The 62,056-nt window shown below is 42.7% G+C and overlaps 1 protein-coding gene across 1 annotated transcript; it reads right to left on the bottom strand.

Moving 5' to 3' along the window:
• Positions 1-11,749: 11,749 nt before the first annotated feature.
• CHST13 (carbohydrate sulfotransferase 13) lies at positions 11,750-27,918 on the bottom strand. Its single transcript, XM_075832419.1, has 3 exons — positions 27,700-27,918; positions 13,978-14,057; positions 11,750-13,135 (listed from the first exon to the last, which is right to left on the bottom strand). The coding sequence occupies exons 1-3, from the start codon at positions 27,785-27,787 to the stop codon at positions 12,290-12,292; spliced, it is 1,014 nt and encodes a 337-aa protein (XP_075688534.1). The 5' UTR covers positions 27,788-27,918; the 3' UTR covers positions 11,750-12,289.
• Between the last annotated feature and the right edge of the window lie 34,138 nt (positions 27,919-62,056).

The raw sequence follows: 62,056 nt of genomic DNA, 5'->3' as shown, positions 1-62,056 counted from the left end.
AATATAAAAATTATTCTCACTTAATAAATACAACTGTAACAAACCATCAGCTGTGAGAAGTAATAGGCCTGTATAGGTTTTCAGTCTCAATACTATTTCCATTCACTGACAGCAGGTGGAGATCTTGAAAACTTGAAGCACAAAGTATATTAGAAAGTTGTAGAACTTGTCACTATACGATGACCCCCCCCCCCCCGCTCCACTTATAATGGGGACCTCGGGATTTCATGGGTCTGTCTCTAGTTCCGTCCGTCTCCCGCACACAATACCATTATATACAGATCCGTTACCTGGGGATGATGACGGCCTCATACAATGCGGCTGTAACGAGTGGTGAATGACCCCCGGCCGTGGGCGGCTGCGCTGGTGTCTCTGGGACACTGAAGGCTCCGCAGCTGTTGACTCGCCGGGGCCACATTCTCGGCGTCACAGCTCGTCACCGGGTTAAGTTTCCGTCGGCTCAGCTTTACTCCCCTTTCACGAGCAGGTGAGACTCAGAGAGGGTATAAATGTGGTGGGGGGAGGAACGGGGGACAGATATATCCCTCAAGAAATCCCCACACCCTGGACCATGATACAGGGAATAAAAAAGCTTCTCCTCCGTCCTTGGAAGAAATGTAGCACAACTACAACTCCCAACATGTCCTGACAGCTACAGGCTGGGAGTTGTAGTTTCACAATGAGAGGTAGGAGACCACTGGCCCCGTCTGTTAGTCGTCGGAGGATCACAGGGTCCCCAATGGATAACTCATCAAGCCTTGTGATTGCCCTGGAGCCCAATCTGACTGCTGCCTAAGGGCCCAAAAACACAGAGAGAGCCGGCCCTGGACGCCTGCGTAATACAAGAAGGATAAGGGTCCTCCATAGAGAACAGCTTTTCTAGCAGCTCCCCCCTTTAGAAGTGGGCACGAAGTGGGGGGATTTGAACCCACAAACTGCAAAAATTCCCAACAGGGGGCAGCACTGGCATCAGATGCTGTAAAGACAAGCCCCTCTGGGGAAAAAACGCAGCCCCCCCCCACCCCCGAAAAACAGTTATTACTAGAAGTTTTGTTTAGCCACTGCAGGGGAAAGGTAGTAATATACTCAAGATCTCTACTTGCTGTCAATGAATGGAAACCAGTCTTAATCATGCCCTGCTCACAGCAGCATGTCAGAGTTCTGATAAACTTAAAGTGTAACTAAACTTTTCAAAAACTTTTGACATGTCGTGGTGACGTGTTAGAAGTTTTGATCTGTGGGGATCCGAGCACTGAGACCCCCACCGATCGTTATAATCAAGCGGCAGAAGCGCTCGGGTGAGTGATGTGCGGCTTAATTTCTGATTGGATGTTCTTAGAAAGCCAAGCGAGCGGTTTCCGGACTCCTAGACTCTCTATTGAGCCCGTACACCGCTCCGAGGAAAGCCGATCAGAAACGAAGCGGCACCGCGCTCACCCGAGCTCTTCTGACAATTTGTTTTAGCGATCAGTTTGGGTCTCAGTGCTCGGACCCCCACCGATCAGAACCTCTGACATTTCACTGACTTGTCGAAAGTTTTTTAAAAGTTTAGTTGCATCTGTGGGTAAAACGAGGTCAGGACAGGTTTTCCGCCGGTAAATGTAAACTAATGTTTTCATTCCCTAAAAGTAAGCAGAGATCTTGACAATGGTGAGAAATCGAGACGCAAAGTCTTAGGGTATGTTCACACGAGGGCGTCCGTAACGGCCGAAATTACGGGGCTGTTTCCAGGAGAAAACATCCCCATCATTTCAGCCGTACCGGCATGTGCAGGCGCTTGAACGCCGCGTCCATTACGGACGTAATTGGCGCTGCTTTTCATTGGAGTCAATGAATAACGGCTCCAATTACGGCCAAAGAAGTGACAGGTCACTTCTTTGACGCGGGCGTCTATTTACGCGCCGTCTTTTGACAGCGGCGCGTAAATATACGCCTCGTGTGAACAGACAAACGTCTGCCCATTGCTTTCAATGGGCAAATGTTAATCAACGCATTCAAGCCGTAATTTCGGACATAATTCCAGGCGTAAAACACCCGAATTACGTCCGTAATTTGGCCGTGTGAACATACCCTTAGAGAAATAGGGTTCACACTGAATATTTTGCACGCCGATTTTCGCCCCGCGGCCATTGAGCGCCGCAGGCAAAAAACGCCACGAAATACGCTTTCTCTGCCTCCCATTGATATCAATGGGAGGTCAGAGGCGTATAAGTCCGAAGATAGGGCATGTCCCCTCTTTTTCCCGCGAGCCGTTTCTTCCGCTCGTGGAAAAAAAGACGCCTCCGCCTCCCATTCAAATCGATGGGAGGCATTTTCGGCAATTTTTTGGCGCATTTTCCGCGTCAAAAAAGTGTCAAAAAAACTCTGTGTGAGCTAATTCTTTTTCACATGTGCCATCTGCTGAGCAATACCCTGAATATGCCCCTGTGTTGGCCCCTGTGTTGGCCCCTGTGTCGGCCCCTGTGTCGGCCCTTGTGTTGGCCCGCAGCTCCATCACTCATCACCAGTGCCACAGCTAATCTACCATATTATGCAGCGATATGGGCGCCATGGTGCAGCATTGTGTAACTCGGCAGCTGGTCCTCTCAGGACAATTGTAAAGCTGGGTTACAATCCTGGTGAGATCTGCACTGGCAGCCATAACCCAGCTTTCCCAGAAACAGAGAAAAATAGCACGACACCCGGATTTCTGAATAAATTCTCTTTTATTTAGAATATTTCAACTTTTTTTTGTGTTTTTGCTGTTTTTTTTTTTTCAAAGCAAATTCCATTTTATAGCAGCGGGTGACGCGTACGCCCAGTGAATGCCATGGCAGCTCCCGGAGTCTTGTCTCATTTGTGTTGCGTTGTTGTCCCAGAGCTGCGGGCATCAGGAGTTGGCACAGCAGTACATGGCAGTCTGATACAGCAGAGTTTAGTGTCACGCTGGTCTCGTCTGGTTCATTGTACATTCCAGCCGCCCCGTGCCCTGTCCCCAGTTGCTCTGTGACTCTCTCCCCTTCCTGCATTAATGCTGCACATGGGGCTCCTGGCTGGATACGGGCTGCCTGGCACATAGTCAGGATCAGACTGGCAGAACACCCTAACCTAGTCTATGAAGATTAAAGAGGTTGTTCAAGAGTAGAAAGACATGGCGGCTTTCTTCCAGAAATGGCACCACACCGGTCCGCGGGTTGTCACTGGTATTGCAGCTTGATTCCATTGAAGTAAATGAGGCTGAGCTGCAGTACCGCACACAACCTGTGGACAAGTGTGGCGCTGTTTTTTCTTTTTTTTTTTTTTTTTTTTAAAAAGCCACCATATTTTTCTAATCCTGCATAACTTTTAAATCTGGGGCCTGGAGCAATACACATGGACAGGATAGGAGGTGACGTCCACCCAGAGAGATTTCCTATAACTCTTCCTGCAGACTTCACCTATAGGGGGATTGTACTGGAGCGGAGACCTCAGATGTGATTGTTACAAGGTTGTGTGTGCACTGGAGCTTACAATCTAATTTCTCCAGACAGGGCACCAACATGTCTTCAGTTTACAGAGCTCCAAAGTTTGATTCTGCATCTCATAGTTGCCCTGGCGTCAGTCTCATGACGCGCTTAAAAGGAATCCTAAAATTAGAGTCCACAATTTATGAACGGAAGCGTGTAATGCAATGGCTGATAACAGGGAACAATAGTTTGCATTCAACGACAGCACAGAGGACGGAAAAGCTAGAGCGGGTACTGGCACCACCTACAGGCAGTAAGATAAACTGCACCTACATACAACCTGCTTATATACAGTTACGACTTTTCTTAAAGGGAATTTCCACTTTGTATTTTTCAGAGCTTTTTAATCTGCATTGTCTTTCATTTCCTCACGGTTTTCAAGATCTTGGACTTTTACATTTTGTTAAAGGAAAACTGCAGGCATAAATGCTACCCCGTTATTCCTAGAGGCGGCATTACACAGAAGTGGTTTGTTGACAATGGGGATCCGTGTGCAGTAAACCTCAGCGTACACGTATTGCCAGATATACTCAGAATTTGTCATGTAGTGACTAATAGCCCTGTAAAAGGTGAAACTGTCATAGCCAAACTTCACCAGCAGGTGTCAGTGTTTTACCATTCTCTACTGGGGCTTTGTTGTAGGGCATTGACTTACCCTTTTAGGCTATGATCACAGAGTTTTTTGCAGGCGGAAATTCTGCCTCAAAATTCCGTTTTGACGTTTGAGGCAGATTTTCTTCTCCCTACACGCCGCGAAAATTATTAGTGGCGTTTTTCGCCCACAGCCATTGAGCGCCACGGGCATAAAATGCCACGAAATACGCTCTCTCTGCCTTACATTGATGTCAATGGGAGGTCAGAGGCATAAACGCCCAAAGATAAGGCATGTCCCTTCTTTCTCCTGTGAGACAGTTTTACCGCTCGTGGGAAAAAGACGCCTCCGCCTCCCATTGAAATCAATGGGAGGCATTTTCAGACCGTTTTTGACGAGTTTTGCGGCGTAGTTTCCCCATCAAAAAACTCAGTGTGAACATAGCCTTATATTTGACCCCCCCCCCCCCCCAATGAAGTTTTACGTTAAAGGGGTTGTACAGAATTAGAAAAGCATGGCTGGTTTCTTCCAAGAACAGTGGTTTGTGTGTGTGCGTGTGGGGTATTGCAGCTCAGGAAAGATTTCAGTTTTGAAGTCTGCAGAATAGTGAGTGCAGCTCTGGAGTATAATACAGGGTGTAACTCAGGGTCAGTACAGGATAAGTAATGTAATGTATGTACACAGTGACACCACCAGCAGAATAGTGAGTGCAGCTCTGGAGTATAATACAGGATATAACTCAGGATCAGTACAGGATAAGTAATGTAATGTATGTACACAGTGACTCCACCAGCAGAATAGTGAGTGCAGCTCTGGAGTATAATACAGGGTGTAACTCAGGGTCAGTACAGGATAAGTAATGTAATGTATGTACACAGTGACTCCACCAGCAGAATAGTGAGTACAGCTCTGGAGTATAATACAGGATGTAACTCAGGATAAGTAATGTAATATATGTACACAGTGACTCCAGCAGCAGAATAGTGAGTGCAGCTCTGGAGTATAATACAGGATATAACTCAGGATCAGTACAGGATATGTAATGTATGTACACAGTGACTCCAGCAGCAGAATAGTGAGTGCAGCTCTGGAGTATATTACAGGATGTAACTCAGGATCAGCACAGGATAAGTTATGTAATGTATGTACACAGTGACTCCAGCAGCAGAATAGTGATTGCAGCTCTGGAGTATAATACAGGATGTTACTCAGGATCAGTACAGGATAAGTAATGTATGTACACAGTGACTCCACCAGCAGAATAGTGAGTGCAGCTCTGGGGTATAATACAGGATGTAACTCAGGATCAGTACAGGATAAGTAATGTAATATATGTACACAGTGACTCCACCAGCAGAATAGTGAGTGCAGCTCTGGAGTATAATACAGGATATAACTCAGGATCAGTACAGGATAAGTTATGTAATGTATGTACACAGTGACTCCAGCAGCAGAATAGTGAGTGCAGCTCTGGAGTATAATACAGGATGTAACTCAGGACCAGTACAGGCTAAGTAATGTATGTACACAGTGACTCCACCAGCAGAATAGAGTGCAGCTCTGGAGTATAATACAGGATGTAACTCAGGATCAGTACAGGATAAGTAATGTAATGTATATACACAGTGACTCCACCAGCAGAATAGTGAGTGCAGCTCTGGAGTATAATACAGGATGTAACTCAGGATCAGTACAGGATAAGTAATGTAATGTATGTACACAGTGACTCCACCAGCAGAATAGTGAGCGCAGCTCTGGAGTATAATACAGGATGTAACTCAGGATCAGTACAGGATAAGTAATGTAATGTATGTACACAGTGACTCCACCAGCAGAATAGTGAGTGCAGCTCTGGAGTATAATACAGGATGTAACTCAGGATCAGTACAGGATAAGTAATGTAATGTATGTACACAGTGACTCCACCAGCAGAATAGTGAGTGCAGCTCTGGAGTATAATACAGGATATAACTCAGGATCAGTACAGGATAAGTAATGTAATGTATGTACACAGTGACTCCACCAGCAGAATAGTGAGTGCATCTCTGGAGTATAATACAGGACATAACTCAGGATCAGTACAGGATAAGTAATGTAATGTATGTACACAGTGACTCCACCAGCAGAATAGTGAGTGCATCTCTGGAGTATAATAAAGGATATAACTCAGGATCAGTACAGGATAAGTAATGTAATGTATGTACACAGTGACTCCACCAGCAGAATAGTGAGTGCATCTCTTGAGTATAATAAAGGATATAACTCAGGATCAGTACAGGATAAGTAATGTAATGTATGTACACAGTGACTCCACCAGCAGAATAGTGAGTGCAGCTCTGGAGTGTAATACAGGATGTAACTCAGGATCAGTACAGGATAAGTAATGTATGTACACAGTGACTCCACCAGCAGAATAGTGAGTGCAGCTCTGGAGTATAATACAGGATGTAACTCAGGATCAGTACAGGATAAGTAATGTAATGTATGTACACAATGATTCCACCAGCAGAATAGTGAGTGCAGCTCTGGAGTATAATACAGGATGTAACTCAGGATCAGTACAGGATAAGTAATGTAATGTATGTACACAGTGACTCCACCAGCAGAATAGTGAGTGCAGCTCTGGAGTATAATACAGGGTGTAACTCAGGATCAGTACAGGATAAGTAATGTAATGTATGTACACAGTGACTCCACCAGCAGAATAGTGAGTGCAGCTCTGGAGTATAATACAGGATATAACTCAGGATCAGTACAGGATAAGTAATGTAATGTATGTACACAGTGACTCCACCAGCAGAATAGTGAGTGCATCTCTGGAGTATAATACAGGACATAACTCAGGATCAGTACAGGATAAGTAATGTAATGTATGTACACAGTGACTCCACCAGCAGAATAGTGAGTGCATCTCTGGAGTATAATAAAGGATATAACTCAGGATCAGTACAGGATAAGTAATGTAATGTATGTACACAGTGACTCCACCAGCAGAATAGTGAGTGCAGCTCTGGAGTATAATACAGGATGTAACTCAGGATCAGTACAGGATAAGTAATGTAATGTATGTACACAATGATTCCACCAGCAGAATAGTGAGTGCAGCTCTGGAGTATAATACAGGATGTAACTCAGGATCAGTACAGGATAAGTAATGTAATGTATGTACACAGTGACTCCACCAGCACAATAGTGAGTGCAGCTCTGGAGTATAATACAGGGTGTAACTCAGGATCAGTACAGGAAAAGTAATGTAATGTATGTACACAGTGATTCCACCAGCAGAATAGTGAGTGCATCTCTGGAGTATAATAAAGGATATAACTCAGGATCAGTACAGGAAAAGTAATGTAATGTATGTACACAGTGACTCCACCAGCAGAATAGTGAGTGCAGCTCTGGAGTATAATACAGGATGTAACTCAGGATCAGTACAGGATAAGTAATGTAATGTATGTACACAGTGACTCCACCAGCAGAATAGTGAGTGCATCTCTGGAGTATAATAAAGGATATAACTCAGGATCAGTACAGGAAAAGTAATGTAGATTAATTGTATATATAAACTATAAAAGTAAGGGTGGACACATTCTGTAATGTCTCTTGTCAGCTAGAAATAACTCAGAAATTTGAGGCTCATGTCTCCTGACTGGAAACTTTATTTTGGGAAAACCTTACCACAGTTGTTTAAAAGGAATACTATGGACAAATCTGATACTGTGTTATGCCTTGTGCGGGGCCTGAGGGGGTGGAGCATGACAAAGGGATTCAAAGAACACCATGAAGAGAGTGGTTGTGTCATGCTCCGCCCTTTGAGTTGCTGCACCAGGCATAACACAGTGTATATGTTTTCTGCTGGGGGAGGGGGTGGGTGGGGTTAGGATGTAGCAGGCGATCTAATATGATACGTTTATTACATTTATGTAAAATGTATAAGTGACGGGAAAAAAAGGTTGAAGTTGATGCTGAAGTGGAAAATGCTGATTTGGCAGATTAAGTGATGCAACCCCACGTCGTCTGCTCAGCAGATGTGGCAGATAACGCACATTTATTATTATAAGCTGTGTGACGTATAAATCCAGTGATTGCAGTGAAGTGTGAGATACAGATTCATCGTCACGTGACCACTCTGGACTGACTCAAGATATCTGTGAGCGCAACGTTTTAGTGGAAGGGAAGCAACACATTTCCTTCCTCCAATCGCACCGATGTGTGACGTACACCCCCGCACTGCCCTACTGAGACCCAGCGCACCACAACAGGATCGTGCAGACTGCGGCCGACGAACAGCAAGGGAACCTTGAGGACACGGAGACCATGACTTCTAAGTAAATGTCCTAGATGTTATGTGATTATATTTGTAAAAGAAATTGTAATAAAAAGTGATGGACGCTTTGCCGCATTCATAAGGAAGTATAATGGCATGACAGTATTATAGTAGTTATATTCTTGTATATAGGGAGCAGTATTATAGTAGTTATATTCTTGTATATAGGGGGCAGTATTATAGTAGTTATATTCTTGTATATAGGGGGCAGTATTATAGTAGTTATATTCTTGTATATAGGAGCCGTATTTTAGTAGTTATATTCTTGTATATAGGAGCCGTATTATAGTAGTTATATTCTTGTATATAGGGGCAGTATTATAGTAGTTATAGTCTTGTATATAGGGGCAGTATTATAGCAGTTATATTCTTGTATATAGGGGGCAGTATTATAGTAGTTATATTCTTGTATATAGGGCAGTATAATAGTAGTTATATTCTTGTATATAGGGGGCAGTATTATAGTAGGTATATTCTTGTATATAGGAGCAGTATTATAGTAGATATATTCTTGTATATAGGGGGCAGTATTATAGTAGTTATATTCTTGTATATAGGGGGCAGTATTATAGTAGCTATATTCTTGTATATAGGGGCAGTATTATAGTAGTTATATTCTTGTATATAGGGGCAGTATTATAGTAGTTATATTCTTGTATATAGGGGCAGTATTATAGTAGTTATATTCTTGTATATAGGGGCAGTATTATAGCAGTTATATTCTTGTATATAGGGGCAGTATTATAGTAGTTATATTCTTGTATATAGGGGGCAGTATTATAGTAGTTATATTCTTGTATATAGGGAGCAGTATTATAGTAGTTATATTCTTGTATATAGGGGGCAGTATTATAGTAGTTATATTCTTGTATATAGGAGCAGTATTATAGTAGTTATATTCTTGTATATAGGGGGCAGTATTATAGTAGTTATATTCTTGTATATAGGGGGCAGTATTATAGTAGTTATATTCTTGTATATAGGGGGCAGTATTATAGTAGTTATATTCTTGTATATAGGAGCAGTATTATAGTAGTTATATTCTTGTATATAGGGGGCAGTATTATAGTAGTTATATTCTTGTATATAGGAGCAGTATTATAGTAGTTATATTCTTGTATATAGGGGGCAGTATTATAGTAGTTATATTCTTGTATATAGGGGGCAGTATTATAGTAGTTATATTCTTGTATATAGGGGGCAGTATTATAGTAGTTATATTCTTGTATATAGGGGCAGTATTATAGTAGTTATATTCTTGTATATAGGGGGCAGTATTATAGTAGTTATATTCTTGTATATAGGAGGCAGTATTATAGTAGTTATATTCTTGTATATAGGAGCAGTATTATAGTAGTTGTATTCTATATAGGAGCTGTATTATAGTAGTTATATTCTTGTATATAGGGGGCAGTATTATAGTAGTTATATTCTTGTATATAGGAGCAGTATTATAGTAGTTATATTCTTGTATATAGGGACAGTAGTATAGTAGTTATATTCTTGTATATAGGGGCAGTATTATAGTAGTTATATTCTTGTATATAGAGGGCAGTATTATAGTAGTTATATTCCTGTATATAGGGAGCAGTATTATAGTAGTTATAATCTTGTATATAGGGGCAGTATAAGGCCATGTTTGTTAAAATAAATTATACTTAAAAGGGTTAGTCTGCATTATTTTGGGAATCCCTCCACTACCCTGTGGTCACTCCGCTTCTCCTACCTGCGGGGCACAGGCCTGGGTTAATGTTCTGCTGTAAGATGAACCCACTGGGGGATAATGGGCTTGTTCTGGGCAGGGTGATTGCCAGCAGGTAAACACAGGCTGAACCACAGCGCACACAGGCGAACAGCAGCGACTGTTCCTCTTCAATAGAGAGACTTCTTCTCCACTCACTGCCCCTATTTACCAGACCGCTCACTTTTCCGATACTCCTCATACAGCGTAAACTCTCCATGATGAGGTTTTAAGTATATATGGGTGGGGGGGGTGGATCAGAAATAGGATCTGGAAAATTCAGGATAAGCGATGGAGGACACGTCACCATAACAATGTGATTACTGTGGGAGCTGCACCTATCGCGGACATAAAAACGGAGTGTCAAGTTTTAAGTCCAGATTATTATTTTTTATATAATCCAAGCTGGTGGTCGCATAAAAAAAGTCGACGTGTGATCTCATGAACGCAAGTGCCCACTCCCTATAGGGTACCACTAGTAGTTGTCAATCGCTACAGCTTTAATAAGTTGCTGCGACAAGAACTTTCTCACAGGTGATCCCGAGTGGGAGGTCGTCACTAGAATTCATTGAATAATTTGATCCTAGTAAAACCAAATGATCTTTAAAGAGTTTATAACATAACATGTAATGCAGACAGAGGTGGAGCAGTTACCCACAGTAAACAATCAGATATGGTCCATCACATGTTAACAATTAAAGGGAACGTCTCATGTCATTTTAGTTTCCTTAATTTGATTTTAGTCGGAAAAGAAATAAACGCGTTACTTAATATAAATGTTGTAGCTATGTATTTTTTTTAACTCGTAAAACCTTCCCTTAGGGCAGCTATATTGGAAACACACTTTCTGTATGGTCTGTATAGACAGTGTAGTAGTGCGCGTGCTTTATGGCAGCGGATTTGAATGGAAATTTACAGAGCAATGCCATTGATTCGTATCAAGGAGATATGGGCGTTAAACCCCTGCAGTAGAGACCAGGGAGTGTGCGTGTGCGGGGGGGGGGGAGCCTAATCTGTGTATAGTGTTACTATCCTGACTTTAGCATTACAATAGAGCCATCATTAATTTGCCCACCTTCTAACGATGAGACGACTCTGCTGAAGCTATCCCAGTCTACACAGCAAAGCTGCCAAGCGAGCTGCAGAAGACAGGACATGCCAGCCTATAGCGACAATACTGGTTGCTAGTGTTGGAAACTGCAATATATATATATATACATACATACATACACACACACATTCCCTTTAAAGAATTTGCACACGACTGCCTGTAATTACGCGTGGACAGCCGTCCATTTTTACGGGCCGTACTCCCATTATGAAGCATAGGAGCACGGTCCGTAAAATAGACAATGTCCTAATTTTCCGGCAGGTTTCTACAGCACGGACACTCTGCCGTAGACATACGGGAAGGTGTCCGTCGGCCATAGAAACGAGTGGGCCTGTAGCTATGGGCAATTTTACGGATGTGTGCATGGGGCCTACCCCTATTGGCTGCAGTAGACAATGGATCCACTGGTGTCTGCACTAGGTTTTAATACTTGAGGCCAATAGTTCTGCACCGTGGATCCCACTTAAAGATTGCAAAAAAACGAAACAGCCAATTACATCATATTTAATTATTAACACATGGAAATACATCCACCATAAAGGAAAGCAATGGACAGTCTGTAAACATTATCCTGGTGTCCCACAACTATCCAATTTAGGGTCAATAGAAGTGGGTGATCCCATTCAGGAACAGGGGAGTGGGGGTTGGAGAGTTTAAAATAAAAAATATAAAGAACTTTCAACTCATGAATGTATTTCACACGGATGATAAACGCTCGAGCCGCATTAGCCGACGCCCTACAATAGCAAAATGGCCGATTCCTGCGGCCTTATCTTGCCGATATAGAAAGCAGCTAGCAAGAGTACCTAACACTACAGCATTCAAGTCCTGGTATAAAATGTGGAGTAGAAAAAAATAGCACTGGCACAGTCTTATCTGCGTTCACAGCCAAGGCAAAAAACACTCAAAAAAAATAATAATACTTAAAAACAATAAAGTTCACAGCGCAATAAATAAATTTGGCTCCATTGTATGTTTTCCTCCACTGGAAAAGTGCTAGAGAGCACCAGGCTCCTTCACCCTCCTCCCACGCTCAATGTATCTGCAAGTAATGTGGAATACTGTAATTGAAGAGCAAAAAGTCCATCTTGTAAAGGTTGAAGAGACGGCGTTGGTAGAAGCGGTTGATGCCCTTGAAGAAATCGGCTGCCATCCCATCGGTGGTTCGTGTGGTTTTGGAAGAAGATGGGAACTTGATGGAATCTCCTACCCCGATGAGCTGAAGGAGGTAGTTGGCATCTTCTTCTAGAGTCTCGTATTTGCCCACTATGTCATACTGGACAATACACGGGTGGCATAAGGAATGGACCCGTTCCCAGTGCTCATTGAACGGCTCTTCCCGTTGCGTTTGTGGGTCTACCAAGTAATATAGGAATTCTTCAAATGTAACGTCGTCTCCCCGTTCAAGTGCTTCAAGAGATGGGTCTCTGCGATGACGCTCGATTATCTTGGTGCCGTATCGCTTGTGAAAGGCCGTGTTGTACGTACGAGTAAATTTGTTCCTGTAGGCAGAAACCAGCCTCTCAAATGGCTCCCGTACAAAGATGAACTTCAGGTAGTTCCGGAGCCGGTAATTGATCTCGGAGGTGCTGAACTCGGAGAGGGTGCGAAGGTTAGTTGGAACATGAGCCTCGTTGGCTGGAATGAGCGTAGGGTCCTTATACTTGCCCTGGCCGGTGAGAACCATCATAACCCTCTTCCAGTTGGTGCACGCCACCTTAGGCACATAACAATACAGCAGCCCATGCGTGTCATCCACAATCAGGTGTTTGAGGTCATCAGCGGTGAGGACGCGGCGTTTCCGCGTGTAGGTCTTGCAGGCGCTGCCCAGCAGCTCCCGACGCCTCTGGTGTTTAGCTTGGATTGATGAACGCTCGAACTAAGAGTAAAAAAAATAAAAAAATTAGTATATATAAATATATTAAAAAAATAAAAAAAAAAAGAGCAGCCCCCTCCCATTCACTAAATACCCGTACGTCATATTTACCATTAAATTCCGATTACCCGCCCAATATAAAATAAAAGTAGAGAAATCTAGAAATCCAATGTTCGGCAGAAAACAGAGCTCGTCTATGTGAGCGCGCAGACAGCGATGACGTCTTTCCAAGACCGGTGAATGAACAGGGATCAGACCAGGTAGAACATGTTCCGTTCTTTTTGTGAAAGCCCAAACACCACCAGCGGACTCTGCCAAATCCCAATTGTAAAACTTTTTCCTGGATAACAAATTGTCCTAAATTTTAAGAGGCGCATAACAAAAAAATAAAATAATGAATTCACCATGGAAGGTCAGATCCAAGGGTGTACGCTCTATAGAGCGGCCTCCGAGACCCGAGTCAGGTTGGCCTCATCCTTCTTTCCCATTGACTGAACTCCCATCCTCCACCAACATTGCAAAGGAGGGAGAATCAGGGGTGTAACGATAGAGGGTTGTGGTCATACCCAAAATTTCTCTCTGCTCCAGTACTATAAATAATTCATTGGGGGCTCAGTTACCGATTTTGCTTTGGGGCCCATAAGCTTCACGTTTCCCCTCTAGGAAGGTTCCATTCTCTACAAAGGACGCCCTACCCTTCTCCTACGGAAAGTGGCCCCTTTTAACTTTTTCTATGGGTCCACCCTATGAGCATCCCTCAAGCTATACTAGGACATCATGACGGGGGGTGACGGCCGTCCGCTATAGGATGCATGGAGTCATCAGGGTAAGGGGCATCTACTCACCTGTTCACTGTCGTACAATGCTTGCAAGGGGCTTCGTCTTGGCTTCCCATTCCAATTGCCTTCAGAGAAATGATCCTCACCTTTGAGATACAGAAAAAAAATAATAACTATTATATATATATATTACACATACATACAAATAATTCAACCAATGACATCGCCTTTGGGACACGGATACGAGGAAGGAGGCGACTACACAGGGAACGTCACCACTGAATCTTCGTCTGTCATATTGGTTTAATCCAATTTTTTGGCAGCTTAGATATTTTTGACAGCGAAGAGACCAATGAAATGTCTGCGGTTCCTTAAAACGTGACAAGGGAATTTTCCAAGTATTTGGTAGCGTCTAATACTAGTGAACCCTGCACATTACCTCATCACCTGGAGTCCGTCCAAAACCCGGACTTCTCCTATTTCCCCCCCCCCCCCCCCCCCGTTAACAGCCGATGAATCTGACAAATGGTATTTTACAAAAAACTAATAAATCGTTGCAGTTATAGTTCTGTAACACCCCCCCCCCCAATCTGGATTTATTGCAATTTGCGTCCAGAATACATAAGGGTATCTTATATACATCATTTTTTTTTTTTTTTTTGGGAGTGTTTAAATATATAGGTCAACAGACTGCTCTTTTACTATAGCAGCAAACGCCAGTCACATCCGTCACTAAAACTGTGTCCAACATGGGAGACGTCAGCCGGCCTTGCGTGACAGCGTTTAGCTTTGAGCTCTCATCATCAGGATTTAATCTGAAAATAGTGTGTGGGGGGGGGGGGGGGTTAAAGTCTGGAAAGAAACCTTCCGTGGTCCCTCAGGAATCCCAAATCACATCTGGTTTTTATTGCCGCAGCAACGCAGAATAGAGAAGAAAAAAAAAAAAAAAAAAAGAACTGAGGTTTGGTATTCGATGACATCACAGCAGTTAACATGACGACATCACAGATCATTTAGAAAGTGGATCTAAGGTTTGTCTATTTTACAGCGTTTACACATTTCGATATAAAATGACAAAGAATTAAAATATCAGATTTTTTTTTTTGTCAGAACCTGCATCTGGTCTTGAGGTGCATTCCAGCTGCAATACCAGGCACAGCCTGTGGCCAAGAGTGGCGCTGTTTCTTCTGCAACCCTTTTAAATACAGAAAATCCCTAGAAAGCTTTTATCCAGCTTTTTCAGAACCCAGAATGCCAAGTCTGCTGAATGGCTATAGTATTAATTTCATGTAGAGTGCAGTTATTGCTTCTATAGGAGAACTCTGCACAAGGGTGTAACTATAGGGGGTGCAGAGATTGCAGTCGGACAAGGATCCTGGAGTCTAAGGGGGTCCAAAAAGTCTCATATGAAGAGGAGAGCAGTACTAGGACTGATGCATGATAGTTGGGGGGTCCTATTGAAGATTTTGCATTGGGGCCCAGGATCTTCAAGTTATGTCCTTGACCCTGCAGGTAGGAGGTCACGCGTCGGCACGCAGTCAGATCACGTTCGGTTAGAAGTGAAGCTGACGGGTGTTTTGTTTCCACTGTAATCGTCACATTTCAATAGATTTCCTGACCTCAGAGACAATTTCAATCCCTAGTGTTCTGATGATGTATGGACAGTATGAGCCGTAGGTGTGCGGCAGCGACAAAGATCTCATGTAGATTGGGTTTCCCTTTAATGCTTAAAACACAACAACATCAGCCGACAGCAGCAGGACGGACGCCAGACACTATATAGAGAAGGTGTCGGCCAGGAGTATCCGACCGCGGTAGACAGAGGCCGTAATAGGAGTCTTCCGGTATGACGGTTTATAATACTACGGGGAAATATACTCAAACAAAAGCAAGAGAAGGGGGAGGTGGACCCAGTATCACACATGAGGCTTAGATACACCAGCTCAGCAGACAGGATCACAAGTAAAAGGCTTAGATATAGCAGCACAGTCTCACCATAGGATTAGATACATAAGATTAGGCCTCATTCACATCTGCGTTGGAGGCTCAGTTAAGAGCCTTGGTCACAGATCCGTCCGAAAATACTGGAAACCGTAGCGCAGCATGCTGCACAATAGTTGCCGGTGAAACCACAGACACCTTGACAGAACCAATTGAAGTCATTGGGTTCTGTCATTCAACGGAACCGGCGCTTCAGGTTTTTTTTCTGTTCTCCTCTGACTGAGCAGGACAATGGAGAGCGCAATGTAGGTTTGAACTCAGCCTTAGATGGTCGTTAGATTGTGAAGTTTTCTTCAGTGGCGTAACTAGTGCTGTAGGAGTCATAGCGGCTGCTACGGGGCCCACGGCATGAGGGTGCCTGTGCCGCTCGCCATCATGCCCAGTGGTGCCGCTAGCAGAAGACCATGGCTGCTACAGTGGTAGCGACGCCACATTCAAATCGTATTTGCTTCCTTAGGACGCAGATACTATTGAACACTACGGCAGAGCAGGACTATGCCATTTACTAGGTCACGGGCCACGCTCGGCCTGCAGCCTATCATGCGCGGGGTCTGGATCCTTGCGCACGACGGCGTGATGACGTCACTGGATCACGCAAGGATCCAGTTGGCGTTGATTAGCTCCATTAGTCGCGGGAACGGGTCCTAGTTGTGTGACTTTGTTTGGGGGGGGGGGGGGGGGTGTGTCGCTATCTACAGGATGGGGGGTGACCGTTTACAGGGGGGGCTGTGTGTGGCACCGAGGGGAGGGAGGGGCAGTCAAAAGTTTGCTATGGGGCCCAGTCTTTCCTAGTTACGCCCCTGGTGTTCTGCTTTGTGGAGAGAAGCTTATTCTCAATTCTGTTTCATTGAACACTGAATAGAAACTCTCAGAACTGGTGAGAAATGGGAATTACCCTGGTGCCCGGAGACAGCTGATCAGTGTGGGGCCGGGTGTTGGACCCCCACCAATCATATACGGCTGACCGGTCCTGTGGATAATTTCAACAGTTGTCCGTTCCTGGACAACCCTTTTAAGAAACAAAGTCTTGACTTCCAGAGTCGGACAGGTCCATATAGAGCAGGCTGAAGACTTGTATTGTACTGCAGAGAACGGTTATATGAGACACATAGTATAGAAAATCGAATGGTTCCGATAGGACATAAAGGAGGGCAGAATTCAGATCAGGGTCGTACAGGCCCACCAGAGATTCTCCAGTGACAGAGCCCACCCACAAAAATCACCTCTGTGATCCGTTCTGACAGTTTGGTCCGATGTTCCTGATAAAGCTGGGTGGCATCCAATATGGCTGCCCGCAGTGGTAGTCACTGATTTTCCTAGACCCACAAGCAGTAATCCATTCACAGTAGGGCTGTTCTTTTTATCAGGAGGACAACCATATATTTAATTGGGGGATTTTAGGGGCAAATGCTCTTGAAGCCCCTTTCTGCATCTTTCTTCAGTTCCAAACCTGCGTAATATGGACGCCAGTCACCCGGCAGCCTCAGCCCCCGTCCATGATGAGCAATGAACTCTGTTCTGCAGGAGTTCAGTATCTGTTCCACATCTGGAGAACATTAGACTTCTTCAGAGGATACGGTCTACAGAAGAGCAGAATTGACGCAATTTAAGACATCTTAAAAAAAAGAAGCCCTAGACGGCCCGTCACACGTCTGGTCTTGTGTATAAGTTATGGTAAAGGAGAAGGACGGAGGACAATACCACCTTTCATTCGTCACTCATGTTATAAGTCAGGTAATAAGGGTATTGGATAACAGAAGGAGGAACCTGGTTGGGCTTGGCAATCTGGGTAGACTCGCTCGATGCGTGTCAAGCCAAGGGGGCCAACGTCTACTTGGAGGCAGCCAATATCTGGGCTGTTTCATTGCAACTTGGCATATAAGGAGAAAAATTAGAACCAAAAGTACAGAGTTGCTAACATCAATTGCAAGTCCAGATAGGGAGGTAATAAAAGGGATTTATTGGGTTGTAAATAAAATAGGCAATTAGATAGGCCATGCGTTTCGACGCTGGACTAGCGTCTTCATCAGGCCATGTGGTCATTGCAACTTGGGCTTCAAGCGAACTTGTAAGAGGAGAGTGCAGTCACCTCACCTGATCGCGAGATTTCCAGGGACCAAGCGTCCACCATGGACCCCTGCAAGAGCGTGGGCCTAAGAGGTAGGGAATCAGCAGGTCAGAGGGTCATAGTCGAGAAGCCATCTGAAGTTGGGGTGCCAGGGAAACTGCCAGGCACTCTGAATAAGTCAAGTAAAGTTAAGAAAAGTCGTTCAGACAAGATCATAAAACTGTAAGGGTATGTTCACACGGCAGCCTCCGTTACGGCTGAAATTACGGAGATGTTTTCAGGAGAAACCAGCTCCGGAATTTCAGCCGTAATGGCATGTGCAGGCGCTTTTCGCTGCGTCCATTACGGACGTAATTGGAGCTGTTTTTCCATGGAGTCAATGGAAACCGGCTCCAATTACGTCTCAAGAAGTGACAGGCACTTCTTTGACACGGGCGTCTTTTTTTACGCGCCGTCTTTTGACAGCGGCACGTAAAAAAAAATGACCGTCGGCACAGAACATCGTAAGACCCATTCAAATGAATGGTCAGATGTTTGCAGACGCTTTTGAGACGCATTTTCGGACATAATTCGAGGCTAAAACGCCCGAATTACGTCAGTAAATAAGGTGTGTGAACCCAGCCTAAATCTATTGAGGATCAGTAGGGCCCTTCACCCCTACATATGGTCACGTAACACAGGCAGACATTGGTTCTGGACTCGCTGTATAGCCGGAATACAATGCACGCAGGGGCAGACGTTATAGCGGAGGGCACCTGTGCAAGAACAGTATAAGGGCTCCTTGCTCTCCAGTCATAGATCATCCCTTTTATCTCTAACAATTCACCAGTATGAGAAATAATCCCAGTCCCTTACATGCAATATAATGGACAGTAGGATACGGATAGCAGATTTTATGGTGGCAGTGGGCCACCTTTCCTGTTGGGCACAGGTCGCACATATCGTATATCCTCCCGTGAATGCGGGGCTCGGATAGACTGGTCCTATGGGTGACGGTAATGGGAAATCTTGCAAGAATGGAGACACTTCACCCCTGTTGGATCAACTCCCTCCAAAAGGTGCCCAGTATAAAGTTAAAAAAAATAAAATCTATTATCCACCCCCAGATGTTCTAGTTCCAGTGTTTGAGGGTCGGCAGCACCTTCCCTGGTCTTCTACTTCAGAGTGGACGTTCCGGTAACAAGTTTCAGTAGGCACTGCCACCACTTGTGGGCGAGATATGCCAGATCTATAGGAGTATGAACCTCTGTTACCCGCACGCCACATCCGGCTTTACAATGCAACAGACAGAACAGATTTGGGTTATTTGGGCCATTACTTGACCAGAATCCAAATGGGAAAAGAAAACCAAGATCTCAGCCTGGAAGATGCAGTAAAACATTTACCATAATGGCAACTGAGCAACAACATCCGGTCATGAAAATCTCCGAGCATCAAGTCATTTATTTATTTTTTACTCAACCGGATTGTTTGGTTTATTAAAGTCTCTCTCTCGGCCAGTCATCTTCCCACAGGAAATTAAGAAATTCTTCATGGTTTAGGCAACACCGTTAACCCAGTATAAAAATCAGAGAGGCAAAATATCATGTTCAATGCCCAGCAGAGCAATAGAGGGTTATACCTCATTATACCTTTTTACAATTGCACCATCAAGGTGACCTAGGGAATGCAATAGTACCCTCCACTGGGTAACAAATGTGCTGGGAAATAATATACCACATAGGTTAATGAGCATGGGCCCCTCCCAGTCACGTAGCACAACAGGAAAGGTCACTTGGTACTTCAAGGGTCATCAACTAGTCCAGGCTTTGAACCGACCCAAGAAATGACATGTACCCAATTTATTGGATGTTGGTTGATTGACAGATTTAAAAGAGAACATGCACGCTGCCTGCAGTCACCACTAGAGGGTGCTTAGGAGCTGCATACAGTTATATAGGGAAGTATGCAGTAAGCTCCCCCTAGTGGTGACTACAGGGAGTCGGCATCTTCTCTTTCACGTTTATGTCTATGCAGGGGATTTGGAGCGGTGTAAAAACCCCAGATCTAGCCACTATAAAGATATTAAACAGTTAATCAGCGCCGGATTTTATGCTCTTATCTTAATATTCTAGATTTGGAAATTTAGCCCCGAACTCCTATCGCTGTAGGTTAACATCTTGTTCACCAAAAGTTTTGCAAAAATTGTAACTCGCTCTCCGTTGACAGGGTGGAAAGTTACCAGCCGATATTTCTCCTGGGATCATAAATTCAGAATCATCCTGAGGGCCGGATTTAGGGACTGACTCGCTTCTCAATAGGGTCCTATCATCGGACGGCCACAGAAGGTTTACCGGACACATTATTATTCCAGTCTCCTGCCAACACTTTCCTGGCTGCATTTTAAAACTCTGCACAATTGAATGTCGACGATTTTTGCAAAAACAATTTACAACAAGAATTATATTGCGTTTCCGGGCTATTTTGCACTTACATCCAGCTGTCCCCGACGTGACAACGGGCATTATAAGGGCTGCCATTCGTGGTCACCCAGCTACAGCCCCACCCTCCATGGCTCCTTACCACCCGATTTAACACTAGCTCTGGCATTCTATTTGTGAACCAGGTAGCTCAGGATGAGCAGTCTAAAAGTGAACTGAATAATTGCGATCCATCTGTGGCTGCAACCTGTGGGGCCTCCCGGAACAATCTCAAAGAAAATGGCATCCCACATGGCACCCAAGACCTCACAAATACATCCACAAACTCTTCTTCCAGACAGGAGATACCATGAAAACGTGAGCACCTAGAAAATCAATGATGTAATGCTAGGCCGCGTTCTCTGGTTACACAGGGAAACGAAACCTCAGCTCCTGTTTCTGGTGACCCGACTTTCCTTATTTAATATTAACCACGTGCATAAAGAATACCAATCCAGCCGGACGTAACATTATACGGGGAAAGTAAAGGGTTGAGATCGATATAGCTCAGCCAATGTTCTTTACATGTCCCAGGAGACATCTATACGGCCCCTCTCCAGTGCTAGTACATGTGAAAGGAGATGTATAGGAGAGAAAAAAGGGAGGCTGACCTGTCTCTGGCTGGGAGGCAGCTTGCTGCAGTAACCTCCCTCCACTGAAGACAAAAAAAGTTTATACTTACCCAGAACTCCCTACTTTTTCCTCCAGTCCGGCCTCCTGGGATGACGCTTCATTCGATGCGACCGCTGCAGCCTGTGTGATTGTAGATTTACGCAGCGTAGCCGACCCGAGGGGGACCAGACCTAAAAGTGTAGGGGGTGGGATTTGTGTGTAATGATAATGGGGCAGATTAATATGGTCTTAAATTTAGACTTAGAATAGATGCAGCAGATTTATTACAGTGGCTCATGATGGATGATAAATTTGGCGCATCTTTAGACACATCTAACGTTATACCACCTCTTGCTTGGCTTACGTTTGCGCCAAAATTTAGCACCCCCTATTTTCCACTAACCCGCACCCCCTTGCGAGTCGCAAAAAAAGGGTCTAACAATTTATAAACGTGGCGCACGGCATGTACAACAGAACTCTGGCGCAAGCGCATGATGATGTCTCGATATAAGCGAGGAGTGTACAGGGAGGCGGGATGGTCTGCAGTGACTTTTACCCCCTGCGTGCGCTGGTAAATATCACACTGAATACCGACCAGACTGAGCAAACAACTCCCGACCTGACACTTTAACTTCTGCTTTAACCCCTTACTTGGCAGTGCTGCCCGCACATCATCACGTATTGGGCTCATGAAGTCACAATCATACTGGACGCCATTGTTTTTCTCATTGGTTGTCATGACGGTGTCAAACTTAGGACTACGTGGTAACGGGACGCAGTGAACGACATCTACATCATTTCTTTGCTTTTGCAACCCGTTCTGACCTGCTCAGGCTCCATCCCACGTCTCCCCGCTCCTTAAGAGTAATTAGGCCAAAATACCAAAAACACTATGATGTCATACGCTTGGGTGCAGGGATTGATCCATAGGGCAAGGTCAGTATAGAGGTCCATGAAATTTGCAAAGTTCATCTGATAGTGATTTAAGTTTATGGGTGCGTACCTTGTTTCCGTACCTCCCGTTCACTATAGTGGAGGGCGATTGTTCATGCGGGGCAACCTCGCAGGTAGGGATGGGGGACTGGGCACCCCACTTCTGTGGAGTAATAAGGGAGCCATAATAGAGCTTTGCTATAGTAGAGCTTTTTCTAGATGCCCCAATGTAAAGTCATCTGTCTGGTCACAGATCCAGCAAAGATATAAAGAGGTTGTCTGAATAAAAAACAAAAAACACATTTCTCAATACCCTACAATTGAATTCAAAGAGTTGATGGGGGGGGGGGGGGGGGGTCTCTATTAGAGATCTCCAATTAGTTGAAGCGAAGGAGCGTCTCCCCATCTTTTAGGAGGACTGGGCCTTTCCGATGTCAATGGGCTCCACGTGATGCTTCATTTCCCCTGTGGTGGCGCTGCAGGGAAATGGAGCACAGAATACAGCTGATCTTTTTGTTACGATCGTACCCCAGCGATTGCTCAAAGTCAAAAACGCTTTTGATTGCACGTATTATACAATCACAAATGATTGTATTCCCTTGAAAACAGCTCCATATTTTACAGCCATTTTTACTTGAATGTGTGAACATAGCCTTAGGCCTAATTCACACGAGCGTGTTGAACGTCCGTGGGACGGCCGTTGAAACAACGGCCGTCCCACGGACCTATGTAATTGAATGTGGCCGTTCACACAGCCGTTGTTTCAACGGACCGTGCGAAGGGTCCGTGGGAAAATAGGACATGTCCTGTCTTTTCACGCATCCCTGCATAGACTCAACTATGGGGGATGTGTGACATCGCGTCCCGCAGCGCTGAGCACAGATGCACCTCGGACGTGAAAAACTGCAGTTTTTCACGTCCGAGATGCGCCACGCTCGTGTGAATACGGCCTCAGGGCAAGTAAAATACAGAGCGATTTTCAAGGGGATACAACCTCTGATTTTCAGCTGTTTTTAAAGTATCAAACGTTTTTGATGCGTTTTTTTGGAGCCCTTTTTCTATTGACAATTAAAAACTGCGCCAGAGGTGACCTGCTCCTTTTTATGGGGCATTTTTTACGCGCCGTATTTTCAAACAGGCGTGTAAAAAAAACGCACCGTCTGAAGAAACAAAGTTTTTCCCATTCAAATCAATGAGCGGATGTTTGTAGGCGTTCATCTTCCGTTATTTCAGGCGTTTACGCCCCAAAAACACTGCGTGTGAACATGCCCTTACACAGACCCGATTGCTTCGGAATCCATTTTTAAGCAAGCGGTTTAATAAGGATTGCAATTTGAATGCCTTTGTGTCTGGAGCAAAAGTGAGAGGGGGGGGGGGGGGATGGTAATCACATACAAACGCTATACATCAGGGGTCTTTTACTGATGGCTTTTCATCTGTTGCAAAACGACAACTCCCAGCATGCACTGTCAGAGCACGCTGAGAGTTGCAGTTTGGCAACAGCTGGAGAGCCACAGGAAGGAGACCACTGGCTCCCAGAGCAGCTGCTTTGGCTATAGTTACAACCAAACCTTTCATCAGTCAATTCATCCATCACTCATCATACATCTACCTCTCCAGCCAACAGCGATCCCATGTCTATGGTCAGGTTTAAACGTGTTTGAGAGAGTTGCATTCTGGGAGCTACAATGATGCGAGGTGAGGGGTCTTGTCACACGGCGGGTCCTTTATTGGAGAGAAGCGGCGCAGAGACAAAAGAAAAAAAAAACCCTTTAAGGCTATGTTCACACGGGGTCTTATGCCGAGTTTTTTGACGCGGAAACCGCGTCGCAAAACTCGGCAGAAACGGCCCGAGAACGCCTCCCATTGATTTCAATGGGAGGCGTCGGCGTCTTTTTCCCGCGAGCAGTAAAACTGCCTCGCGGGGAAAAGAAGCGACATGCCCTATCTTCGGGCGCTTCCGCCTCCGACCTCCCATTGACTTCAATGGGAGGCAGGAGAAAGCGTGTTTTCTGCCCGCGGCGCTCAATGGCCGCGGGCGAAAAACGGCGCGATAATTGCTATTCACACGGAGTATTTTGGGGGAGGAATATCTGCCTCAAAATTCCGTTTGGAGCTTTGAGGCAGATATTCCTCCCCCAAAATACTCCGTGTGAACATAGCCTAAAGGTTATTCACGGCAAGTTCACACGCTGCATAAATACTGCGGCAAAAACGCTCAGAAATTGACCTGCAGTGCGTTTTTTTTATTCCGCAGCATGTCAATTGTATTTGCATAATTGCCGCTTCTGCTGCATTGAATTCAATGGGGAGGTCAAACCCGCAACAAATAGCAGACGTTGCGAAAATCGCATTCAGAAAAAAAAAATAAAAATAAAATATTCTATCTGCTAAGATGATGTTTCATTCCATATGACCGTCCAATCACAGGCTACAGCGGTCACATGGCATGAAACGTCATCCCAGGAGGCAGGGCTGAGGGTAAGTATGGGGGGGGTGGGGGGTTTTTTGCATCTATTTTCTGCAGCGGATCTTCCGGCCCGAAAAACAGCCCCACAATTTGGTGCGGTTTATCGTCTGGAATTCCCTGCAGTCGCCATTGCGGAAACGCTGTGTTTTTTTTTTTTTACGCTTTGTATCCGCCCTGTGTGAGCATACACAAGATATGTCATAAAATGTCGGATAGGTGCGGGTCTCGAGAACAAGGGTTCCTCAAACAGTGAGGCCGCCGCATCAAGGCGGAGACTTTGTGGAGAGGTGGCTGGGATTAGAACTCGCTGAGCTACGTGGTTTCCATAACTCCTATAGAAGTGAATGGGAGCGAACTCGGCTGTTTCCGCAATTCCGGCCACCTCTGCACGGAGTCGCCATCTGGCAGCGGCGGCCTCGCCGTGACAGTTCTGGGACCCGCATCGATCTGACATTTATGGCAAATCTTATGGATATGCTATAAACGTCTGACATGAAAATACTCCTAGAAGTCCGCTATATAGTGTCGTCTGTAGGTTTGAAGTAAAAGTGTGTAATTGGGCTCTGTTTATAGGTCGTTATGGGAAAACGTTTGCGCCAAATTTAGCTGCAGGCACCCATTCACCCGATGAACACGGTTTTTTACGGTACAGAAGAGCACAGCAGACTGCGATTTCCTATACATGGGCCACTGCAAAAACACGTTATTTATCTTTAACACTGTGGCCAATGGCTGAAGCTCGCCGCTATACGTTAAAGAATACTCCTGACTTCTGCGAAAACAAAAATGTGAACAGAGCCTTAGATCATCCTAGCGCACTAATAAACGGTGGTGACAACTGCATATCAGATAGGGCAACGACATAGTAATTGCCTGTAAACGAGGCGCTATATCCCGGTGTGTGGTCTCCTGGGGGGGGGGGGTAATTGAGACATCTGCCGTCTCTAGCTACAACTGGACGGCAGCGTTACCATGGGGTCTGAACTGTCCAACACAGAAACTAGGCCTCGTTTCCCATAGCAACCAATCAGAGCACAGCTTTAATTTCTTAAACTGCACTGTGATTGGTTGCTATGGGTAACAGGGCCTAGTTATAGGACAGCTATGATGAATAAGAGCCATTTTGCACCAGAGGGGGGGGGGGTCACTGGCTCCTCTTACACCCCATACAGCCAACATGGAGGGTGACCCCAGACGCAGTGACATCACTAGCCCACATGGGGCCCCTGGCATGCACGGACTGTCCGTAGAAATGTCCAATTATTGCGCTTTCCCATAATTTTTTTTTATCTGATGACGGTTTTTAAAGGGACGCAACACTTAAATTCTACCTTCTCTGTAATATCATCATATGAAATCTACTGTTCTCTGTTATCAGACATTTGAATTACTGTAGTATTCGTCATTAGGATGAGCGGCAGGAAGTCTAGAAACCTCGCTGCCCCCATGATTATTACTTTATATCATATATTTCCAGTGCTGAGACATTTACACCCATATGTGTGACGGAGATCAGCCGCTCCTCTTATAACGCTGCTGCGCTATTATAAGGCGCTGACAATTTTAGGGTGAGTGGCCCCTTAAGAACTGCGCCAGGGAGAAATCAGTCATTACTTTTTAAATATTGCACATAATAAGAATTAATTGCAGTCGGAGGGGACGGGGGTTCACGGGTGATGTCAGCTTTAAAATATTTCCGTGTTTTTATAAGCCCACCGCCTCCAGGGGTCCCAAACAGATTGTGAGGCCAGAGAAACTTCCACAATGCAGCCAGACACAGGGAGCGTGTGTTGAGGAAGACGAAAGGGGGGGGGGGGGAGGGGGGGGTATATGGAGGTGTTTATTTTGATCTGCCACATTGGCAGTGACTATGGGAGGGGCGGCCATAGCCTAAACAATTAACCCATTCAATACCAGTTAATTTTAGAGTCACCGCGGTCTAAGGTATTTATACAGTCTGGACCACAGAATGAATGAACATTTCCATAGGGTGTCTAAATACAGATGTAGCAGAGCTGAATGTCGTAATTTAAATCATTTCTTTCACGCAGGCAAGTAACGAATAATTGAATCTGCAGTCCCATGTAAAAACATTACGAATTCGCCATGAGTTGTGCCAAACGACAAACACAGTTCTGCTGCTACATTGCCCTGACTTAAAGCGCAGACAGAAATGTGTAGGTTAGCAGAGGTGTAACTTTAAGCTCCTGGGCCCCCATGCATCCAATCTTACATGGGGCAGAAGAAAATGTCAGGACCCCCCTCAGTCTCCATGGGCGGGTGCGATGGCAATCTCTGCACCCCGAACGGCTTCTCCCCTGAGGACCACACCAGTTTCCCTATAGGGTTAACACAAGGGTAGTAGGGGTACAATTAACCCCATGAGGCGCAGGATCTACCCAAAGTGGAAATGTAAAGAGACTCGCTGAGAGGTTCCATTCATTAAACTGCAAACCCAACACAGGAACATTCCTCAGCCGGGTCCTGGGAGGCGCTGCATGAATAAAAGAGAATATTTCATACCTATAACACAGCGAGGGGGGCACATATTTATAGCGCGCCTACAGAACAGGCCGGCGGAGTTAACGCTTTGCTTGCCACATGGTATCTAATAAACAAATGCAAAGTCATAAAAAAGAAAAGTAGAAAGAAAAAAAAAAGTTATACTCTCGAAGCCAAAAATTTGACAGATTGGTAATGGGTGGGTCAAAGAGCTTGCAATCTGTACCAGTCAGGATGCTCGGAGGGGACTGTACACTTCCAGATCTTGAGAGGTTTTTGCCCCACTAATCTCAAGGCTGAGTTTACACAGATCGCCCAACTTTCACGCAACTTTTTACACCCCATATCTTTCTTCGTAACCGTAGCACAACTTAATATAGGTCTATGGGCTGCGAGCGAGCGCCTTTAACGCCTGCGTGTAGCCCCCGGCCACGATAAACTGGCCACAGATACAACGATCCAGCCACATTTGCGTGGTCATGGACAATGGGAACGGTCGGCCAACCACAATGACCAAGAATTATCGCACCGCGTCCACATCCACTTATCGGAATGAATAAACGTTGTTACCGTAGACGCAACAATTGTTGCAAATCAACCCTCTTATTAGCCATTGACGGAGGCCAGAATGATTTGCTGACCCATGGAGCTTGCATTTTAAGTGGCAGAAAGTTGGTGGATTGTGCTTGGCTTCCTCCAGCTCCTCTAATCCCAATCCTCCCCGGGGTGAGGGCGACACTTACCTGAGCTCAGGCTGCTCTGAGAGTAGAAGATGATCAGTATGAAGGACCCCAGACAGGTCGCCAGGACCATCACTTTGCTTCTCCTCATGCTGCGCAGGGAACCAGCCCTGGGTGCTCATTGCCTGCAGAGTGTGAACAGATCCACAGTCCCTGCTCTGTCTGCACAGCCAGAGAAGCCACAAAGGAGTGTACCACCTGCCTCTACCTTCATGGGGAGGATCGGTCCTCAAATACTGGAACAACTTTGTATTAAACTCGCCCTGTAATTTTAGTCTCGTACAATGTTATATCCCTGAGCTCATTACCCTCTAATAAGTGATCACATGATTTCAGGAGTCTTATCATGCCAAAAAATGTCCACCCCTTTGTGTACCCTCCCCTCCCCCTCATATATAAGACATGGTATAGACCGTCCTGGGAGCTTCTGTTCTCACAGAGTTTGCTGTCTCTGCAAAGTTTGATAGTGTGTGCAAATGAAGCGCAGTGTAAGTGATACAAGCGAGTGATACAATGTAACTGTGTGTACGTCCCTGTGTGCGAGTGATACAATGTAACTGTGTGGTACGTCCCTGTGTGTGAGTGATACAGTGTAACTGTGTGTATGTCCCTGTGTGTGAGTGATACTGTGTGGTACGTCCCTGTGTGTGAGTGATACATTGTAACTGTGTGGTACGTCCCTGTGTGTGAGTGATACAGTGTAACTGTGTGTATGTCCCCGTGTGTGAGTGATACAGTGTAACTGTGTGGTACGTCCATGTGTGTGAGTGATACATTGTAACTGTGTGGTACGTCCCTGTGTGTGTGAGTGATACAGTGTAACTGTGTGTATGTCCCTGTGTGTGAGTGATACAGTGTAACTGTGTGTATGTCCCTGTGTGTGAGTGATACAGTGTAACTGTGTGTATGTCCCTTTGTGCGAGTGATACAATGTAACTGTGTGTATGTCCCTGTGTGTGAGTGATACAGTGTAACTGTGTAGTATGTCCCTGTGTGTGAGTGATACATTGTAACTGTGTGTATGTCCCTGTGTGCGAGTAAAACAATGTAACTGTGTGTATGTCCCTGTGTGTGAGTGATACAGTGTAACTGTGTGCATGTCCCTGTGTGTGAGTGATACAATGTAACTGTGTGGTATGTCCCTGTGTGAGTGATACATTGTAACTGTCTGGTATGTCCCTGTGTGTGAATGATACAGTGTAACTGTGTGGTACGTCCCTGTGTGTGAGTGACGCAGTGTAACTGTGTGTACGTCCCTGTGTGCGAGTGATATATTGTAACTGTGGTACGTCCCTGTGTGTGTGATACATTGTAACTGTGTGTATGTCCCTGTGTGTGAGTGATACAGTGTAACTGTGTGGTACGTCCCTGTGTGTGAGTGATACAGTGTAACTGTGTGTATGTCCCTGTGTGTGAGTGATATATTGTAAATGTGTGTATGTCCCTGTGTGTGAGTGATACATTGTAACAGTGTGGTATGTCCCTGTGTGTGAGTGATACAGTGTAACTGTGTGGTACGTCCCTGTGTGTGAGTGATACATTGTAACTGTGTGTATGTCCCTGTGTGTGAGTGATACAGTGTAACTGTGTGTATGTCCCTGTGTGTGAGTGATATATTGTAAATGTGTGTATGTCCCTGTGTGTGAGTGATACATTGTAACAGTGTGGTATGTCCCTGTGTGTGAGTGATACAGTGTAACTGTGTGGTACGTCCCTGTGTGTGAGTGATACAGTGTAACTGTGTGTATGTCCCTGTGTGTGAGTGATATATTGTAAATGTGTGTATGTCCCTGTGTGTGAGTGATACATTGTAACAGTGTGGTATGTCCCTGTGTGTGAGTGATACAGTGTAACTGTGTGGTACGTCCCTGTGTGTGAGTGATACATTGTAACTGTGTGTATGTCCCTGTGTGTGAGTGATACAGTGTAACTGTGTGTATGTCCCTGTGTGTGAGTGATATATTGTAAATGTGTGTATGTCCCTGTGTGTGAGTGATACATTGTAACAGTGTGGTATGTCCCTGTGTGTGAGTGATACAGTGTAACTGTGTATGTCCCTGTGTGTGAGTGATACATTGTAACTGTGTATACCACACAGTTACAATGTATCACTCTGTGTGACTCATACATTGTAACAGTGTGGTATGTCCCTGTGGGTGAGTGATACATTGTAACTGTCTGGTATTTCCCTGTGTGTGAGTGATACATTGTAACTGTCTGGTATTTCCCTGTGTGTGAGTGATACAGTGTAACTGTGTGTATGTCCCTGTGTGTGAGTGATATATTGTAAATGTGTGTGTGAGTGATACATTGTAACAGTGTGGTATGTCCCTGTGTGTGAGTGATACATTGTAACTGTGTGTATGTCCGTGTGTGAGTAATACATTGTAACTGTGTGTATGTCCCTGTGTGTGAGTGATACATTGTAACTGTGTGTATGTCTCTGTGTGTGAGTGATACTGTGTAACTGTGTGTATGTCCCTGTGTGTGAGTGATATATTGTACCTGTGTGTGAGTGATACTGTGTAACTGTGTGGTATGTCCCTGTGTGTGTGATACATTGTAACTGTGTGGTACGTACCTGTGTGTGAGTGATACCGTGTAACTGTGTGGTATGTCCCTATGTGTGTGATACATTGTAACTGTGTGTATGTCTCTGTGTGTGAGTGATACATTGTAACTGCGTGGTACGTCCCTGTGTGTGAGTGATACAGTGTAACTGTGTGCGTCCCTGTGTGTGAGTGATACATTGTAACTGCGTGGTACGTCCCTGTGTGTGAGTGATACAGTGTAACTGTGTGTACGTCCCTGTGTGTGTGATACAGTGTAACTGTGTGGTACGTCCATGTGTGTGAGTGATACATTGTAACTGTGTGGTACGTCCATGTGTGTGAGTGATACAGTGTAACTGTGTGTATGTCCCTGTGTGTGAGTGATACAGTGTAACTGTGTGTATGTCCCTTTGTGCGAGTGATACAATGTAACTGTGTGTATGTCCCTGTGTGTGTGATACAGTGTAACTGTGTAGTATGTCCCTGTGTGTGAGTGATACATTGTAACTGTGTGTATGTCCCTGTGTGCGAGTAAAACAATGTAACTGTGTGTATGTCCCTGTGTGTGAGTGATACAGTGTAACTGTGTGCATGTCCCTGTGTGTGAGTGATACAATGTAACTGTGTGGTATGTCCCTGTGTGAGTGATACATTGTAACTGTCTGGTATGTCCCTGTGTGTGAATGATACAGTGTAACTGTGTGGTACGTCCCTGTGTGCGAGTGATATATTGTAACTGTGGTACGTCCCTGTGTGTGAGTGATATATTGTAACTGTGGTACGTCCCTGTGTGTGAGTGATACAGTGTAACTGTGTGTATGTCCCTGTGTGTGAGTGATATATTGTAAATGTGTGTATGTACCTGTGTGTGAGTGATACATTGTAACAGTGTGGTACGTCCCTGTGTGTGAGTGATACAGTGTAACTGTGTGGTACGTCCCTGTGTGTGAGTGATACAGTGTAACTGTGTGTATGTCCCTGTGTGTGAGTGATATATTGTAAATGTGTGTATGTCCCTGTGTGTGAGTGATACATTGTAACAGTGTGGTATGTCCCTGTGTGTGAGTGATACAGTGTAACTGTGTATGTCCCTGTGTGTGAGTGATACATTGTAACTGTGTATACCACACAGTTACAATGTATCACTCTGTGTGACTCATACATTGTAACAGTGTGGTATGTCCCTGTGGGTGAGTGATACATTGTAACTGTGTGTATGTCCCTGTGTGTGAGTGATACATTGTAACTGTCTGGTATTTCCCTGTGTGTGAGTGATACAGTGTAACTGTGTATGTCCCTGTGTGTGAGTGATATATTGTAAATGTGTGTATGTCCCTGTGTGTGAGTGATATATTGTAACTGTGTGGTATGTCCCTGTGTGTGAGTGATACAGTGTAACTGTGTGTATGTCCCTGTGTGTGAGTGATAAAATGTAACTGTGTGCATGTCCCTCTGTGTGAGTCATACATTGTAACTGTGTGGTACGTCCCTGTGTGTGAGTGATACATTGTAACTGTGTGCATGTCCCTGTGTGTGAGTGATATATTGTAAATGTGTGTATGTCCCTGTGTGTGAGTGATACATTGTAACAGTGTGGTATGTCCCTGTGTGTGAGTGATACATTGTAACTGTGTGTATGTCCCTGTGTGCGAGTAATACATTGTAACTGTGTGTATGTCCCTGTGTGTGAGTGATACATTGTAACTGTGTGTATGTCTCTGTGTGTGAGTGATACATTGTAACTGTGTGTACGTCCCTGTCTGTCAGTGATACTGTGTAACTGTGTGTATGTCCCTGTGTGTGAGTGATATATTGTTCCTGTGTGTGAGTGATACTGTGTAACTGTGTGGTATGTCCCTGTGTGTGCGATACATTGTAACTGTGTGGTACGTACCTGTGTGTGTGATACCGTGTAACTGTGTGGTATGTCCCTATGTGTGTGATACATTGTAACTGTGTGTATGTCTCTGTGTGTGAGTGATACATTGTAACTGTGTACATCCCTGTGTGTGAGTGATACATTGTAACTGTGTGTATGTCCCTGTGTGTGAGTGATACAGTGTAACTGTGTGGTACGTCCCTGTGTGTGAGTGATACATTGTAACTGTGTGCATGTCCCTGTGTGTGAGTCATACAGTGTAACTGTGTGTATGTCCTTGTGTGTGAGTGATACAGTGTAACTGTGTATGTCCCTGTGTGTGAGTGATACAATGTAACTGTGTGGTATGTCCGTGTGTGAGTGATACATTGTAACTGTGTGGTATGTCCCTGTGTGTGAGTGATACATTGTAACTGTGTGGTATGTCCCTGTGTGTGAGTGATACAGTGTAACTGTGTGTATGTCGCTCTGTGTGAGTGATACAGTGTAACTGTGTATGTCCCTGTGTGTGAGTGATACAGTGTAACTGTGTGTATGTCCCTGTGTGTGAGTGATACAGTGTAACTGTGTGTATGTCCCTGTGTGTGAGTGATATATTGTAAATGTGTGTATGTCCCTGTGTGTGAGTGATACATTGTAACAGTGTGGTATGTCCCTGTGTGTGAGTGATACATTGTAACTGTGTGTATGTCCCTGTGTGTGAGTAATACATTGTAACTGTGTGTATGTCCCTGTGTGTGAGTGATACTGTGTAACTGTGTGTATGTCCCTGTGTGTGAGTGATATATTGTACCTGTGTGTGAGTGATACTGTGTAACTGTGTGGTATGTCCCTGTGTGTGTGATACATTGTAACTGTGTGGTACGTACCTGTGTGTGAGTGATACCGTGTAACTGTGTGGTATGTCCCTATGTGTGTGATACATTGTAACTGTGTATGTCTCTGTGTGAGTGATACATTGTAACTGTGTACGTCCCTGTGTGTGAGTGATACATTGTAACTGTGTGGTATGTCCCTGTGTGTGAGTGATACAGTGTAACTGTGTGTATGTCCCTGTGTGTGAGTGATAAAATGTAACTGTGTGCATGTCCCTCTGTGTGAGTCATACATTGTAACTGTGTGGTACGTCCCTGTGTGTGAGTGATACATTGTAACTGTGTGCATGTCCCTGTGTGTGAGTGATACAGTGTAACTGTGTGTATGTCCTTGTGTGTGAGTGATACATTGTAACTGTGTGTATGTCCATGTGTGTGAGTGATACATTGTAACTGTGTGTATGTCCCTGTGTACGAGTGATACAATGTAACTGTGTGTATGTCCCTGTGTGTGAGTGATACAATGTAACTGTGTGGTATGTCCCTGTGTGTGAGTGATACATTGTAACTGTCTGGTATGTCCCTGTGTGTGAGTGATACATTGTAACTGTCTGGTATGTCCCTGTGTGAGTGATACATTGTAACTGTGTGTATGTCCCTGTGTGTGAGTGATACAGTGTAACTGTGTGTATGTCGCTCTGTGTGAGTGATACAGTGTAACTGTGTATGTCCCTGTGTGTGAGTGATACAGTGTAAATGTGTGTATGTCCCTGTGTGTGAGTGATATATTCTAAATGTGTGTATGTCCCTGTGTGTGAGTGATATATTGTAAATGTGTGTATGTCCCTGTGTGTGAGTGATACATTGTAACTGTGTGTATGTCCCTGTGTGTGAGTGATACATTGTAACTGTGTATGTCCCTGTGTGTGAGTGATACATTGTAACTGTGTGTATGTCCCTGTGTGTGAGTGATACATTGTAACTGTCTGGTATGTCCCTGTGTGTGAGTGATACATTGTAACTGTGTGTATGTCCCTGTGTGTGAGTAATACATTGTAACTGTGTGTATGTCCCTGTGTGTGAGTGATACATTGTAACTGTGTGTATGTCTCTGTGTGTGAGTGATACTGTGTAACTGTGTGTACGTCCCTGTGTGTGAGTGATACTGTGTAACTGTGTGTATGTCCCTGTGTGTGTGATACATTGTAACTGTGTGGTACGTACCTGTGTGTGAGTGATACCGTGTAACTGTGTGGTATGTCCCTATGTGTGTGATACATTGTAACTGTGTATGTCTCTGTGTGTGAGTGATACATTGTAACTGTGTACGTCCCTGTGAGTGATACAATGTAACTGTGTGTATGTCCCTGTGTGTGACTGATACATTGTAACTGTGTGGTATGTCCCTGTGTGTGGGTGATATAGTGTAACTGTGTGGTATGTCCCTGTGTGTGAGTGATAAAATGTAACTGTGTGCATGTCCCTCTGTGTGAGTGATACATTGTAACTGTGTACGTCCCTGTGTGTGAGTGATACAATGTAACTGTGTGTATGTCCCTGTGTGTGACTGATACATTGTAACTGTGTGGTATGTCCCTGTGTGTGAGTGATACAGTGTAACTGTGTGTATGTCCCTGTGTGTGGGTGATACAGTGTAACTGTGTGGTATGTCCCTCTGTGTGAGTCATACATTGTAACTGTGTGTATGTCCCTGTGTGTGTGAGTGATACATTGTAACTGTGTGTATGTCCCTGTGTGTGAGTGATACATTGTAACTGTGTGTATGTCCCTGTGTGTGAGTGATACTGTGTAACTGTGGTATGTCCCTGTGTGTGAGTGATACATTGTAACTGTGTGTATGTCCCTGTGTGTGAGTGATACTGTGTAACTGTGTGGTATGTCCCTGTGTGTGAGTCATACATTGTAACTGTGTGTATGTCCCTGTGTGTGAGTGATACTGTGTAACTGTGTGGTACGTCCCTGTGTGTGAGTGATACAGTGTAACTGTGTGGTATATTGTAACTGTGTGGTATATTCCTCTGTGTGATACATTGTAACTGCGTGGTATATTCCTCTGTGTGATACATTGTAACTGTGTGGTACAGTCCTGTGTGTGTGATACATTGTTACTGTGCGGTATATTCCTGTGTGTGATAAATTGTAACTGTGATACAGGGATCCTGTCTTTGATGTTCTTTGATTCCTTGTGCCTGTTCTGTCCCCTCAGGCCTCATGCACATGGCTGTGGCCGTGCCCATAATCACGGCCCGCGGGATGCATTTTCGGGCCGTGCTCGTATACAAAGTATGGGAGCACGGCACGTAAAAAATGAAAAATAGGACATGCTCCATAATTCCCAGCACGGTTCTACGGCATGGACACCTATCCGTAGCGATACGGAAAGGTGTCTGTGGCCAATAGAACCGGGTGGGTCCGCAATTATGGAGATTTTTTGCGGTCGTGTGCATGGGGCCTTAGGCCGTATCAAATTTGTCTGGAGTGTCCATTTAAGGGTAAACATGTATGTGTTATGTAATAATAATATTGTTACGTTATCACTGAAAATCCAAAACTTTCTGTATGTTTGTAATAATATTATAATTTTTTGTTTATCAAGGTTCACATATTATGCAGCACAAGACACAGTAGGAGAAGAGGACCCTGCCCTAAAGAGCTTGCAATCTATTCCCAGTGTAGGTATGGATGATTGGTTGTATAGCCAAAGTGGCAATTGTGGAGAACTCCATTAATGTGGTATCCCATCTTAAACATTTATAGTACATCCGCAGGATATGCAATAAATGTCCGATAGGGGTGGGTCCCACCTGTATGGAAAACGTGGTATCCCCCGACCATAGAAGTGAATGGAGATAGACAAGCACATGTAAGGCCATCCCACCATTCATTTCCCGTCTGCATGCGGTGCTGGCTGGGATTATATTTAAAGGGGACTATGGCACTTGGTGAAGCAGTGAAAGCCCAGAGATGGATGTGGTGTCATTGAATTCAGTTTTGCAGTATCACAACATTGAACCTGCATTGATGTCTCAATGATTTATTATTAGATAAGTAAAGGTGGAATTCCCCTTTAAGCATCATGCATTGGACAGCAAAGCTCCAGGTCGCCTACTGTACGCTATTTATTGCAATAAGGGTCTGGTCTATATAATTGACAACATTAATATTCTGCCAGAATACCCCCTGTACTGCACACCCGTTACCCACCAGACTCTCTGAGGCCACTTTCACACGGCAGTCATTTGTACCAGTATTTGGAATCCAATACCAGGAGTGAAACCTAAACAGAAAAAGTAAAAGGGAAAAATTTTGACCCAATCCTGGTTTTGGCTTCCAAATACTGACCAAAATACTGCAGTGTGAAAGAGACCTTACAGTGAGTGCTTGCCTTGTATACTAGCCAAATGAACAGGCTGCGCTTTGTATACCTGTCAACAGAAGGTCTATGTTTTCCAATAGTGGCCAATTTCTACATAAACTCCTCTTATGATTTATACTGCGAAGATCCAGTTTGCAGCCACTTTAAATATTGTAGAAGGGAATTGCATTAGGAGTGATCGGCATTATTGGAATTACACCATCTACAATCAAAAACCCTACAGGACTATGAGAAAATATATTAACCTCACCACTGCCCTACAGGAACAGTTTGCAGCAAACAGGAGCCATTTATTGACTCACAGAGGCAGTAGAGATGTACAAACAGGTCTTTGTTCAGATGATGGCCCCTGCAAGACATCTTCTTAGATTTCAATAGGAATTGTGCAATTCTTTGTTTGCTCTACAGGGGTTCATGTAGAGCAAAAGAGCGCTAATGAAGTGATATTCCCACTGATAGCAGGTGAAAAGCTTCTCTTCCCTCTCTCGCTGTGACATTGACATAGTAGCTACCAGCAGCCGCCACTAGAGGGAGCTCACTGCATACAGATTTATACAGTTGCCATTCAGTTTAATACTAGCTGTACAGATCCTTCTGCTGTTAGCTCCCCCTGCTGGTGGCTGCAGGCAGGCAGAATTATATAATTTATCAAGCCAGTAAAGTAGAGCTCCCCCTATACAGTTATATTATGAAATTATTCTGAACAAAATTTTGAACCTAAGAACAGAATAGTGGAAATTCATTTTATCAAGAGTATAAAACATTCGTCAGACCTCTCAGTGGGAAGTGGAGTTCACTCTGAGATTTGTTAGGGAGCTTCATCATTTCTGTGTTCAACCCTGGGTGAGAGATCAATGAGGGATCTGCTATATGAGCACATTCCTAGCTATAAGACAGTAAAGGCATCATATACTGGTCTTGTACAGGGATTCATTCCTGTCTATGTCAACTTCTCACCATGACAGACAGTGGGGAAGTTTGTTTGTCACAAGTTATTTTTCATTGTGACAGTCCCATTTCCACATGACAGTGGGCAGTTTTGCATTGCATAAAATTATTACAGATGTTTTGCACAGTTCTAGTAACCACTGTGGTTGGCAAAAAATTGCATAATAAGGAACAACACTGGAAACCTGATATTAAAATGAAGTTTATGGGAAACTGGAACAGACAAAGAAATGGAGAGAAATCATTTAAAACATCAATACTATAATACTGCCCCCTATATAAAAAATATAACTGCTATAATACTGCCCCTATATACAAGAATATATCTACTATAATACTGACCCCTATATACAAGAATATAACTACTATAATACCGCCCCTATATACAAGAATATAACTACTATAATACTGCCCCAATATACAATATAACTACTATAATACTGCCCCTATATACAAGAATATAACTACTATAATACTGCTCCCTATATACAAGAATATATCTACTATAATACTGACCCCTATATACAAGAATATAACTACTATAATACTACCCCTATATACAAGAATATAACTACTATAATACCGCCCCTATATACAAGAATATAACTACTATAATACTGCCCCCTATGTAGAAGAATATAACTACTATAATACTGCCCCTATATACAAGAATATAACTACTATAATACTGCCTCCTATATACAAGAATATAACTACTATAATACTGCCCCTATATACAAGAATATACCTACTATAATACTGCTCCTATATACAAGAATATAACTACTATAATACTGCTCCTATATACAAGAATATAACTACTATAATACTGCCTCCTATATACAAGAATATAACTACTATTATACTGCCCCCTATATACAAGAATATAACTACTATAATACTGCCCCCTATATACAAGAATATAACTACTATAATACTGCTCCTATATACAAGAATATAACTACTATAATACTGCTCCTATATACAAGGATATAACTACTATAATACTGCTCCTATATACAAGAATATAACTACTATAATACTGCCTCCTATATACAAGAATATAACTACTATTATACTGCCCCCTATATACAAGAATATAACTACTATAATACTGCCCCCTATATACAAGAATATAACTACTATAATACTGCTCCTATATACAAGAATATAACTACTATAATACTGCTCCTATATACAAGAATATAACTACTATAATACTGCTCCTATATACAAGAATATAACTACTATAAGGCTGGGTTCACACAACCTATTTTCAGACGTAAACGAGGCGTATTATGCCTCGTTTTACGTCTGAAAATAGGGCTACAATACGTCGGCAAACATCTGCCCATTCATTTGAATGGGTTTGCCGACGTACTGTGCAGACGACCTGCAATTTACGCGTCGTCGTTTGACAGCTGTCAAACGACGATGCGTAAAATTACTGCTTCGTCAAAGAAGTGCAGGACACTTCTTTGGACGTTTTTGGAGCCGTTTTCTCATAGACTCCAATGAAAATAGCTCCAAAAACGGACATAAAAAATTCAGCGAAAACGCAGCGAAAAACGCCTCGAAAAACGCGAGTTGCTCAAAAAACGTCTGAAAATCAGGGGCTGTTTTCCCTTGAAAACAGTTCCGTATTTTCAGACGTTTTTGGTCACTACGTGTGCACATACCCTAATACTGCCCCTTATATACAAGAATATAACTACTATAATACTGCCCCTATATACAAGAATATAACTACTATAATACTGCCCCCTATCTACAATAATATAACTACTATAATACTGCCCCCTATATACAAGAATATAACTACTATAATACTGCCACCTATATACAAGTATATAACTACTATAATACTGCCCCTATATACAAGACTATAACTACTATAATACTGCCCCTATATACAAGACTATAACTACTATAATACTGCCCCCTATATACAAGAATATAACTACTATAATACTGCCCCTATATACAAGACTATAACTACTATAATACTGCCCCTATATACAAGAATAGAACTACTATAATACTGCCTCCTATATACAAGAATATAACTACTATAATACTGCCCCTATATACAAGAATATACCTACTATAATACTGCTCCTATATACAAGAATATAACTACTATAATACTGCTCCTATATACAAGAATATAACTACTATAATACTGCCTCCTATATACAAGAATATAACTACTATTATACTGCCCCCTATATACAAGAATATAACTACTATAATACTGCCCCTATATACAAGAATATAACTACTATAATACTTCCCCTATATACAAGAATATAGCTACTATAATACTGCCCCTATATACAAGAATATAACTACTATAATACTGCCTCTATATACAAGAATATAACTACTATAATACTGCTCCTATATACAAGAATATAACTACTATAATACTGCCCCTATATAAAAGAATATAACTACTATAATACTGCCCCTATATACAAGAATATACCTACTATAATACTGCCCCTATATACAAGAATATATCTACTATAATACTGCCTCCTATGTACAAGAATATAACTTCTATAATACTGTCCACTATACACAAGAATATAACTACTATAATACTACCCCTATATACAAGAATATAACTACCATAATACTGCCCCTATATACAAGAATATAACTACTATAATACTGCCCCTATATACAAGAATATAACTCCTATAATACTGCCCCCTATATACAAGAATATAACTACTATAATACTGCTCCTATATACAAGAATATAACTACTATAATACTGCTCCTATATACAAGAATATAACTACTATAATACTGCCCTCTATATACAAGAATATAACTACTATAATACTGCCCCCTATATACAAGAATATAACTACTATAATACTGCCCCTATATACAAGAATATAACTACTATAATACTGCTCCCTATATACAGGAATATAACTACTATAATACTGCTCCCTATATACAAGGATATAACTACTGTAATACTGCTCCTATATACAAGGATATAACTACTGTAATACTGCTCCTATATACAAGAATATAACTACTATAATACTGCCCCTATATACAAGAATATAACTACTATAATACTGCTCCTATATACAAGAATATAACTACTATAATACTGCCCCTATATACAAGAATATAACTACTATAATACTGCTCCTATATACAAGAATATAACTACTATAATACTGCCTCCTATATACAAGAATATAACTACTATAATACTGCCCCCTATATACAAGAATATAACTACTATAATACTGCTCCTATATACAAGAATATAACTACTATAATACTGCTCCTATATACAAGAATATAACTACTATAAGGCTGGGTTCACACGACCTATTTTCAGACGTAAACGAGGCGTATTATGCCTCGTTTTACGTCTGAAAATAGGGCTACAATACGTCGGCAAACATCTGCCCATTCATTTGAATGGGTTTGCCGACGTACTGTGCAGACGACCTGCAATTTCCGCGTCGTCGTTTGACAGCTGTCAAACGACGATGCGTAAAATGACTGCCTCGTCAAAGAAGTGCAGGACACTTCTTTGGACGTTTTTGGAGCCGTTTTCTCATAGACTCCAATGAAAACAGCTCCAAAAACGGACATAAAAAATTCAGCGAAAACGCAGCGAAAAACGCCTCGAAAAACGCGAGTTGCTCAAAAAACGTCTGAAAATCAGGGGCTGTTTTCCCTTGAAAACAGTTCCGTATTTTCAGACGTTTTTGGTCACTACGTGTGCACATACCCTAATACTGCCCCTTATATACAAGAATATAACTACTATAATACTGCCCCTATATACAAGAATATAACTACTATAATACTGCCCCCTATCTACAATAATATAACTACTATAATACTGCCCCCTATATACAAGAATATAACTACTATAATACTGCCACCTATATACAAGTATATAACTACTATAATACTGCCCCTATATACAAGAATATAACTACTATAATACTGCCCCTATATACAAGACTATAACTACTATAATACTGCCCCCTATATACAAGAATATAACTACTACGGTATAATACTACCCCTATATACAAGAATATAACTACCATAATACTGCTCCCTATATACAAGAATATATAATACTGCCCCCTATATACAAGAATATAACTACTATAATACTGCTCCTATATACAAGAATATAACTACTATAATACTGCTCCTATATACAAGAATATAACTACTATAATACCGACCCTATATACAAGAATATAACTACTATAATACTGCTCCCTATATACAAGACTATAACTACTATAATACTGCCCCCTATATACAAGAATATAACTACTATAATACTGCCCCCTATATACAAGAATATAACTACTATAATACCGCCCCTATATACAAGAATATAACTACTATAATACTGCTCCCTATATACAAGACTATAACTACTATAATACTGCCTCCTATATACAAGAATATAACTACTATAATACTTCTCCTATATACAAGAATATTACTACTATAATACTGCCCCCTATATACAAGAATATAACTACTATAATACTGCTCCTATATACAAGAATATAACTACTATAATACTGCTCCTATATACAAGAATATCACTACTATAATACTGCCCCCTATATACAAGAATATAACTACTATAATACTGCCCCCTATATACAAGAATATAACTACTATAATACTGCCTCCTATATACAAGAATATAACTACTATAATACTGCCTCCTATATACAAGAATATAACTACTATAATACTGCCTCCTATATACAATAATATAACTACTATAATACTGCTCCTATATACAAGAATATAACTACTATAATACTGCTTCCTATATACAAGAATATAACTACTATAATACTGCCCCTATATACAAGAATATAACTACTATACTACTGCTCCTATATACAAGAATATAACTACTATAATACAGCCTCCTATATACAAGAATATAACTACTATAATACTGCCCCCTATATACAAGAATATAACTACTATAATACTGCTCCTATATACAAGAATATAACTACTATAATACTGCCTCCTATATACAAGAATATAACTACTATAATACCGCTCCTATATACAAGAATATAACTAATATAACACTGCTCCTATATACAAGAATATAACTACTATAACACTGCCTCCTATATACAAGAATATAACTACTATAATACTGCCCCTATATACAAGAATATAACTACTATAATACTGCCCCTATATACAAGAATATAACTACTATAATACTGTCTCCTATATACAAGAATATAACTACTATAATACTGCTCCTATATACAAGAATATCACTACTATAATACTGCCCCCTATATACAAGAATATAACTACTATAATACTGCCCCCTATATACAAGAATATAACTACTATAATACTGCCTCCTATATACAAGAATATAACTACTATAATACTGCCTCCTATATACAATAATATAACTACTATAATACTGCTCCTATATACAAGAATATAACTACTATAATACTGCTTCCTATATACAAGAATATAACTACTATAATACTGCCCCTATATACAAGAATATAACTACTATACTACTGCTCCTATATACAAGAATATAACTACTATAATACAGCCTCCTATATACAAGAATATAACTACTATAATACTGCCCCCTATATACAAGAATATAACTACTATAATACTGCTCCTATATACAAGAATATAACTACTATAATACCGCTCCTATATACAAGAATATAACTAATATAACACTGCTCCTATATACAAGAATATAACTACTATAACACTGCCTCCTATATACAAGAATATAACTACTATAATACTGCCCCTATATACAAGAATATAACTACTATAATACTGCCCCTATATACAAGAATATAACTACTATAATACTGTCTCCTATATACAAGAATATAACTACTATAATACTGCTCCTATAGAAAGACTGGATGTGGATGGTTAGGAGTTTGTTATTTTGACAGCTTCTTGTGTCTTAGTTTACACAGTGTCATTATTATAGTCTCTCTCCTGTCTGCCAAATAATTCATTGTAGGAGAGATGGAAAATTGTGCTGTGATTCATCAGGAGCCACATAGTTTATGAAAAATAAACCTCTAGAATGTTGAATATGACATGCAAGGTGACCAGTGGTATCTATCTATCTATCTATCTATCTATCTATCTATCTATCTATCTATCTATCTATCTATCTATCTATCTATCTATCTATCTATCTATCTATCTATCTATCTATCTATCTATCTATTTATCTATCTATCTATCTATCTATCTATCTATCTATCTATCTATCTATCACTGCAGAAAGATATAAACGATAAAATTCCTAGGTCTTGGGGGTCACAGCTTCTATTTCATCATGACACAGTGCAATGTTTTCATTGTAATAACTGTGTTGCTAAATCTGCCATCCTGTATTACCAAACCTACAATTTCATATAGTATAGGACTAGTGGAATTGAAACCGCACACCACAGGGTTCTGGGAAATAAGAAAAACAGTCCCAGACCCAAAAAAACCTTGTTATTTTAAAGGACAACATGTTTCCAAACTTAGAATAGTGTTTTTTTTCGGAGGAAGCAGACATTTTCATCCTCAAGAGCTCACTGGACAGTGAAGTGCACAATTTTTAGGAGGTTGAACGTAAACACACTCTTAAGAGGCTACTCAACGCAGCATAAACCAAGATGATATCAGTCACACCTATTGTTGTAAATGTCTCTGGAGGTTCTCAGTACTGGAGATATGTGACATAGTGATCATGGGGAAAATAATTCTGTAAACTTCATACAGTCACTACTCTCCCCAGATTGATAACAGGGAGCAATAGACTGTATTTAATTGCACACTAATTGACTCATGTGATTCCTTGATCTGTACCTTCCAATAACACCTCTCCAAGCTTGTTATACTGCATTCTCCATGAGAAAAACAAGTGCCTAAACAAAGTTCCCTTTATCATAAACTTTAGGTACTGCAATGGGGGCAACATTAACCCCAATCTCTGCGAAGTGTCTCATGGATTTGTTGAACTTGTCTAATAATCTTAACAGTGTCATAATGGTAGGAGGCAAATTGGGGTCTCAAAATGAGTTACATAGTAGAAAGAGCAGGTTACCCAGCAGCACTGAGTATTTTAGGAGATGTGTGCGCTAATCTTAGATATCCACTCATGTGATGATATTAATGAGGATAGAGCTGCATGTAACAGAGACAGCCTCATGATGTGAGATAATGACTTGGGACAAGTAGGAGGCCACAGTGTTACATACTGGAATTAACAGGCTCCCCAGCAGCACAGAGTATTTTAGGAGATAAATGTTCTGGTCTTGTAGGAGTCCGTGAAATGTCCACTCATGTGGTGATGTTAATAAGGACAGGGATACATGTGACAAGGGCAGTATTATGATCCAGGGTCCACAGCAGCACAGATTATGTTAGGAGAGCATGAAGAACATTGTGATGTCAAATATTCCTCCATGTCAAGTCATCCTCAGGAGCCATCTCAATTATTTCAGTTCTTTGCTGTAGAACCCGCTATGCTATGCTGTGCTCTCTGTTGTGGTCACGCTTCACATTTCTGTCTAGCTTCTGCTGTTCCCGAGACCACAGCGTTGTATGAAAAATTTTCCAAATTTTGAGCAGAGCTGAGAATGTTTATAATTATAATTAGAGTAAGAAAGTAGAGGAAGAACTGTGTTTGGTGTCTGGTAAATTTATACTGTGCGCTCCAAGGCATCTGATCTACTCGTCGGCCTAGTGTCGATCACCGATCAGTAGACATGATTCATCCTATTAAATACTGACTAATAACTCTGTCCGGTTCTTCTCTATGGATCTGAAACAACATAATTGTTCCCACATTCTTGGAAATCTGTGTGACAACTCATATGGCCTTTATTACTGATTTCTCAGGGGTTGTCAGACACCTTTCCTAGAAACCTGAAAGGCAAATCTGCCGGGTTATTCTGTAATATGGGGGGGGGGGGAGTATTCCTACATAAGTAGGCAGATATGCCAATCAGAACTCTAGGGAAGCCGGGTGGCAACCTCTGCTGTATTAATGGTTATACTGGTTGGAAACCGATCTAAAAAACATGGCCTGGCCATAAGCAGAGGGGACGACCTTGTCACGATTCATACATGACTTTGGGGGCCATGCTATGTTGGGACTTATAGTTCCTTCACATAACAGACTGCATGCATTGTCCAGTGCTCCCACCCTTAAATGTGTAGGTTCAACTACATTGTTATTTACAGAAACTCTCTTATATGTCTTAAATCTCTCTATGAGCGGGGTAAGGGCAGAGACATTAAAGGTTTCTCCACATTTTGCACTTTTGTTTTTGTAAGAAGGGTCCCACAAAAATAAGCTAATCAAAGGCTGTTCTGTAGGTGGGACCCGAGCGATAAGCTCTAACCTGCAGAGGAGCCAACTATTTAATTTCCCAACAGTGCCTCCACAGGGTAAATGAAGCATTACGTGGTGCTCATTGAAATCAATGCACTGTCAATGTAAGACATGCTGGGTCCGCCAAAGAAAGGAATTATTTTTGCAGCCACTCTTCACTCCGGCTGATTGTTGGATGTCCCAAACTTGGGACCCCCCTCTATTAAATCAGAATGCCCTAATAGCGTATTTAAACATTTTTTTTTTTAAATAGACCTCCCGATTATATACCTATAATTGGTCCTGCTGACACTGGGATAAAGGATGTGATCCGTGGATGAGATATTTTTTTTTTTTTAGGAAATTATTGTATATGCAAGTGTAGGTTCACTAAGGGATTACTGGGATCATTTTTTGGTTCCAGACCCCAAGTTCTTTACGCCTGATGTATGTCTCTTTAAATATTCTAATCTGTCCATTAAAATAGTCTACGCAGAAGAGAAGCAGCAACCTAAGATTAGTTTCCCTGTGGTCAAAACTGTATGTTCCAGGCAGCGCACCCATCAGTTATACGTTGTGCTCTGCGGTGTAACATTTCTTTCACTCAATGGTTTTGCTTTCCTGACAAAAAATTCATAGAAAATTTTTCTCAGCAAATAAAACCGAAGTTTATAATTTCTTTCCCATTTAAAGGCCCATTTGCATACTTTCCTATAGGATTAGATGTGGCTTAAAGGGGCTGTCCACTTTAGACCACTATTAATTAGCTGTCATGAAGCTAATAATTTAGGAGAATTAGTAAAAGCCAGTTGGCTTTAGGCAGAACCTCATTAGAAAACAGTTACTTGGTTGTATGGAGCAGTATTGTACCCCCTATACTGCCCTGATGGCGGCTCTGGGGGAAGCAGATGTTCAGAGATGTCAATAGAGTCCCATTAAATGGGTATTTTGACAACCCTCTGTTTAAGTGAGGACCTGATCGCCGCAGGTTCGGCAGTTGAAAGCAGAAGCTACAGGCAGCCGCACATTTCTACTGCAGTGGCCGCTACAGGATAAATGTGGTATTGCATGGCACCCATTTAAATTAATAGGGGATTTTTGTTGAGAAATATGCACTTTTGTGGTCAGGACAACTGAGTCCTATAGACTCTGGTAAAATATTCTGGCTTCCATACACAATAGCCGCCTCTGTCCACCCCATGGCATGTGAGCGGCTGCTCGGAGCAGGGGTAATGCTACAGAGAAACATAAAAAAAATCTCTTCCACATGTAACATGTGGTGTCGCCAGCGGCAAAGCTCTGGAATGTGAGCCGAAGGGAGGGACGGCCGGAATAAGACCCAACATGTCCCCTACACATGGTGGAACCCAGTCATGAATGGAGACTGAAATGTGCTGTATTATATAGGAATGTCAGATATGCAGCTTCAGTGAATGTGATCTCACCTGGTATTGGAGCTGTCATAGTAAAGGAAAAAAAATCTCCCAATATATTCATCTTTCTTATTGAGGCTCATTCCTCTCATGCAGTGCTTACATACAGCAGCCAATATAAACAAGCAAAGCTGCAGTGTAAAGCAAGGAAGAGGAAAAGAGCAATAGCCTGAGCTTCTGATAAGACAGGAGGTGAATTGAAGACAACCTCAGACTGTTCAGTTACTCAGGAGTCACATTTCTGCCTTAATATGTTCCATTCCTTATCAGGCACCAGGTGCAGAATATATCACTTACCTGGACACAGAAACATCATTTTAGCATGTGGTGGTACCTAGTGGTCAGAAGTGGAGGCAATGTCCTCCTGTGTAACCAATAGTCTTAATTAAAAATCTATTTTTTTTTGTATACAGCTCCCATGCAGACCTATGTTTCCATGGTAGCAGACTACAAACAAAACCTGTGTAGTCTGATCCTGCAGTCATACGTCCTTCCTTCTGACCCCAACTTCTTGCTAACATACCTTCGGAAATTAGGCAAGAAGTCAGTCAGAAGAAAGAGGCTATGACTGCAGGATCTGACTACACAGGGTATGTTTGTAGTCTGTAACCATAGAGACACATAAGTCTGCATAGGAGCTGTAGACCCAAAACGGTGGGATACCGTATATTTAGTGAAAACTGTTTGCACAGCTGCTTCATTTTCCATTTTAGATGCAATGGAGCAATTAAAATAAACAGTTGGTAAGCGCATATAGATTCTATACGGCGCCACAGTATATGGGGAGGACGATGTTACAACTTTTGGTAGAGGGCTTAGGTACATTTTTTTATTTTTTTTTGCAGGAGAATCAATCTGTGTCAACTTTTTTTTGTAGATTATATGTAAACTGAGCAAAGCGTTAATAAAGACACAAGTGAGCGGTTAGAATGCGAGTCTACGGGGATTTATTGGGGAGGTGATGTTGCTTCTTTGCAGGGAGAATTTGGCGCTGCTGACGCGGCCATAAGTCCTGAGCTGCCATTCTTCTCCAGACTCTTACAGGAATTGTCTGTATCCTGGGCCATAGAGGAGGACGGGATGTGAAACAATCTGTTTGAAAAAATAAACTTTGTCATTAGCAGAAATTGGCGCAATTAAAATAGTTCCAGCAGCTTTCCGTCTATAATATTGCTAGGAAGAAAAATAATGTCACACAACAGAGTTTTTGTATTTTTGAAGGAAGCCCAAGGCCACAAATAAAATATTTTTCAAAACTATATCTGGTTCATGAGCTGCAACTCGTAAAATCCTGCAGCAAATATTAAGACGCTTCCGAGATTAGACCGCGAGTAAACGTAAAAAAAATAAAAACAATCCACAGAAGTCAAGACCGAGCTGGTAAGCTGGACTGAGTCTGAGCCTATGATCTTATAAATTAGTCCACAGCGCCACCTAGCGTCACAAATCTGGCAGATCACTCAAAACAGCTGGAGAGCCGAAGGTTGGAGACCACTGCATTTCAGAACCACAGGGGCAAAACTAATTTACTTGGGCAGATTTATTATTATTACTTAGACAGCTTAAAAACTAGACCGGACAGTAGAAAATGACCAATATTTATCGCAGTGGCGCATGCTGTAGGATAAATTTGGCGCTCCCGGCTAGACATGTTGGACACCTTTCTGTTCCTAACGCCTCCTCTTGATTGGCTTATCTTAGACCAATATTTTGGCGCCAAATTTTGCTTCAATTTGACAAATTTAAACGACGATTTTCTGGTGAGGCGCAAAAAGTGTATAAAACACATCATAAATCTGGTGCAAGGCATGTACGCCAATTTTGGGGTGCAAATTGAGCCAGAATTCTGGCGCATTTAGCTTAGTAAACCTCTCCTACTGTGTTATGCTCCGTACAGGCCCAGAGTGGGCGGGGCATGACACAGGGATTCGAATGGTATCCTGCACTGCCCCCTGAGGCCCCTACACCAGACATAACTCATAGATGGAAAGGTCAGTAAGGGGCAGCGCAAGCTATTTGCTAGATTTGTCCTGGTATCAGATACCTCCGCCCTGTTCACATTATTATGTAATCTAACAGCACCCCCCTCTGCCCTGCCCCTATTAACAGCAGCATCTTCTTCAGAACCCCTCAGAAACCAGAATCTAGGAGCGATATTAACCTCTGCCCCCCCATAGCTCCAATATCAGTCGTTCTAACCATCCTGAATGCTGCATGATACCTGCATACAAAGTGACACACGTTCATCTCCGATAGGAAACATTGACCTGTTCTGTTTGGCAGCAGTGACGTCCAGGTGCGCTCCGGGGGCTCGGTGACCAGGGCTGCGAGATGAGGGGGAGTAGGGTGACGGTGATCTGGATGCTGAATATCCATGAGAGAAGAGCTCGGGAATATTCAGTCTTCTCAGGACTGGAAGCAGAGAGGCAGTAAATGATATATATATAAAATTATACACAGCGTCAGACAATGACTAGTAGACTGGCCACAACCTCAATCATGATATGAGTTCCCTTATTAAGTTGCTTCCTTATGTAAAGTGTATGAACGCGGTCTGTTCTAGTTTACATAATGGTGCGACCTGACGAGGCTGCTGTACAATCCCTGCAAATGTGAATATTTACCTATGGATTCTACAGTTTGGCGACGCCAAAATCACGTATACAGTTGGGTATCTGCAGTCAATATGCTATTATGTGTAATTGTCTGCTGAGCTGTGTATCTAATCCTATCATGTGTGATACTGTCTGCTGAGTCAGTGTATCTAATCCTATCATGTGTGATGCTGAGCTGTGTATCTAATCCTATCATGTGTGATACTGTCTGCTGAGCCAGTGTATCTAATCCTATCATGTGTGATGCTGAGCTGTGTATCTAATCCTATCATGTGTGATACTGTCTGCTGAGCCAGTGTATCTAATTCAATCATGTGCGATACTGTGTGCCAACCTGCTGTATCTAAGCCTATCATGTGTGATACTGTCTGCTGAGCCAGTTTATCCATACCTCCCAACGCTCCCAGATCCAGTGGGACAGTCACGGGCAGCCGGTGGTTTGCGCCAGTTTCAACTGTCTGTGTTCTTAGGACGCAGTTACAGTTGAATCTAATGGTGGAGCAGGGAGTCGTCATCTCCCTGCTCCACCGTTAACTATGGAACGCCGGCCATGAGCGTCTCGGCGCAGACAGGCGTGATGCAGTGACGTCATTGCGCCTGCCTGCGCCGAGCGACTCATAGTACAGACCGGAGGAGCCAAGGGATCTCCTCCACTCATGGGAACTGGGTTAGATGAGTATTTTTTTTATTTTTTAATAGGCACTAAGGGAGCAGCTATTATACTGTGTGGATGGATCTAAGGGGGCATTATACTGTGTGGAGGGATCTAAGGGGGCATTACACTGTGTGGAGGGATCTAAGGGGGCATTACACTGTGTGGAGGGCAGCTAAGGGGGCATTACACTGTGTGGAGGGCAGCTAAGGGGGCATTATACTGTGTGGAGGGATCTAAGGGGGCATTACACTGTGTGGAGGGATCTAAGGGGGCATTATACTGTGTGGAGGGCAGCTAAGGGGGCATTATACTGTGCGGGCTGTACTAGGTGTATGGGTGGGTTTAGGGACATGGCTTAACAGGGAAAATATTGCTGCGATTCATGCGCCGTCTCTGTTGTCCCTCTTTGCTATATTTGAAAGTTGGGAGGTATGAGTGTATCTAAGCCTATCATGTGTGATACTGCCTAATGAGCTGGTGTATCTAATCCTCTTATGTATTATGCTGTCTGCTGAGCCACTGTATCTAGGTCTATCGTGTGAAACTGTCTGCTGACCTGCTGTATCTAAGCTTTTCTTGTGTGATACTGTCTTGGAGAACCACACAGGACTACACCCCCCATCATGTAATGTTACTGGATTTTAGTAAACTTCTTGCGCCGCCATCTTTATATTTGACGTTATATCTCACATCTGGCTGTGGCCACTGGATAAGAACATTCCCAATGTCTGGAGGGGGCCCGGGGGTCTTCCTCATCCTGCTCTCCCCTGGTATCAGGCGGGCGATTGTTCTCCTCTTTCCCTTCTGAGAACTGTGAACTGAAACCGCAACAATGTATCATGAATGACAGAAGAAACCACTGAGCGGTTCTGATATGTGTGATATCCGCTGATGATACAAGCGCATTATACCTCTGCGGAGCGTCCATTATATAGAGGGGCAGGAGCGGCGGTTACATCCGGCGCGGGACGAGGCCTCCTGGAATACAGCAGTAGATATGAGATTACAGGAGAACATTATTACTCGTGTAGTTTATACTATATTACTGGCTTCTAAACATTGAAGGCCCGTCCTCAGGATAAGCCATTAATAGCTGATGGGTCGGGGTATGACTCCCGGGACCCCCGTCGATCATCCGTTTTGAAGGGGGTGCAGCACTCGTACGAGCGCTGCTTCCCCTTTATTTGTTCTTGCTCACTGTGAATCATCGACACGGATGTAGCGGCGATTCACAGGTATTGCAGCCCCCTTCAATACGGATGATCGACATGGGTCCCGGGAGTCGTACCCTGACCCATCGCCTATTAGTGGCCTATCCTGAGGACAGGCCTTAAATTTTTAGCCACTGGATAACCCCTTTAATCCCCCTCCTCAGGGAGCTGTAGTGTATCAGGAGTATCACAGACAGAAATTTGGTAGTTTTCCTTCTCTTTGCATAATTTCTGTAGTTTCACATATCCCCTCTCCATGCTTGCAGAGTGGGCGGGATCTTCCCGGCGTGATGTCAGAGCTGTGCTCTATGTTCTAAACCAATCAGATGTTTCCCCTTGCTGCACGCCTTCCCCTCTCACAGCATATATTACACACACACATTGAGATAAAAGATGCAGCTGCATCCCCCTCCTCTCCCTGCTTTCTATTGACTGTTTACCCTAAATGGATTTTTGATGCCTGAGGAGGTTTAGGGAAAGTAAGACTACAGGCTGCTGGACGGTAATAAAAGATGACACTTTCCACTAGTAAGATACACGCCAAATACATGTAAGGGTATGTTCACACGGCGGGGGTCCGTAACGGCTGAAATTACGGGGATGTTTCAGCCTGAAAACATCCCCGTAATTTCAGCCGTAACGGCATGTGCAGGCGCTTGAACGCCGCGTCAATTACGGCCGTAATTAGCGCTGCTATTCATTGGAGTCAATGAATAGCGGCTCCAATTACGGCCAAAGAAGTGACAGGTCACTTCTTCTACGCGGGCGTCTATTTACGCGCCGTCATTTGACAGCGGCGCGTAAATATACGCCTCGTGTGAACAGACAAACGTCTGCCCATTGCTTTCAATGGGCAGATGTTTGTCAGCGCTATTGAGGCGCTATTTTCGGGCGTAATTCGGGGCAAAAACGCCCGATTTACGTCCGTAAATAGGCCGTGTGAACATACCCTAATACTGATGCATGCAAAAAAAAGGACTCCAGGACTCGAGAGGAATTACAGCACCGGCTGCACAAGTTTTTTCTGTAAAAGGTGTCCTCTTGACCAATCGGACAAAAGGACACATGACCCGTTATATTCCCAAACGGCTCGCCCTTTGATTTACGTTCATTAGGGCATCCGAAAACTATACCCAGGGATGATTATTGTAGACCAGCCAAAACTTCAGAAGATATTCTCATTGTTCCAAGTCATTTGGAGGACGCTGCTCTCACGAAGTCCCAGAGCCTTAGAAAGGGGGCACATACTTTCATTGAATATTAATTTATATAGTTAGCCTCTACATTACCCACCTATCTTGTAACCCATATAACTAGTCTACTGGCTCTAGTGAGGACGTAACTATAGCGGGTGAAGTGGTTGTGGTCGCACATGTGCCTCAAGGGGCCAGTTGCCTATTCGCCCCTTATGAGGACACCAGCAATGTCACTGACATGTTATATTTGGGGGCCCAATGACAGGTTTTGCATTGGGACCCCGGAGCTTTAAGTTCAGCCTCCCTCGGCTGTCTAGATTACGATGGTTATAAATAATTTCAGAAGTCTACAGTCAAAAAGTTGAGATTTAGCAGTGATGGGTCAACAGCCAATGAGGTTTTAATCCACTCCCATGTAATAAGTTATAATATGTGATGTAATGCGGACAAGGGATATACCATGAGCACTCAAGGTCGCCACCCCAGGGCAGCCCTAGAAAAGGGACTCCAACTCTTCCAGGAACCCAAAAAGTTGCACAGCTAAAATCTGCCTCAAATTGCAGAAAACCCATAAAAAATCAGCAACTAAGAATTATGGGCCTCCCCTCCAGAGCCCCAAACATGTGGAAGAACAATGTCCCACTGTACGGAGACCTTCACCAATGAGGAGAAAACTGTGCGCTTACCATAAAATGGAAAAATCAAATCTGGTCAAGTTGCCCTTAGCATCTGAACACCACGTATGACATCACTGAATGTTGTGATGTCATACGTGTGGTCACAATTAGAAACATACACACCTGGAGAAAGATGAGAGGTGAACTCCACGTATTTTCCCCCTGCTACATCTTTCAAGGGACAATAAACCAAAATGTAATCTTTTCTCCATTTGTGCAGTTGAATGCAGTCGATTGTTCCCTGTTATCAGCCATTTTAGGCTGTGGAGAGGCTGACTGTAGTGCTCAGTGCTCTTTAATAACGGAAAGGCCCCGTCCATGACATATCTCCAGCTCCGAGAACCACCAGACGTGTGTATGACAAATCCTTGGCTATTTTTGAATATTAATAAGAGGTTGTCACTGCTCCGCCTCTGCTACATACATCTCTGTTTTGTGATATGATCAGTGGATGCTCTGCTCTTTGCAATGCCCACAGTTCTGCATGTTACATCTATGTTTACCATCTGGAAGATGTTTTTAGAGTGTGTATGGAGTTCCCCTTTAAGTTTGCTTCTTCTGTTACATTGTGTCATCATATAAAAAATTGTAGTGACATTGTATTTGGTTCTCCAAGTCTGATAGGCTTCGTTACACATCTCAACGTTCTTCCTTCCTTGCATCCATAACATCTGTCTCCGGTCAGGATGCCTTTACTAATTTTATTCTTATTTTGCTTACTGCGCTCTGACCGGGGTCATTTCTGAGTTAATTTAATGCAATCAAAAATCTGATTAAATTCAGATGGTTTTAATATAGTTTTAATATACCAGTAAAAAATAAGGAGGAAACTACAAAGCGTAACAAATTCAAGATGGCGAATACTCATGAGATACAGGCAGCAATAGAGGCTTCCATATCCACTGATGACCATAGAAACCAATGTTATAAACATTGTAATAGTTATCTCTGCGATAGACCATAGTCCGCCATAGAGGCGAACAGAAAATATTTGCATCGCTCTACCCAATATCCTAAAGTAAAGGCCCCGGTCTTCATAGTTGTGATGGCAGCGAGGTAAAGAAATATCTACTACTTATTCACGTGTAATGTTCAAATTTGTATTTACCACTAGAGGGCAGCAGAGAATTACAGCAATTACATAAATCCATAAGGCCATTTACTTCTGTGTAATCCAGCAAATTTATATTATAGTCAGGGGCGGACATACCGCATGTGCAGCCGGTGCAGCTGCACAAGGGCCCCGCGTGGGAAGGGGGCCCGTTCAGTGGCGTAACTACCACAGTAGCAGCCGTAGCAGCTGCTACGGGGCCCGCGGCATGGGGGGGCCCGTGTCGCCCTGACAGGCACATTACATTTTATGTACCAGGCCTGGCGGCACGGGCCCCCTCATGCCTAGTAGCATCACAACACTAGGCATGAGGGGAGGGAGGGGGCGGGGGCCCGGTGATAGCCGCCACACTGCACTACCAATCGGGAGGGAGGGGGCGGGTGCCCGGGCCCGGTGATAGCCGCTACACTGCACTGCCAATCTGGCACAGATGAATAGGACAGGACGGCGATGCTGGTGGTAGGAGGAGCGCTCAGGCAGGGGAGAGGACAGGGGGCGGTGCGACGTAAGACTTCGGGCGGCTGGACAGTACAGTCAGGACTGCCGGAGAACTCATAGGATGAGCGGAGGACAGACACAGGACGAGTGGAGGACGTGCAGACTGCAGAGGACAGGTAGATGAAGTTAAAAAGTTCATGTCAGAAGGGAGAAGTTTTTATGTAGAAAAATCTGCCTCATAATTCCTTCCGGAATTTTGAGGCATATTTTGACCTGCCGGTAGAACACTTCCCGCGTTTTTCATTGCGTTTTTTTGTGGCGTTTTTCGGCCATCGGGCCGTGGGCAGGGAAACGCAGCAAAAAACGCATTTTCTGCCTGCCATTGTTGTCAATGGGAAGTCAGAGACAGAAACGCCCGAAGAAAGGGCATTGCGCTTCTTTTTCCCGCATGCGGTTTTTACTGCTCGCAGGAAAAATTTCATGGATTTCAATGGGAGGCACTTTCTGACGTTTTTCGCGAAAAAAACCTCAGTGTGAACTCCCCCTAACACAGGGGCGTAACTACTGCTATAGCAGCCGTAGCGGCTGCTACGGGGCCGCGGCATGAGGGGGCCCGCGTCACCTGCCGGCACGGGCCCCCACCTTGGCCGGAATCTCCGCTAGCTGCCGCTATGGCTGCTACAGCGCGATGCCACGGAACACTACGGCAGAGCAGGGAGTATCTCCCCGCTCTGCCATTAAACATAAGACATGTATCCCCTATCCACAGGATAGGGGATACGTGTGTGATCGCTGGCATTGATAGGGAGAACGGGGGACCGAAAGTCCCCTGAAGTTCTCCATCACAAACCTCGGACTTCCGGGGTCTGTGTCGGCAGCTCCGTAGAAATGAATGGAGCGCCGGTCACACTTGAGCTGCGCAGACACCGGAAGTCAGAGGTGAGTGATGGAGAACTTCGGGGGACTTTCGGTCCCCCGCTCTCCCTATCAATGCCAGCGATCACACATGTATCCCCTATCCTGTGGATAGGGGATACATGTCTTTTGTCTTTTCACACTGTAGGTCGCATTTTTTTGAGTGATTGGGGGTGTATGGCGTTCCCTACAGGGGGGGGGCTGTATAGCGTTCCCAACAGGGGGGGGCTGTAAGGCGTTCCCTACAGGGGGGGCTGTAAGGCGTTCCCTACAGGGGGGGCTGTATAGCGTTCCCTACAGGGGGGGCTGTATAGCGTTCCCTACAGGGGGGTCTGTATGGCGTTCCCTAAAGGGGGGTCTGTATGGCGTTCCCTACAGGGGGGGGCTGTATGACTTTCCCTACAGACCCCCCCTGTAGGGAACGCCATACAGAACCCCTGTAGATAACGCCATACAGACCCCACTGTAGATAACGCCATAAAGTCCCCCCTGTAGATAACACCATACAGCCCCCTGTAGATAACGCCATACAGCCCCCCTGTAGATAACGCCATACAGCCCCCTCTGTAGATAGCGCCATACAGTCCCCCCTGTAGATAGCGCCATACAGTCCCCCCTGTAGATAGCGCCATACAGTCCCCCCTGTAGATAGCGCCATACAGTCCCCCCTGTAGATAGCGCCATACAGTCCCCCCTGTAGATAGCGCCATACAGTCCCCCCTGTAGATAACGCCATACAGACCCCCCTGTAGATAGCGCCATACAGTCCCCCCTGTAGATAGCGCCATACAGTCCCCCCTGTAGATAGCGCCATACAGTCCCCCCTGTAGATAGCGCCATACAGTCCCCCCTGTAGATAACGCCATACAGCCCCCTCTGTTGATAGCGCCATACAGTCCCCCCTGTAGATAACGCCATACAGCCCCCTCTGTAGATATCTTGAGATTCAGTCCTGCTTGATAGGTAACAGTGCAGTAAGCTAAGCATGATAAGATCATCTAAATTATTGCATCTCAGTTGCATGAGTGCTTTGTGTTATATTCAATGATTCAATTTAACCTAAGTCTCTAAATGTGGGCAAAGAAAATAAAAAAACTATACTCACCTCCTCCCTCGCCTCCGTTCACCCGCCGCAGCCCCCATCCTCCTGTCTCGGTCTGTGTTACAAGTGTACAAGGCTGCACTGGTGACGCGCTGCCGATGGCACGTGACCGCTGCTGCCAATAACTCCTCATTGGTGTGCTGCTGAGGACAGTAGTTCCACAGCAAATCGCTGTTGAGGGCATTGATTGGCTGCAGCGGTCATGTGCCATCGACCGCGCGTCACCACAGCAGCTTTGTAAACACAGAAAGGGATAGGGGCTGCGGAGGGGGAACGGAGGCGCCGGAGGAGGTGAGTATAGGTTTTTCATTTTCTTTGCCCACATTTAGGGACTTAGTTTAGATAAGAATTTAACCCGGAAAAAAATGTGTTACTTGTGTTCTAAACTGGTAATAAAATGTACAATATAAATCTTCCTTCATAATTTTTATTAGTAAGGTTTATTTTTATATGCATATATATGTTTAGGTAACTTTGTCGGTATTGGGGGGGGGGGGCGGGGGGGCCCTGGCACATTATCTGCACAGGGGCCTTTTGCAGTCTGTGTCCGCCACTGATTATAGTAGTTATATTCTTGTATATAGGAGGCAGTATTATAGTAGTTATATTCTTGTATATAGGGGGCAGTATTATAGTAGTTATATTCTTGTATATAGGAGCAGTATTATAGTAGTTATATTCTTGTATATAGGAGCAGTATTATAGTAGTTATATTCTTGTATATAGGGGCAGTATTATAGTAGTTATATTCTTGTATATAGGAGCAGTATTATAGTAGTTATATTCTTGTATATAGGGGGCAGTATTATAGTAGTTCTATTCTTGTATATAGAGGCAGTATTATAGCAGTTATATTCTTGTATATAGGGGGCAGTATTATAGTAGTTATATTCTTGTATATAGGGAACAGTATTATAGTAGTTATATTCTTGTATATAGGAGCAGTATTATAGTAGTTATATTCTTGTATATAGGGGCAGTATTATAGTATTTATATTCTTGTATATAGAGGCAGTATTATAGTAGTTATATTCTTGTATATAGGGGGCAGTATTATAGTAGTTATATTCTTGTATATAGGGGCAGTATTATAGTAGTTATATTCTTGTACATAGGGGGCAGTATTATAGTAGTTATATTCTTGTATATAGGGGCAGTATTATAGTAGTTATATTCTTGTATATAGGGGACAGTATTATAGTAGTTATATTCTTGTATATAGGAGGCAGTATTATAGTAGCTATATTCTTGTATATAGGAGCAGTATTATAGTAGTTATATTCTTGTATATAGGGAGCAGTATTATAGTAGTTATATTCTTGTATATAGGGGGCAGTATTATAGTAGTTATATTCTTGTATATAGGAGCAGTATTATAGTAGTTATATTCTTGTATATAGGAGCAGTATTATAGTAGTTATATTCTTGTATATAGGAGCAGTATTATAGTAGTTATATTCTTGTATATAGGGGCAGTATTATAGTAGTTATATTCTTGTATATAGGGTCAGTATTATAGTAGATATATTCCTGTATATAGGGGCAGTATTATAGTAATTATATTCTTGTATATAGGAGCAGTATTATAGTAGTTATATTCTTGTATATAGGAGCAGTATTATAGTAGTTATATTCTTGTATATAGGGGCAGTATTATAGTAGTTATATTCTTGTATATAGGAGCAGTATTATAGTAGTTATATTCTTGTATATAGGGGGCAGTATTATAGTAGTTCTATTCTTGTATATAGAGGCAGTATTATAGCAGTTATATTCTTGTATATAGGGGGCAGTATTATAGTAGTTATATTCTTGTATATAGGGAACAGTATTATAGTAGTTATATTCTTGTATATAGGAGCAGTATTATAGTAGTTATATTCTTGTATATAGGGGCAGTATTATAGTATTTATATTCTTGTATATAGAGGCAGTATTATAGTAGTTATATTCTTGTATATAGGGGGCAGTATTATAGTAGTTATATTCTTGTATATAGGGGCAGTATTATAGTAGTTATATTCTTGTACATAGGGGGCAGTATTATAGTAGTTATATTCTTGTATATAGGGGCAGTATTATAGTAGTTATATTCTTGTATATAGGGGACAGTATTATAGTAGTTATATTCTTGTATATAGGAGGCAGTATTATAGTAGCTATATTCTTGTATATAGGAGCAGTATTATAGTAGTTATATTCTTGTATATAGGGAGCAGTATTATAGTAGTTATATTCTTGTATATAGGGGGCAGTATTATAGTAGTTATATTCTTGTATATAGGAGCAGTATTATAGTAGTTATATTCTTGTATATAGGAGCAGTATTATAGTAGTTATATTCTTGTATATAGGAGCAGTATTATAGTAGTTCAGTAGTTATATTCTTGTATATAGGGGGCAGTATTATAGTAGTTATATTCTTGTATATAGGGGCAGTATTATAGTAGTTATATTCTTGTATATAGGGGCAGTATTATAGTGGTTATATTCTTGTATATAGGAGCAGTATTATAGTAGTTATATTCTTGTATATAGGGGGCAGTATTATAGTAGTTATATTCTTGTATATAGGGGCAGTATTATAGTAGCTATATTCTTGTATATAGGGGGCAGTATTATAGTAGTTATATTCTTGTATATAGGGGCAGTATTATAGTAGTTATATTCTTGTACATAGGGGGCAGTATTATAGTAGTTATATTCTTGTATATAGGGGCAGTATTATAGTAGTTATATTCTTGTATATAGGGGACAGTATTATAGTAGTTATATTCTTGTATATAGGAGGCAGTATTATAGTAGCTATATTCTTGTATATAGGAGCAGTATTATAGTAGTTATATTCTTGTATATAGGGAGCAGTATTATAGTAGTTATATTCTTGTATATAGGGGCAGTATTATAGTAGCTATATTCTTGTATATAGGGGGCAGTATTATAGTAGTTATATTCTTGTATATAGGAGCAGTATTCTAGTAGTTATATTCTTGTATATAGGAGCAGTATTCTAGTAGTTATATTCTTGTATATAGGGGGCAGTATTATAGTAGTTATATTCTTGTACATAGGGGGCAGTATTATAGTAGTTATATTCTTGTATATAGGGGGCAGTATTATAGTAGTTATATTCTTGTATATAGGAGCAGTATTATAGTAGTTATATTCTTGTATATAGGGGCAGTATTATAGTAGTTGTATTCTTGTATATAGGGGCAGTATTATAGTAGTTGTATTCTTGTATATAGGAGCAGTATTATAGTAGTTATATTCTTGTATATAGAGGGCAGTATTATAGTAGTTATATTCTTGTATATAGGGGCAGTATTATAGTAGTTATATTCTTGTATATAGGGGCAGTATTATAGTAGTTATATTCTTGTATACAGGGGCAGTATTATAGTAGTTGTATTCTTGCATATAGGGGCAGTATTATAGTAGTTATATTCTTGTATATAGGGGCAGTATTATAGTAGTTGTATTCTTGCATATAGGAGCAGTATTATAGTAGTTATATTCTTGTATATAGGGGCAGTATTATAGTAGTTATATTCTTGTATATAGGAGCAGTATTATATTAGTTATATTCTTGTATATAGGAGCAGTATTATAGTAGTTATATTCTTGTATATTGGAGCAGTATTATATTAGTTATATTCTTGTATATAGGAGCAGTATTATAGTAGTTATATTCTTGTATATAGGAGCAGTATTATAGTAGTTGTATTCTTGTATATAGGGGACAGTATTATAGTAGTTATATTCTTGTATATAGGAGGCAGTATTATAGTAGATATATTCTTGTATATAGGGGGCAGTATTATAGTAGTTGTATTCTTGCATATAGGAGCAGTATTATAGTAGTTATATTCTTGTATATAAGGGGCAGTATTATAGTAGTTATATTCTTGTATAGTCGGTGGCCGGCCGGCCGTGCCTGCAATCGCGGGCCTTGGTTACGGTCATGTACATGGCGCTTTAGACGTATACATGTTCAGAGTATTAGTCACGTTCCTTCACCTTCTCTTTTCGTCCGTTTATATAAAGTGAATTACTCGCAGGGGGTGACAATTAACACGGAGAACAGTGGATGTGAGATTTGCACTCTATGCTGAGACGTGATGGGAGTGACATTCACAATACATTAGGGTCTTTTCCATGATACGGAGAACGGATTTCTGGGTCATTGACATTAATATCAGCAGTGACTGGAGTTTTATATTCCAGTGTGTCATTTACTTGTGAACATACGGATTCTTGATATGGCGGCCGTGAGTCAGTCATTGTGTCTGAGCTGCGCGCCCGTGCGTAGGAGGGAAATTAATCGGAATTATCGTTTCTCTGATGTTCTCGCCATTGTTCCTGCTCGCGTCTTCCTGTAATTTTGTAGGTGTTTACACTGCTGAGCAGAACGTGCGTTCAATAGATACATATACATATACATATATACACGCGGTAATTACCAGTCATTAGTGTGACAGGCAGCGGCGGCAGCTCGCAGCTTTCTACCGTCATCTCCAGGGCGGTTTATGTCACTTTGCACCAGTCGTCTGCTTGTCTCATAGTTTTCTAGTGTGACTATGATTCCTGCCACAACAGCTTATACGTTACAAACCATTTCATCCCTTCCGGCCTGGGCCAAAATAAGGTTTAACCACGCTGCTTGGCAAGAACACAACCAGAGAGGTGATTAAACCTCTGCTGAGTAGCAATATGTATGATCCAATGGGAAAAGTGACCTGACCACTATAAGGCAATGTTCACACAGGGCGGATACGATACGTAAAAGTACACAGAGTATCCACCATGGTCCCCGCAGGGAAGTCCGTCCGAAAAACTGCACCAAATTAAAGTTCAATCTTATGGGTAGCATGTCCAATGCGGAAATCCTACAGTGGAAAAAAAAAAAAAGAGACTATACTTACTAGGCCGTAGTCATGGCGATGCGTTCCTCGGCCTCTTGGGATGAGACTGTAGTCCATTTGACCACT

Source organism: Rhinoderma darwinii, chromosome 7 (genome assembly GCF_050947455.1).
Source record: "Rhinoderma darwinii isolate aRhiDar2 chromosome 7, aRhiDar2.hap1, whole genome shotgun sequence".
Classification (NCBI taxonomy): Eukaryota; Metazoa; Chordata; class Amphibia; order Anura; family Rhinodermatidae; genus Rhinoderma; species Rhinoderma darwinii.
This window is presented reverse-complemented; position numbering and strand designations above follow the sequence as displayed.

Coding starts and splice junctions, on each gene's coding strand:
- CHST13 (XM_075832419.1), bottom strand. CDS start 27,787: ATGAGGAGAAGCAAAGTGATGGTCCTGGCGACCTGTCTGGGGTCCTTC. Junction 14,058..27,699: donor TCAGAGCAGCCTGAGCTCAG/GTAAGTGTCGCC, acceptor TGTATCTCAAAG/GTGAGGATCATTTCTCTGAA. Junction 13,136..13,977: donor CATTGTACGACAGTGAACAG/GTGAGTAGATGC, acceptor TTTTACTCTTAG/TTCGAGCGTTCATCAATCCA.